Genomic DNA, 72089 nt, shown 5'->3' with positions numbered 1-72089 from the left:
TGGCAATGGAACAAATTTAATAATATAAGTTAAACAGGAACTATTCCTACAAGTGAGTAAATTTTTCTAAAAATTTACCATAATACCCTTTTGGTTGTAAACTGCATTAGGGTAACATTTCCCGACTTTGATGTGATATGATTTTCCTACATTGTACTATGAACCCATCTCACATATGAACATATGTATTTCTCCGGTGTATTAGTTTCGCATTAATCTCATTTATGCATTGTACTTTTTAAGTAAAAGGCCATAATTTAGTTTCAGTTTTCAAATGAAGTCTTAACATAATCTTATTATTAATTTATAATTTTTTTATGTGTAACTGAAAGATGAAGCTAGTTAATGAATGTACTTTCATTTTACTTTTTACATATATTTTGGTTAACCATGAACTATTCCTACAAATTAGTAAATTTTTCTAAAAATTACCATAGTACCCTTTTGGCTTTAAATTGCATTCGAAATTGATTTCCTGGCTTTAGCGTGCAATGATTTTTCTGCATACCCTATTCTAAAGACAAAAAATAAAACTATTCATTTGTAACTTGCTACCAAGGTAAGATTTTTACATATGATGTTAAATTGGTTGTCTCTATTTTAAGTATATATCTAGGGGTTAGCATATTCAATTGAGTTTTGATCAAATTCAATATTCAATTTCTCATAAAAAGAAAGAAGATAAGGTAAATAGAGTTTACAATGTGTGCATCTCCACATACTTAATTTATTGGGTTTTTCTTAAGTGTTTTTGTAATAGTAAAGAACATCATAATATAAACTTGTAAGAAAATTTTACATACCTGTAGCGGGTAAACGAGCAACAAACTTTAGAGAACATCACCCTATATTTGTCTAAATTATTTGTTTCGATTCAATGTGTTTCTTAATGACAAAACTCAAAAGTCAATTTATGATCACTGTATCAAATTTGAAAAATTATTGCTAATGATAAACCAACCAAATATCAACAAAGTGCCAAAAATTATTAATTGACTTCAAAGTATAAAAACTCATAATATACTTGTGTACATGCTTTTACAAATAAAAATAGGCTTAGACTATGTAGCCCACGAAGGTGCATATTATTCATATCCATCAATTTGACCAAGTATGATACAATTATAATAACTGTTTTAAGTCCAAATTGGGAGCAATAATCAACAAATCAACATCACCTTTTAGTGGACCAAACCATAGTCACATAGCTCGCGGCATGCTCTAATACAGGTATGGGTTTACGGTACTCAATTTGCAAAACGTCTAAAGTTCTGTATGAAGGGGGTAGGCTCATTTCGATAAGCTCTGGTATGATATACCCTAATAGCGATATATATATATATATATATATATATATATATATATATATATATATATATATATATATATATATAACATCCCAAAACGTCCAAAAGAGAGGTAGAGTACACGCCACGCCATCACGCCTTGCCTTTTCCCCTAGGCTCCGAAGTACCTGCAACAATCAACAACCTGTAAGCGAAACGCTTAGTGAGTTTCCCAGAGCATACCACACAAAATCACATATCCTGATAGCCATAAAGCTACACACATAACACATAAACCATGCATACATCAAACCTGTAATAGTGTCATGGGCTACCCCACATGGTCTTTACCTAGGACTGCCATGGGCTACCCCACATGGTCTTCACCTAGGACTGCCATGGGCTACCCCACATGGTCTTACATCCAATGCCACGGGCTCCCCTCGGGGTCTTCATACAACATGTAATCACATAGCAAAGCAAACACAGAGTATCTAGCACATCTACCGTAATCACATAATGGGTCGGCCTTAGTGCCTTAGACACATAGGTATGGTGAGAAGACTCACCTGAAACGAATGTTGAACTAATACTTCTTCGACTAGATATGTCCCACGAACTGCTCCAATTCAACTACCTAAAAGTGACATATAATACCCAGTCATTAACCTTAAATTCCGCCCTGGTCCACTTCAGTTAGGATCAAGTCAATAGTCCATGTTGACCCTAACTCGCCGAGTACAACTAGTGACTCGCCGAGTTTCCCGGGATAGCATCTACTCGCTGAGTTCATACGGTCTTGACTGATAATCTAAGGTCCACTCGTCGGGTTTCCTTGCTTGCCACTCGACTCGTTTATGACCATCGAATCAATTGGGGAAACTTACTTGACTCGCCGATTTTTTCCTTCAACTCGTCGAGTTCTAGGCAATCTTCATCAGGCTCGCTGAGTTGCTCATCCAACTCGTCGAGTTCATAGCAATGTTCATCGGGCTCGCCGAGTCCATGCCTATCTTCATATGACTCGCCGAGTCTCCCCCTGAGACTCGTCGAGTCCTATCAGATTCCGAGCCATACAGACTCCTTGGAGCCACGCAATGCTTCCAAATTACAGACCTAGGCTCCTGAGGCATGCTTTTCACATAAAATTGCAAACTTTATGTGCATGCAAGGCTTTAAGGCCTTAAAATAGCAAATCTGAGCTTCGGATTGAATCATACACTTGAGGGGAGGCTCATGCTAGGCTAAATGGATAACTTTATTCATCTCAAGGTCAAAAGGAGTCCAGATCTGAAGTTACAACTTCAGATTTTGGCTTAAACACAAAAACCCGTTTCCTAGATTCATTGCACAAAAGCTTTTTGTTAGGAAATGAGCCAAGGAATAGCTTAATACCTTCTGAAAGTGCTCCATAGAGGTAGATCTGGAATCCCCACGAGTCCTTTGCTTCTTCTAACTTGTTTCCTCAAGTGCTCCCTTGACCAAATCCTTCCTTCAAGCTTAAATCACCAAGAACACACTCACATTCGAATCAGGGGTCTTTGGGAGGAAAAGAACTGTAAATGGGAGGTTATGGGAGGCTTATGACCCTTTAAATAGGGTGCAAGGCCCTGAAGTTTAGGGTTTCATCTGCTAGTATCTACTCGTCGAGTTTCATAGCGAACTCGGCGAGTAGATCATTAAACTTCACTGGCAAGCCTGCTACTACTCGACGAGCAGGGAGGCCAACTCGCCGAGTAGGTACTAAAAGGACAACCAAAATATAATTATTAATACCTGAGGATCAGGGCGTTATAACTCTCCCCCACTTGAATTAGGATTCTTCCTCGAAGCATGCTGGTTCAAATAACTAAGGGTAGAAACCTCACATTTCATCTTCCGATTCCCAAGTCCATTTTGAACCCCTCGGTGCTGCCATTGCACCTTAACCAACTTCACTTCTTTATTCCGGAGCTTCTTTGTCTTCCTGTCTAAAATCTCAACTAGTCTTTCGACATAATTCAGGCTCCCTTCCAACTGAATGTCGTCCAAGGGTATGAATGAGAATTTGTCGGCGACACACTTCTGAAGCTGAGATACATGGAAGGTGTTGTGAATCCAACTAAGCTCCTCTGGAAGCTCTAATCGATATGCCACCTTGCCCACCCGGGCGATGATCCTGAACGGTCCTATGAACCGAGGCCCCAATTTGCCCTTCTTACGGAACCGAATAATCCCTTTCCAAGGCAACACCTTTAACAAAACAAAGTCCCCTTCCTAAAATTTGAGGTCTGATCGTTGTCGATCCGCATAACTCTTCTGACAACTCTGTGCGACCCGCAACCGGTCGCGTACCTGCTGAATCAATCTGGTGGTCTCGAGTACCACCTCCATGCTCCCCAAAACTCGATGCCCAACCTCATTCCATCACACTGGGGTCCTGCATCTCCGCCCATATAACATCTTAAATGGTGCTCGGTCAATACTGGCATGATAGCTGTTATTATATGAAAACTCTATCAATGGAAGATACGCATCCCAACTTCCTCCGAAATCCAGCACGCATGCCCGCAGCATGTCTTCCAGCGTCTGGATCGTCCTCTCACTCTGGCCTTCGGTCTGGCGGTGATACGCCGTACTAAAATGCAGCTGGGTACCCAGTTCCTCATGGAACTTCTTCCAAAACCTAGATGTAAACCGAACATCCCTATCTGAGACCATTGATACTGGCACTCCGTGCCTCGCCACTACCTCTCGAACATAAATGTCCGCCAACTTTTCCACAGATATACTTTTGGAGATCGGGATGAAGTGGGCACTCTTCATCAGTTTATCCATGATTACCCATATGGCATCTACTCCCCTCGCTGTCCGTGGTAGCTTCGTGATGAAATCCATAGTGATCTCTTCCCACTTCCACATGAGAATGGGTAATGGCTAAACCTTGCCATGATGTCACTGGTGCTCGGCATTAACCTTCATGTAGGTCAAACACCGCTCCACATACCCGGCGATTTCTCGCTTCATGCAGGGCCACCAATAGCCCTGCCTCAAATCCCTATACATTTTTGTTGCACCTGGGTGTATAGAAAACCTGGACATATGCGCCTCCTCCAACAGTCTCTGCCTCACTCCCCCTGACATCGGTACCCACACTCAACCACACTGTGTCAATAAGTTGCGACCATCCTTAACAAACAAAGGATACTGCCCCCGAATCCTTTCCATTTTCCAGTTCTCTTTCTTCACCCCTTCGACCTGAGCCCCTCGAATCATGTCTATCAAGGGGGACTTACCGTCACCTTCATACAAATACTCCTGATTGGCGACCCTGTCGCCTTGCGACTCAATGCATCGGCCACTACATTGGCCTTCCCTGGATGATATAGTATCTTGTAGTCGTAGTCCTTTAGCACGTCTAACCATCTCCTCTGTCGCATATTTAGGTTCTGTTGGTCCATCAAATACTTTAAACTCGTGTGATCCGTATACACAATGAATTTCACCCCATACAAGTAATGCCTCCAAAATTTGAGGGCAAACACCACTGCCCCTAATTCCAGATCATGAGTGGGGTAATTACCCTTGCGAGGCTTCAATTGTCTCGAGGCATAAGCGATCACGTGCCCCCTCTGCATCAGCACTGCACCCAATCCTGAAATAGATGCATCACAATACACTACTAAGTCATCCAATCCCTTAGGCAGAACTAGAATCGGAGCCTCACATAATCTCCGCCTCAGGGTCTCAAAAGCCCTCTGTTGGTCTTCACCCCATCGGAAAAGTCACATTCTTCATAGTTAAGCGGGTCAATGGCATGGCAGTCTTGGAGTAATCCTGAATAAATCTCCGATAATAACCCGCTAATCCTCCATGATCTCCATCATGCCCTCCTTGACCGTCCCAAAGATGAATGGGGTAGCGTCAAGGATGACCCTCGTAACCTCGGCCGCGATCAGCTCGTGCAGCCTCTCGTCAATACCATCGGTAGGGCCACCTGACCCAACCCCAGATCCCGATCCTGATCCTGATCCTGATCCCCCTGCTCTAAATCGTGTAACCACCATGTTGAACTGTCATAACACAAACATAAAGATCAGGATTCCCACATCGAGATTGTATCCATACCAAGCTTCTTTGGAATTCCCAGATAGAACATGGGTTCGGGTACGGGTCATGTGCTTCCAATAGTATGGGCCCGTACTACCTTCCACACCTACCCGTACCTTTCCGCCTGCTTTACCCAGTACCTCCAAAACTATCATAACCGAAAAACTATGACTCACAATCCTCGCAAGAATCAATCCCTGAATACCTTATGATTGTCTTACTCACAACAATCATACCGAGCACTGCAGGTTGCTATTAGGCATGCAAATTATACACAAAAAGGATCAAATAGAATTTTGAATAAGAGATTCTACCCTAAAACCACATCCGAACAAGGAAAAGGAAATAAGGCTAAATCACTCATTCTAAGGCTGCAACTCCTAACCGTATATAATTTTTTTAACATACACTTAGCAATTTCACATAATCAACAGAGCTTATTTTCAGTAAAACATGGCTATTCGAATTGGGAAACTACTTACTTGGCTCAGCTGATCACGTGCACTGTGCTCTCTTCTTTTGGGCTTAAAAGAAATCCTTTTTAAGTTACTTTTGAAAACGTTTACCACTTCCTCAGTTTGAGTCCTGACACATCCGAGGATGTGTCCGAATCTCTCAAACCAAGGCTCTGATACCAATTTGTAACATCCCAAATTTTACAAAGAAAATTTTTCATTTTAATAAGTAATCCGATTATATATTCCATAAGTTTTCAAAACATTTGTTTCCAATTCACATTCATTACATCATTGTTGTGTTTTTATAAAATCATCAGAGAGTCCCTAAAACGTCCAAAAGAGAGGTAGAGTACACGCCACACCATCACGCCTTGCCTTTGCCCTTAAGCTCCGAAGTACCTGCAACAATCAATAACCTGTAAGCGAAACGCTTAGTGAGTTTCCCAGAGCATACCACACACAATCACATATCCTGATAGCCATAAAGCTACACACATAACACATAAACCATGCATACATCAAAACCTGTAATAGTGCCATGGGCTACCCCACATGGTCTTTACCTAGGACTGCCATGGGCTACCCCACATGGTCTTACATCCAGTACCATGGGCTACCCCACATGGTCTTCACCTAGGACTGCCATGGGCTACCCCACATGGTCTTACATCCAATGCCACGGGCTCCCCCCGGGGTCTTCATACAATAAGCAATCACATAGCAAAGCAAACACAGAGTATCTAGCACATCTACCGTAATCACATAATGGGCCGGCCTTGGTGCCTTAGACCCATAGGTATGGTGAGAAGACTCACCTGACACGAATGTTGAACTAATACTTTTTCGATTGGATATGCCCCACGAACTGCTCCAACTCAACTACCTAAAAGTGACATATAATACCCAGTCATTAACCTTAAAGTCTGCCTTGATCCACTTCAGTTAGGATCAAGTCAACAGTCCATGTGACCCTAACTCGCCGAGTACAACTAGTGACTCGCCGAGTTTCCCGGGATAACATCTAATCGCCGAGTCATCGAGATGACTCACCGAGTTCATACGGCCTTAACTGATAATCTAAGGTCCACTCGTTGGGTTTCCTTGCTTGCCACTCGACTCGTTTATGACCATCGAATCAATTGGGGAAACTTACTTGACTCGCCGAGTTGTTCCTTCAACTCATCGAGTTCTAGGCAATCTTCATCCGGCTCGCCGAGTTGTTCATCCAACTCGTTGAGTTCATAGCAATGTTCATCGGGCTCATCGAGTTGTTCATCCAACTCATCGAGTCCATGCCTGTCTTCATATGACTCGCCGAGTCTCGCCCTGACACTCGCCGAGTCCTATCAGATCTCGAGCCATGCAGACTCCTTGGAGCCATATCATATCTAGGCTCTTGAGGCATTTTTTCACATAAAGTTACAAACTTTACGTGCATGCAAGGCTTTAAGGCCTTAAAATAGCAAAGCTAAGCTTGGGATTGAATCATACACTCGAGGGGAGGCTTATGCTAGGCTAAATGGATAACTTTATGCATCTCAAGGTCAAACGGACTCCAAATCTGAAGTTACAACTTCAGATCTTAGCTTAAACACAAAAACCCCTTTCCTAGATCCCATGCACAAAAGGGTTTTGGAAGGAAATGAGCCAAGGAACAACTTAATACCTTCTGAAAGTGCTCCACATAGGTAGATCTTGAATCCCCACGAGTCCTTTACTTCTTCTAACTTGTTTCCTCTCAGGGGTCTTTGGGAGGAAAAGAACTGTAAAGGGGAGGCTAGGGGAGGCTTATGACCCTTTAAATAGGGTGCAAGGCCCCGAAGTTTAGGGTTTCATCTGTCAGTATCTACTCGTTGAGTCCCATAGCGAACTCGGCGAGTAGATCATTAAACTTCACTGGCAAGCCCGCTACTACTCGACGAGTAGGGAGGCCAACTCGCCTAGTAGGTACTAAAAAGACAACCAAAATATCATTATTAATACTTGAGGATCAGGGCATTACAATATATATATATATATATATATATATATATATATATATATATATATATATATTAACAAATAGGTTAATAGTAACAATTAATATATTTTAAAAAATAATTAATAAATATTGAAAAATGGGTGCAGTCTTTTCATTACAAAGTCTATGCCCTTCTTTATTAATGCATGTAGACTTAGAAAAAAAAAAGCTATTTCTTTCTCCTATAGTGTACTCTATGTCGGACCTCTATTTATCTCTCATCCCTTCTCTACTTTCCTCCTTTACCATGACACAAATCAAGTGCAGAAACTCAAGTGTAAAAACCGAATGCCATAAAAATGAAGTCAATTTTCAATGTAATGAAGTTAAATTTCAATGCTTTGAGAGTGGAGTGTCGTTAATTTTTGTATCGGTAACAGTGAAAGACTTTCAAAATTATAGTCCAATGCTCCCCATCAATTCCATAATGTGTATCAGAATCATAGAATTCACGATTCAAACAAAATCAGGTACGAAGCAATTGCATTTTCAGAACTTTAATTTCACAATCTAAAACACGATCTCGAGCGAACCCGAATGGCAATCGTACCGCATTTTGGTATGAGCGATCTGGTACGGAAAACGCAACATTGTTAGTGAATTATGTGACTATGGGCCAAACATAGTTACGACATATTCTAAATTCTTATCACTGTAACTTTTGATCACTAATTGGCCATTGTTGTAAATTGTATGTTTCTTGATCGTTCATGTTAGTATTATTAATATATTTTTTGAAAAACAAAATCGACTTTTACTACTTCTTGATATAAAATACAAATAAGTTGGTGTTTTTTTAAAGGTTTTATTTCACAAGATTATCCTAAAGTAACAGTGTCCTTTAAAATGTACATTGTTATTATTGATGTGAATGCTCCTGCTCCTCTTTTTTGTTATAAAACAGAAATTAGTTGTTTTTTTTTTTGAAAAAAAAATGTTTCATTTCACAAGATAACCCTAAAATAACAATATACTTTGAAAGTACATTGCTATAACTTATGCAAATGGTTATTGTTACTATTATCTAAATTATCGCGACTTTTACGATTTTTTGCTATAATAAAGGAAAAAGTTGGCATTTTTTTTACATAAAAAACTTATATTTTGCAATGTACCCTAAAATAACAATGTACTTCAAGGTACATTGCTATATTTTATGTGAAATTTCACTATAAAAATATTTAATATTTAAACCTTGATATTATTATTGTTTTTTATTAATTCCACATAGTATTTATATGTCAAATGAATTTTCCTTTCTTGATGTAATAAATGAATTTCAGTTTTAAGAATGCAGTAAATGACTCATTTTCATTCAAAATTCAAAATTATCATATTCAATTTTCAACTTAAATTAATATATTAATTTAAAATATATTATTAAATGTAAAATATTATGTTATTATTGATAGATTTTTAAAACGATTATTACAATACAATTATTTGTTATTTTAAATATTATATTAAATCCAAAACATAAATCATATTATTAAATTAACTCATAAAAGATATATTCGGGTATTACTATTCAAAATAGTTAAAAATGTTTAAATGTTGTAAATATAAAACGAAAAGTTAAATTAAATAAAAAATAATCAAAAAACTATATTACTGTAACTCAATTTTTCCAAAGAAGTGGTTATTAATTAGTTAACAAAAAGAAATTATATTGCTTTAATTTACAAACAATCGTTTTTATCAATTAACCATCATATGATCGAAATTAAAATTAAAATAAAAAATCAATAGACAAGCAATTTCTAAATAAACAAATTTCTCTTATACTTAATTGAAGTACTTATTATCATTTTGGTTCTTTTTATTTCAAATTTTTATTTTAAATATGTTTAATGCTTAAACATTCATATATATAACCTTTTGTTTTAATCAACCTTTATATTACACGGGTCTCACAACTAGTCTTTTAACAAAGTAGCGATAGGGATGAGCAGTGGAACTTGGTACTTGCTTTCGGAATCGAAACCGCTGATTCTGGAATCAGAACCGCCTTAAGTGGTTTCAGTTTCGGTTTTTATTCTCACGGAACCGTCACCCGTTGGGTACCCGCCGGAACCTGTGTAAGTGTGTGTGTGTGTGTGTGTGTGTGTGTGTGTGTGTGTATATATATATATATATATATATATATATATATATATCACAATCACATTCGTTATAAAGTATCCTTCAGAATAAAATCATTTAAAATTCTAGAATTTTACATAATTTGTTTTGAACATTTAAATGTCTATATATAATTCACTTTGAAATTAAACTATCCATTTTTAAAATGAATTTATAGAAAATAGACTTAAGTTACTATTAGTTTCAAATTAAAATTCTAACTCATACAAATATTTGTTTAGCTATGGATTTCAATTTTATTGAATGTTAACTCATAGATATAGTTTTAAATGTTTTAAAAATCCAAAAATTCAATGAATCAGATACCCGCTAAGTGAACCAATACCCATCGGTTTCGGTTCCAAATAATTAAAGCGACTCATCCTTAAGTAATGAGGTATACGGACCAACTAAAAAAATTTTAAATTGAAATTGAACTAAAATCGATTTGTCAAAAAAACTGGACATTTGTAATCTCTTAAACTTTCATATATGGGCTTATTTTAGTCTCAACAAGACAACAACAGGAATGCTTTATTGGGCCTAAACTCGGACACTGACTCACTGAGCATCACATTTTTCTAAACTGGATCCCCCAAAATAATACATCGATTATCAACGCGTAAAACCCTTGAAATTTAATCATGTTTGTCCTCCGCAAAACCCTAAAACCATCGTCTGTCTTCACCACAATCCACCGATTCATAGCCACCGTTAATCTACCTGAACCACCGAGCTCCGCTGCGTACGACGACCTAATCGCCAGTGCCGGTCACAAACGAGACTTCGCCACCGTCCACCACCTCCTTAATCAACGTTATGCGAAAGGTTTCCTCACCACCAACAACACATTCAAGTTCATTTCAACGGACATCTCTGTTCTCGATGAGCTCTTAAAAACCTTATCAGCTCTCAACGAAGGACACTGCCGCAAGAGCGCGTATGATTCCCTCATCTCATGGCTCTGCAAGGTGAAGCTCACCGAAGCGGCTCTGCGAGTGGCGGACGCGGCGATCCATGGAAAATGCGGCGCCGATGCTTCCAGTTTTCACCCAATCCTCAGCCTCCTCACGCGGAAGAAGAATTTCGACGAAGCGTGGCGCGTGATCGAGTTTATGAGAGCGAATGGCATTTCTCGGGATATTACATCTTACAACTTTTTTCTAACGTCATACTCAATCACCGGAAATCTGAAATCTTGCGCCGATGTTCTGAAAAAAATGGGAGAAGAAGGACTGAAGGCGGACGGTAGGACGTACGACGCGCTGGTGCTCGGCGCGTGTAAGGCGGGGAAGATGGATGGGGCGATGGCTATTCTGAGGAGGATGTTGGATGATGGAATCGAGGCTATGTACGCCACCTATGCGCATGTTATCGGAAACCTTGTGAGGTTAGGCTATTGTGCGCAGGCGGTGGAGTTTGTAATGAGTTACGCAGGTAAGAACCCAAAACTGGACTCGCATAATTTTGGGTTATTGGCCACTCGTTTGATAGCAGTTGAAAAGGTGAATGAAGCCAAGTATGTGTTAGAGGAAATGGTAAAAAGGGACATACAATTTGGAGAAAAGTTGCAAAAATTTTATAACGAGAATGTTAAAGTTTAAACTAAATTTGGCACTTTCGGTGTTTGACAATTGAGAGAGCATGATTATATTGTATATGTGTTTATTTTTGTATGATAACTAGATACATACTTAGAAAGATGTGTAAAATAGTATCAAAATGATGAAATGAAGAGAGTATGTACATCTCATAAATCATTAAAAAAAAATACTAAAATTATGATAGAAACAAGTTTTTATGGTTTGGACATGGAAATGGTCAGCAAAGAAAAAGATAGATAATGGATGGTGAAATAGGCGAAAGACTACTAAAACCAATGGGATTGGCATTTTGGCACCTTGGTATCTATGTGACTATGTGATAGGAATTTATTCCATGCATTCTAATTCCTATGTATTAGTCATAGGGTTGCAGATGTGAAATTGGACAAAATGCAAATATGCTAGAATCCAGAAGGATGGTGTGGCTTGAACGAGGACAAAAGAATCTTAAAATGGGGTTGATAAGATAGTTTTAAGATGGTATCGACTTTCTTTACACTTGGTAAGGGGTGTAAGCGAGTAGAGTCGAAGAGGGCTAAACTCCAAGTTGGACTTTCCTAAATATATTGTATTTTAGATACATCCAAAATAAAAAGAAACATTCTTCAATGCAATATAATAGGACCCATTCAACCTTCAATAACTTTTTCAAATGCAGAAAAAAACAAATTGTAGACACAAAGCACAAATTAAGTTTTTTTTTTCCGGTTAGTTGTTAGATATTAAAGTCATCAAGTTAGTATATTCGTCTATGCATGGGTTTGAATCTAAGAAATTTTATCTAAGAGGCTTCCACCTATACCAAGTGGGCTAGTCCCACATTGGCAAACACTAAAAGTAGGGGTGACAACTTTCGATCCAACCTGTAACTCGATACTAACCTAACCCGAAAATAGATGGGTTTGGGTTGAGATTTTTGACCTGTCAACCCATTAACCCACCAACCCTTTTATTTCATGTGTTGGGTAGAGTTATCTGCTTGGGTTCGCGGGTCAACCCGCCAACCCGTGTATATATATATATATATATATATATATATATATATATATATATATATATATATATATATATATATATATATATATATTACATTTAAAAAAAATGATATTTAATTATTAATGAAATTTGATTTCCATCTTTATTCGTAATATTTTGTATCATTGTATTCCTTCCGTATTCGTATGTAACTAATCTACATTTGCGGTTCGTTAATCAAAAAAAAGAAAAAATATATGTCGGTATTTTCACGAGTCATGAACGCAGAACACATTCACTTTTTATGAATATTTTCATTTTTCATTTTTATTTGGATGTTATCGAATTTATGAATTTATGTTGAAAACCTTTTTTTATGTTAATTACTTTAATTATTTTATGAATTTATGTTGAAAAAACCTTATTTTTTAAAATGTGTTGCTTATTTATTAAACGAGTTATATGGGTTGGGTTTAAGCCATTAACTTGTGGATCTACGAACCCATATACTTAAACGGGTTATATGGATTGGGTTAAGTTGAGGTTTCCAACCCACCAATCTGTGACCCGCCAACCCATCAACCCATATATTATATGAACTGGGTTGAATTTATATTTTCTAACCCACCAACCCTTAACCCGTCAATCCGAACTCAACTCAATTGTCAGACCTAGCTAAAAGAGTCTCTTGTACCTATTAAAATAGTAACAATTAACAAAAATTTACAACACAAATAACCTAAAAAAAATAAGCACAAATTAAGCACTAAAAGAGTCTCTTGCACGTGTACCTATTAAAATAGTAACAATTAACAAAAAATTACAACACAACTAACCTAAAAGAAAATAAGCAAAAAAGAAACAAATTAACCTTAAACAATACAAAAAAAAAACAGCAGAAAAAACAAAAGCATTAATCTATTTGTTTATAAATTTGAGTGAACTTATTATATATATATATATATATATATATATATATATATATATATATATATATATATATATATATATATATATATATATATATATATATATATATATATATATATATATATATATATATATATATATATGAGATTCGTTGAAAAATCATAGTTTCTGAGAACCCGAAAACTAAAGGTGGAACGTCAGATCAAAATTAACTCAATAAAGGCATCATCGTCATCTTAACAATCCCATTTAATCTTTTTATTTTTTATGTTATTGGAAATATTAATAAAAATGTCTAAAAATTAAGTAGTTGTAACAAAATTCAATGTAAGCCAACAATTTTTTCTGAAATCGTTGAAGTGATTCAGATTAATTTGGAACAGCTTAAGCACTTTTGTTATGCTTTTACACGAAAAAATTAATTAATAGCGTACCAAGAAAGGCTTAATCTAAACAGTTATCACCTTCATCACAAAAAAAGAGTTTGGATTCTATACTTGATCTTAATTTACTTAAGAAACCGATTGACAGTGGTCATCAATCAATGTAATTCCAAGTTAAATTAAAAAATCACAAAAAAAATCCAATAATTGAATAATCATACAATTATCGATACAAAAAATGGTGAACTTAAAGAGGGATAACTTGGAGCGCGAGCATAAAGGTCACGAAGATGACCGAATAATTCTTCGAATTTGGAAACAAGAATGGAGAAACATTGGAATGTCAATTGACGTTCCGTAATTCAAAAAAACAAAAAGGAAGTTATTAGTTTGGAGGATGAGGAAAATAGGATTCAATAGGTAAGTCAAATTTTCCAAGTATCACAAAAAAGCTGAAATTTTTTTATAAACCTTTACAGTAAATTCACCAAACACATTACTATTCCTATTTGATCATAAGTGAAATGGTTCAATACAGCAAGAAGATGCCCCTTGTGCGTAGGGGTGTAAGTGAGTCGAACTGCTCGTGAACTACTCGAGATCAACTTGTTAAAAGCTCGACTCGAGATCGAATTAAACAAGCCTGAGCCGAGCTCGAGCCTAAATAGGAGGCTCGTTTATTAAACTAGCTCGAGCCGAGCTTCAACTCATGGGCTCGCGAGCCTAAACGAGGCTATATATATATATATATATATATATATATATATATATATATATATATATATATATATAGAGAGAGAGAGAGAGAGAGAGAGATACACACACACACACACACACACACATATATATATATATACATAGAGGCTTGTTTAGGCTCGATTAGGCTCGCGAGCCCACTAAATTGTTAACGAGCCGAGCTCGAGCTTCATTTTAAGGCTCGAGCTTGAGCTCAAGCTTCCTCAAAATTAACCGAGCCGAGCTCGAGCTTGGTCAGGCTCGGATTCGGTTCGGCTCGTTTACACCCCTACTTGTGCGAAACCTTTCGTTGGTTGGTTGGGTAGCAGTAACCTTGACCGAAAAATCGATAAGTATAAAAACAAACCAACGAAAAATCTTATAATCATGAGGTAACTTCCTTATTCATGAGGATAATGCATGTGGAAACGAAGATTCTCAAGAACCTGAAACTTCAACTAAAAAGGCGGAGGTGGAGGCGGCAGCGGAAGCGAAAGAGGGAAACTGAAAGAGTGGAACTGAAGGATTAATGGAATGAGATGAGGTGGTGGAGGAAAGAAGATGTATTCAGGCGGTGGTAAATCATATGTTATCGGTTTGTAATTGGAAGTAGTGAGAGGTGTCAGTTTGAGTGAGAGGTGGGAATAGAATATAACATAATATAACACGTAGAAATTCTGTATGGTAGAACCTAATACATATCAATTGTTTAGAGTGGTTGTGACAAAAGGAAACCCAATAAAAAAATAGGAAAAAAAAAATATCACCAATAGGAAAGAGTTAGGAAAGAGTTAACGTTCACAAAGGTATCTCACAATTAAACTATATATAAGTATTTATATATTAAAAATATATATTTTTATTGTATTATGAGTTTAAAATTAATTAATTAATTTTAATTTCTTTTTAAGGGTTTATTTCTTTTTTATTGTATTATTATTTATTAATAAGTATTATTTTAAATATATGATATTTATATATTAAAAGATATTACTTTATTGAGTTATAATTTCTTTTTTATTAGATTAGGTTTTTTTTATTGGTAATTTTTTTAATATATAATATTCATATATTAATAAATATTTTATTATATTACTACTTTTAATTGTTTTTAATTTCTTTTCATTATTTTCTTTATTATTTTAAATCAAAAAACCTAAAAAAATCTCACTCACAACATCTCCTAATTTATTATAAATATTTAGAAGATAATGTATTTTGGATAACAAATTCACAATGGTGGGATAGATGAGATTAAAAAAAAATTAGGATAGTGATTGTGTTATCAATAATAATAATAATAATAATAATAATAATAATAATAATAATAATAATAATAATCCAATAAAAAATGAAATTAAAAATAATAACTAAAATAATTTATTCATCTAAATAAAACAACTCATTTCTATCATTTATGTCTTCAAAATCTTCCTCTTCTTCGTCTTCCTCCCCGGACCCCTCATTCACGTCATTAGATATTTGGTCATATGTCTTTGTAGTTGAGGTTAGGCGCAGTCGTTCGACATGAGTTATAGTAAAGGGTTGATTAAAACCGCTCTTCAACCTCAAAGATTTCATTTGCTTCCATTTTAAATTTGGTGACTTTAAATACCTCTCTTGGTTTTGTCTTGATAATCATCCACTTATCTTCGTCTCCTTTGTCACTAAGGTTATGGTGTATAAACATTTGTTTTGTGATGACAAATAAAAATGTCGTCAGTTTGAAGTCGAGAGTTGGGTTTGACATTAATCAAGTTGTTTTGTTGACTATTACACTGTCTAACCATATACAATTAAAAAATACAAGAGTTTAGGGTTTGCTATCATAATACTCAATCTCTAAGATTTCTTGTAATATGACATAATAATGCGACACTTTTTTGGCATTATACATCTCCCCCATCGCACATGCTCCTAAGTTATTGATTGCACGATCTTTCCCATATTGTTTTGACTATTTTATTTTTTTATTTTTGGACAACACCAACACCATCCTAATTTATTTTTTAAAAAAAAATTCTCTCTCATTCCACCACTATCGAACTGGATGATGGTCGTGGTGTTGTATAAAATAGGTTATCTTCAAATATTTATAATATATTAGGGGATGATGTTGAGTGTGGTTTTCTTCAGGTGTTTTATTTAAAATAATAAAGAAAACAATTAAAAATACTAATACATTAAATAATATTTATTGATATATATAAATATTATATATTAAAAATAAGTTTTGTTAGTAGTTTATAATCCAATAAAAAGAATTAATCCGATAAAAAAGAAATTAATAATCAAATAAAGTAATATTTTTAAATATTATAATATTATATGTTTAAATAATATTAGTTAATATATAATAATCCAATAAAAATAAATAATCTATTAAAAAAATAAATTAAAAAATAATAACTATATGTGATGAACAATCTAATAAAATAATATTTATTAATGTATAAATATTATATATTAAAAATGTTATTTATTAATATATTACTATAAAAAAGCAATCTAATAAAATTAAATTTAAAAAAGATTTAATGTATAACAATCGAATAAAATTAAAAAGAAGAGATATTTTAATTGCAGAAATTATACATAACAAAGTTGTTAAATTTAATATTTTTGGACCAAAAATGCATGAAGTATCCAAAATTGGACTGCTTTTGCACCACAAAAATTGTAGATCAAAATCACAAAATTTTGACAATCACAAAGACCATTTTTGTAGTTTTGTCTAGTTTATTATATAAATCAAAAAAGAAAAAGAAAAAAGAAAATACACATCACTTTCTTTCTTTCTTTCTTTCTTTCTTTCTCTCTCTCTCTCTCTCTATCTATCTATCTATCTATCCCTCTCTCTTCATGATAATGTGTCTCCATACCATCTGATGAACCCAACAACCACTGGCGGAGATGACGACTGAGAAACTCCACCTCTGATCTAATTTCCACACTACCATCCTTTATCTCTCGCTTTACATATCACCATCTTAGATCTGTTTCGAAACTCTAGCACTGCCACCCTTCTCATTGGTTTCTTTTATGAATGTCAATGGCAAAGAAGGGTTTTGAAGGCAATGCTAGGGTTTGATTCTGGTGAAGAAAGACAATTATGGATCCGGAAACACAAAGAACGAAAGCAATGTATTCGTTATAGGTATAGAAAGATGATTCCGATATCCGGAGAAGACAAATCGAGAATGGCGGAGTGCGACTCTAATGTCCATCAGCGAGAAGGGCGGAGGTGCCTCTAGGGTTTTTGTAGATCTTGAACAATTCGGACGACTGCCTGTGTATTTGTTTTTAGGTTCATGAGTGTGGTTTACAACTCCATATTCGTGACAACTTTTTGGATTTTGTATATGAGAAGGCTAGGGTTTTACAAATATGGTAATTAGTTCTTGTGAATTTACAAATCCTTTAATCAGGTGTTCTTGTGGGTTTACAAATCTGATTGTTATTCTTGATTTAGAAATCTAATTGTTCAGATGTTCTGGATTGTTTGTGTGTCAGGTTTGATCTTCATATGTTTAAGAAAAACTGAGATTGGTTGTTGTATGTGTGTGTTTGTGTTGAAGTTGGTTTAAATCTTCCTCTGGTTCCAAAATCTTCATCTTGTACATCTTGAGTTTGAGTTGTAGATTTGGAAAATTTTGTTTGAGTATATTAGATGGTAGTTACCGATGGTGCGATTTTATGGATCAATGGTGGATTGGTGGTGGTCGTGATGGTCTTTTGAAGTAAGCATTTTGAGAGAGAGAGAGAGAGAGATATGTACTTTTTTTTTTTTCCTTTTTTAATTTCAATAAAACATTTTGGACGAAACTCACAATAAAATCAAACTATTGAACACCATGTGACTCTAAACTTTTTTGATCCAAATATATTAGTTTTAACATACCACCATTCTTACAGTTTTGTAATATTAGTAATAAGATGTAACAGATCAAGGCAGAAAGATGGGTAAAAAAAAGGGGTTAAAGCCGCTTATGTTGACTAATACCTGTTGTAGGAAAACAGACGGTGAAATCTCACACTTTTTCCCGTTTTCCGTCCAACCACCCGATAACCGTTGACCGTTAAATCTCCGGTCAGATGAACGGCCATCCTCTCTTCTCCCCTCACTTCTCAGTTCTCAGTCTCACTTTCCACATTACTCCGATGCTTTTTCATCCATCCCATACCCTCCTCCCCTTCACCTCCGGCGTACCTTTCTCCCCTTGACAACCTCTCACTTTTCCGTCAACATCAGATCAATGGATAGTAACAACCAGATTACGCATAGTTCGCGGCACCACGGCGGAGGCGGCGGAAGAGAAGACTGCTGGAGTGAAGGCGGCACGGAGACGTTGATCGAGTCTTGGGGTGATCGGTACCTTCAACTCAATCGTGGAAATCTCCGTCAGAAGGATTGGAAAGATGTGGCTGAGGCTGTTAACGCCAATCGAGACGAATTGAAGCCTCCAAGGACAGATGTGCAGTGTAAGAACCGAATCGATACATTGAAGAAGAAGTACAAGCTCGAGAAATCGAAGCCTACGCCGTCGAAGTGGCCGTTTTTTCACCGTCTTAATGATCTAATCGGAACTGCTAACAGCGTCACCAGGAAGAAAGTTAGCACTCCGAAATCCGCTTCTGTTACTACTCTCACTGTTAAATCGAACCCCAAACCAAATCATAACCCTAACCCTAACCCTAATTTGAAAGCTATTGCGTACTATGGTGGATATTCATCTCACGACGAAAGTCTTAGCAGGATGGAGATTCTGGATTTTGCAGAGGAAAAGACGGCGTATAAGGAATTGGCGAGGGCGATTCTTAGATTTGGGGAGGTTTATGAAAGGATTGAAAATTCAAAGCAGGAAGAGATGATGAAATTGGAGAAGCAGAGAATGGAATTCACCAAAGAAGTTGAGTTTCAGAGGTTGAATATGTTTATGGAAGCTCAACTTGAGCTTGAAAAGATGAAGAAGAAGAAGAAGCCATCCACAACAGGCTCGTTGATTCCAGGTATTACCCTACCCTCAAAATCAATCATCATCATCTCAAGCTTCGATCTTTGATTATAACTAAAGAATTGGAAGCTAATTTCTCTAAAAATACTGTCATTGTACTCTGTGTTACTTCAAATTTCTTTGTTACTAAATTAGAGCAAATAATTGAGTTCTACTTCAAATTCTTTCTCCCCTTACTAATGCCCACAGAATCTCAGATACACATGAGAAGAATCATGAAAACCCCCCAAATTTTATGAATACGATTAAACGATAATCTATAGGGTAACCTATGACTTTTAGTCACAATAACGTGTTGTTTTGTAGGTTTTTGAAGTTTAAAGTCATGATTTTCTTAATGTTAAAAGGGATTTTATGCTAATATCTGTTCAATAACAGGAAAGAAATCGGAGCTATGATGAAGATGAGTTGTATGTAAAGATCTGAATCCAAAATGGGTATGTTTGCTGATTGTCTGAGTTACATAGCATCTGTGTAACAAAGTTTATTTAAACATGATGATGCATGCTAATTGATTGTTGCGAGTATTTTCTTGTACATAATGTGTTCCTGTGTCTGTGTGTGTCAACTCTTTTAAGTAAACTTATCTAAATATTACACTACATACTGCAATTTCTTTTAACTGTCATTGATCTATAGTAACTGTAACTTTGGTGTGGATTGGACTGAGAGTGAGACAGATGTCTTCATGTCTTTTGACACATGAAAGACCGGGACGAGTCCCTGTTTCACCTTTTGGGTTGGACAAAAAATCACATTTTTATTCCACAATGCTGCATCAGTTACAGTCAAAAGCATGTTAAAAACAGTACATGATAAAAAAAAGCAGTAAGCAGTACAATCTGTTTTGTCATGTCCATGTAAAACTTCCAACCGTCACTTTGAATAGTGTACCATCAATTCAAAAGCGAACTCGCTGGCAACCATCAATCATTTTTGCAAAATGATTATTCTTCCGACAACCCCAAAATAGGGAAAAAAAGTCATAATGTTAAATACAAATTTACAAATGGTGGCTGACATAAGAAGCTAGTGATTCATATTGGAATTGAAACTATTGTTGATAAGACTTGAACTTTTGACTTACAAGTATACCATAGCTTTTGACTTACAAGTATACCATAACGAAAATATATTTCCAAATCCTCTGGAAACATTAATAATAGTGTTGAATTGTTCATCTCTTATGTTGGAATGCTTATAATTATCGTTTCACATGTCAAGTTTATCGTGATTATTAAATGGATGTACATTAAGTCATTGTCACGTTTTTTTTTTTTTTTTTTTTTTTTTTTTTTTTTTTTTTTTTTTTTTTCTCTAATTTAAAACTTCGATATTTAACATAGGCACATAGCATGAACGTAGCTTAAAGACAATCAAAAGGTCTTGTACATAATAATTATATTAACACCCATTTTTTTTTATTTAATGTTTTTTGGGCTGAAAAACTATGCATCTCATTTATCACCAAAGTTTTTGTTTTTGGGCTGAAAAAGTATATATCTCAAAAGGCATTATGTCTCGAATTTACTTGAATTTTGATCGTACATCTACTTACTATGCTCGTATTGGGTAAAAATAGCATGTAGTGGATAATGTGTGATTTTGGAACGTTTTGCTAAAAGCTTCTCCATGTAGATTTTTGATTGTGGAGCGTTTTGTTTAGGATCAAAGTCTAACGCTCATGTTGCAGAACGATTTTCCTTTTTCTTTTTTTAAGAGCATTTTCTTTAAAGCAAGAACCAAAAACTCTCAAACGCTGCATGCCGAAAACACTTATATTCAATACAAATATTCATGGTGATCCAAGCTGTGCCACTATGCAATATAATTTCTACCCTCAAAATTTTAAAATATTTTGTAAAATAATACTTTTCATCATTTACTTTTGAAAATATCATTTTGACCGTTTAAACTTTGAACTTTATAAAAATATCTGTTTCACATTCTTTTTTAAGCTTTCGTATTTATCCCCTATAGTATATATAATCTGATATTTTCAAGGTTTTAAAAAACTCGTCATGACTCCATCATAGCAAGCCAAAGCTCCAATTCTTGGTTCATATTTTGTTCTTGATTGCTTTCACTTGTTTGAGTATAATCGATCTTAAGAGTTTTTAACTCATCAATTGGTATCAGAGCTAAGAGATTGTGTAATCTATACGCATATCTTCTGTTGAAAGAGGTTTTAGGGTTTCTGCTATTATTGGATCTGGTTTAGCTGTCATCATTATTATCGATGCTGATCTTTGTTCTTTACATTACCCAAAAACCATGTAGTTTACGCATCTGATTCATACAGGTTTTTTCAATTTCTAAACATGACAGACGATTCTCACGTTAACTCAATAAATCTTTCAAGCAACATTGGATCAACAAGCAGAATTCCCATTAGTTTCCCAATGATTATGAAGTATGGGCATTGCATTTTGAGGACTACATCCTTGGGCTTGAAGACAATGGCTATTTGATATGGGAAGCCATTACTGTCTTCTTGATGTTAAAGACGTATCACAAGATGAGAAGGATAAATTAATGTTGAGCATTCCACCCGGACTCTTCTAATTTTATAGTTTAAAGCATTTGTACAAAAGCCCGAAGAGAGTCTTGATCCAACTTTCAATCGCTATGATCATCTTCTCAATAGTATGATGAAGCATAAGATTGGACATGAACTAATCGAGCAAAAATTCACGTTCATGAACGAACTTAGATCTGAATGGAAGGCTGTCGTTTCGATTGTAAAAGCACATGAGCAGTTCAAGAAATACACGTTGGCGAAGTTGGTTGGAATACTGAGGTCATATGTGGATGAAGTGAAGATAGTTTCTGGAATGGGATCACTGGCCCTCGTTGCGAAGGGTAAAAAGGTTGTAGATGGTGATGGTTCGGAGTCTGATCTCTTCGATTATGAACGAACTAGGGAAGAGTTTGCATTGATGGTGTCTAAGCCCATGAGATTTGTAAAGAAGAACTTTAGCCGCAATAAAAAACGAATTTGGCAGGGCAGTTACAGCTCGGAGAAAGGAAGGAGGTTAGTGCGAATAACTCTCAAAAAGAAGAAGCGAAAAATGATAAAAAGGCTTATGGGAGACTCTGGCTATGACTGTAATTACTTTCATGGAAAAAACCATCTGGCCAAGGAGTGCATGCTGAGGAGATTGAGCGAGAAGAAGGAGGGAGAGGATGATAAAGCTTATTATCTACGAAAGTTGGAGGATATCAAAAAGAAGAAGTACGTTGATACCACCATGCTTGCTTTGATTGTGCAGGAAAATGAAGTTGATGATGAGTTTGGCAGAGTTGAAGTCTGGTCGACTGACCCTGAAGATGAAGATGTTCGCATACCTACTCATGGAAGAAGCTTCATAGCGAATGATGAATGTTCGCAGCTCCATGGAAGGTGTTTGATGGTTTTAAGTGGAGTATCAGAGATGAGAGGCTATATAACTGATGGGGGACGTGACGATGATAGCTGTTTTGCTGCGAAACCGGTTCTTGAGCAAATAAGCGAATGGGAGCAGGTCATCAATAAGGTAAACTCTATTCTTGAATTTCTGAATATTCCTATATCTAGATATGAAACTAAAATGAACAACTTAAAATACACATTTTCAAGTTTCAGTAATATTTTTAAACAAACTGGCTTAACAAACTCTAACTTAACCGATCAACTCGGCAAGGTTTCGTGGAAAAGTGAAGAGAGACGCATATGGATTGAAAAGTTAGAGTCTGATTTGTCTAAGTATAGGGATGAGTTAATTTATTTATAAAGAGATAATTTGAGTCTTTTAAAACAGCGTAATATTTTTTGTTTGATTGCCAAATGACTTTATTTCAATATCACTCAGTTGCATCTATATTGCGTGATTAGCAAGAAAATTCACAAGATGATTTTACACTTTCTTGAGTGGAATGAGGATGAAATCGATGCGGAATGTTACAGGTAAGAATCCATTGTTTCATCAGAATAAACCTCAGATGCATACAGAGTAGGACTAAACAAAATTGAATCTTTCATGAGGTCCAAAGATCACAAATATATGCTTAAATAGATTTTAGATGAAAAAGACAAAGAGAAAATTAAATCTAAAACTATTCAGAAGTTTGACTCACTAAACACCAAGTTAAATTCAAAAAATAAACTTAATGTTGAAAACGTTTCTGAATTTGACGATGAAAGTGATATGAGTGAAATCTCTATAGAGGATGAGGACTGCTCTGAGTTTGTTAAAAGCGAACATGTACCTACAAAAGTCTTAGTTTCTGAAAATGCAGTCGAGTTCGCACGAATTTCTGAAAACAAATCGAAAGTCTTAAAAGCCAAAGCAATCGTTTTCACAAAAGTCCAAACTGTTCCTAACCAAGTTTTTACAACTAAAGGACTGAACAAAAATGAAACAGTTGAATTAACATCCATGCTCAAAGATGATAACAAAGATGGTTGTGATGAGTTCTTTTTGTGTGCTCCAATCGACAATGCAGATGAAAGCAAATGTTTGTCTGAAAAGACCTCATGGAGAACGAAGAGCCGATACATAGCAGAACCTCTAAACAAAGTCAATTCAAGCTACGAAAAGGAAAGTCCAAGTGGAACTAAGAGCATTCCAAGTGATACATCGTTTGTTCAGACCAAAACCCTTACCAAAAAGTCAAAACCTAGGGCTAGTATTCACAAATCCTCAAAGCCATTCACAGCTCAAAAACGCCAAACGAATGCTAGATAAAACAAAAATCTCAAGGAAAGAAAGCAGTTCTGAAAGTCAAAGAAACCTAACTTCATTCATAGAGAAAAACTCAATCCTAATGCGAAAGTCTCTTCATCTGCTAAAGTCTCTTCATCTGTGAAACCTAAGAATTTTCAACAAAATCATGCTCCACAGGTCTCGAATCAAAAAGTTTCTAAAAAACCATCCATTCCAAATCATGCGAAATCTATGCATAAACCAACTCTCACTTCTCTCCTAATACGAATGTTTCACATTCAGCCAAGACTTCTCATGATGTCAAAGGCAAAGAAAAGCTAGTTTTGGAGCCTAAAGTTCCTCTTAAAAGACCTAAAGCTAATCCTAAGAAAGTTGAGAAAAAATTTGTTAAACAAAAAATCCAAAATAAACGAAAGAGTCTATCCTCCAAGGATACGAACTCCAAAGATAATAGGAATACTATTTTTGAATTCACAAAGAAAGATAAAACAACCTTAATAAAACGAAATTATCTGGTTGATCCTTCTATTTGTTTTATTATGAAAAACTCAAGAGGGCCCAAACAACTTTGGGTTCTTGAATTTGCTTAACTTTCACATGTAATACGTGACGAGTAATTTGACTCTAAATGGTACATCGATAGTGGTTGCTCGCATCACATGATAGGTAGGAAGGAGGAAATGCGAGACTTTAGATCACTAAAAGATGGAGGCAGAGTAAAATACGACAACAACTCGCTTGGTGAAATCAAAGGTCATGGGATGATAACAAATGGAGAGTTTTTAATTCGCAAAGTTGCGTATGTGGAAGGACTGCAACACAACCTCATTAATGTTTCACAGTTGGTGGTGGGAATAGGATTGAAAGTTTCATTTGATGATGAAGGGTCAGAGGTAATCTAAAAGAAGTGCAAAATAGTGCTCCTAAAATCAAAACGAAAAGGTGAAATGTATCCACTGAATCTCAATCCCATAAAAGGGAGGCCGACAATTTACTTACTTGCGAAAGCTTCCACTGATGATAGCTGGCTATGGCACAAGAGACTCTCACATCTCAACTTTAAATATATCAACATGCTTGTTCTTCTTGATCATGTGCAAGGATTACCACTCCTAAAATTTGACAGAGAACATCTTTGTGCAGCCTGTGAAATGGGAAGAAGAGTCATCCAACGATTCTGAACACGAAACTCATTGAACCACTTGAACTCTTGCATATTGACATTTGCAGTCCTTCTACAATTGAAATATTAGTGGTAATAGATATATTTTCGTAATTGTAGATGATTTTTCCAGATTCACTTGGGTGCTGTGACAACTGCCAATTCAGGTCATTCTTGGACTCATGCATCTTTATAATAACCATTCATGCACAACATGCCATGACCTAGTAGTATAAATTAGGTTAAAAATCTTGCATAAACTAGGATCCAACTAAGGTCTAGGACTAATATACTTGATACTTACAATTCTAGTAAGTTGCTTAACTACAATAGGAAATGCCAATACTATAAATAGAATAAAGCTTCAAGCTTTGTTATAATTGAAATAGGGTATAAAACTCTAAAAATAAATTAAAACATTCTAATTATACTTCAACATGTTGTTGAATATCAAACAATATTCCAAAAACCCTAAAGAGCCAAAAATCCAAAGTTATAAATTATAAAGCTTAAAAACTTTATAAAATTTGGCTATAAACTTCCTAATATCAAATTTTATTAATCAAATTATGGATTATACCAATGAACTAGAAATATAAATTACAAGTATTAATCATAAATTATTTGTTGAAAACAAGATTTTTAAATAAATCAAATTGCTTAATAAACATTTTATAAAAATGAATGTTTTTATATAAAATATAGGAGGGAAGTTTATAAAGTTTAAAATTTAAGAGAGAGGAGGCCAAAATGCATGCAAAAACCGGCCATCACCTCTCCCCATGCCCTCTCTCTTCCCCAAAACACAATCATTAAGCTTAAACCCTTACTCCACCTCTTCCCTCTTCACTCTCTCACTTCACTCTCTTCACACACTTCACTCTCTTCTTCCCTCTCTCTAAACTCACGAAAATCCTCTCATTTCTCTGCAAAATTTCGAGATTGTGAAGCCCTTGAAGTGTTCTTACTTCTCTCAAGGTCAAAACCAAGGTAAACAACAACATCTTCTTCCATAGTTTCATGGTTAAACCTCTTTTTCTTCTTAGTCTTCTCTACTTTTCGGATTCTATGCCTTTCCATGGCTAGAAATCTTTATTCTCCCCTTGTGGTTTGTAGATTCTCACCATAACACAATGCATGTGTTAGAGATGGTGAAAATCCGGGATCAAGCCCATGCAAGGAGTGGAAAAGATGCACATATGATCATGTGACATCAAAACCTAATATTTCATGTTCTTCTCCATTTCTTTTGTGTTCATGCATGAACAAAAGCATTTAAACCATTTCTAGTACATCTTGGATGCTCATTCATTCCATGCATGTGTTAGAAATCGGGCCTTACCAAAGACATGCATGATGTTCTTGTTGAAATACCCTAATAATGCACATAAGCAAACATGCAATCTGCCAGATTACTTTGTTCGACTTTGAACAGTCATAACTCAGTCATTTCTTAACCAAATAATGATATTCTTTTTGTATTGGTTATTTACACGAGTTAACTTTCAAACCCAACTGGTCTCACTGTAAAATATTAAATATCCGATTTTTAGCAGATTTTACAAAAAGGTTGCGCATACAGCTCTTTTTCTGTGATCACTATTTTTATCTTGCTTAAACAATGGCCTTAAACCCAACCATAAATCTGAGGAAAAATACCTTAGAAACTTAACATATCTAGTGAATTATGGTTGAAATTTCGTGGTTTAAAACCTCACTGAATGGGCTACACAAATTCATGAACTTCAGCCACATTTACACTTCATGCATTATTGCATGCAACTTTTCTTAAATTGTTTGGAATCATTACCCTCATTTCTCTTCTGAATAAATTTTTTTACATTTTTCCTTTTGAAAGCCCTTGCATGCATGAGATAATCTGGAAAATTTCAAGAGCTTTTGTTATTTCTTTGATTTATTAGAATTATTGCTAAAACCAAGGGCATAAATCATATAAAATACTTCCAGAGGTCAATAAATCCTAAATAAATTCATGGATGATCCTTATGGGGAATAATGACCCCTCACCAAATTTCAGAAATTTTTGTTACTGTTTCATATGATTTCTAATTTTCTTTTATTTAGGACATGATAAATTACAAAACCACTTTATAGGATGTGAAAACTGTATCTAACAATTTTCGCATACCTTACCTGTGATGGGTGACTCCAGAAAATAATTTCAAGATTTTCCATCATGTTTTACTATTTTTCCCAATTTTTGGTAATTATAATGGTCTAAAAATGGGAGAAATAGTTCTGATTATCCAAAATTCATGAAAATTTACCAGAATATAATATTATAGAGTAGGAGGTTACATAAAAATTTTGAATATTTTTCTCTACTGTAAACTATTTTTCTCTTATTTTCTAAAGTTAATTGCACTAAAATACACTTAAATATACATAAATACCCAAAACCAGTTTATACATTATGAAAACCACTTTTGATATTTTTTCCAGGATATTTATACTGTAAATGATGTTACAAAAATTTATGGTGATTTATTTTAACTGTTTAATATTATTTCTTTAATTAATGACTATTTAAAGGAATAAAGTAAGGAAAAATAGAAATACCCACTGAAAAATATCTTTTATATTTTTCCCAGCCTATTTATGTATAATAACAATTAAATAAAAAGTTTGGGTAATTTTGGAAACTGTTTTCTATTTATTTCAATTTTTATTGAAATAAATGCTCAAAAATCATAAAATATAATTAAACAGCTTGAAAATCCATTTTTATAATTTTCCCAGCTTAGTATTGTGTAATAACAGTTAAATAAAAAGTTTGAGAATTTTTATCCCTCGAATGCTATTTTCGTGAATTTATGTTGTAATAAGGACTTAAAAATTTGGAAAGTTTATATTCCAAGGTTGTAATTAATCGCCCGATATATAGAATTTCATTACTTCAGAAAAAGTGTAACTAATTGATATAAAATCCAATACTAAAACATAAATTGGCATTTCCCTGTATGTAGAGTTTAGTATATTAGCATTAGATATCGACATGGAAACTCACTAGTGCGTGTGTTTGATGTCGTAGGATCCCGGTAGTAAGACGTTGGTGCATCCCGAAGTACCGCTTGTGTCTACACAAAACATCGTGAGTATTCACGCACTCCCCTATTTTCGGTTTTTATGTTTTGGGGTGGAAAAGCATGTCCAGAAAAACTACTGTTTGCATGTTGTATTTAAATTGAATTGTATCAAACATGATTGCTATTGTATTGCTATGTTTCTTTATGTATGTCTATGCAACACGGAACATGAGAACTTATCGTACTAAGGCCCTTCCCTTATCTCTAACCATTAACTCTTTGAGCCAATGGTCGTTATGGATAGCGCTATTAGGAATTGACAACTCCTCACTCGCCCGAATCGCTGGAGTGCATGATACCATATTCATCTATGGAACGATAAGCATAGATCTCGATAGGGCTTCAGTCATAGGTTTGGTTGAGACTCATTGTTTGCTCATACACATACAAACTCGTTTCTCGTTATAGCAATAAACTTGTATTCATTAATAGCAATCAACTTGTTTATCATTGAAGCAATGTACTTGTATTTACGAAAAGCCTTATTGTACGCTCGATTTTTATAAACTTGTGATACTCACCAACTATTTTCATAGTTGACGCTCGTTTTACATGCTTTTTCAGGAAGTAATTAGTAAGTCGATGTAAAGATTCATCATCATAGAGCATGCTGCATCGTGTTGAAGTTATTATGAAGCTATATTTTGAACAATGTTATTTTGAAAAACTTGTATTTTGTTTCTTTTGAAGCTATGGGTTGTAAACTTTTAAATACTGCTATGGTGATGTATCTTTATCTTTTGCATTGAAACCGTTATCGCTGTCATACCTTACGTTTCCGCTTTAGCGGGGTGTGACAGGTGCATTTTCTTAAACAGAAATTAGAAGCCACTACTAAGCTCAAGGGCTTCATAAAGCAGATAGAGCTTCAACTGCGAAAGTTGGTTCGTAACATTCGCAGTGACAATGATCCAGAATTCAAAAACCAAGCGTTTGAAAAATTCCTGACTCCGAAAGGAGTAACTCACACTTTTCAGCTCATTATACTCCTCAACAAAACGGGGTGTAGTCGAAAGACGAAACAGCTTGTTATGCGAAGCTGCGAGAACCATGTTGTCATTCACAAATCTGCCACTTTACTTCCGGGAGGATGCGATAGGAACTGCTTGCTTTACCCAAAACCGATCCATCCTCAATAAGCGATTCTCTGTCACCCCATATGAAATTATAAATAAACGAAAACCTAATGTCATTTTTTCCATGTTTTTGGTTCCAAGTGCTTTTTCTTCGACTTGAAGAAACAAATGTACAGATTTTATGTGAAAGCTGACGAAGGTATCTTCCTGGGGTATTCTATAACTTCTAAAGCATATTGGGCTCTCAACAAAAGGTCCAAAAGGATTTAAGAATCCTAGTATGTTATGTTCGATGATAATTACATGAAGAAGTTTTAGAAGAATGACAGTCCACCAAAGGAAATCTTTCCGAAATCGAATCTTGCTACCATCCCACTCTCCAATCTTTACGAGGAGTTCCTAAACTTATTTGATGTGCCAGAAAAGGCTATCTACTCAGAGTCCAAAGCAACAGAAAACAAGGAAGACGAATTGAAGAAAATCATTGACGATGCTGCGAAAGAAATGGAACAGGAAAACACCACTACGAAAGATCCAGATGTTCCAGTTTAACCCACAGATGCAGATGTTACATCACAGGGGAGGGTTCTACTTCAACCTGCAAATCTGAAAAACCTGTTCAGGGGGAGAATGAAACCCCCGATGTCAGCCTAGAGCCAACTTTCCAGGGGGAGAATCCGAATTCAGAAGAAGTTCCAGTTAAACCCCCCCGATGTCAGCCTAGATACACCATTCGAGGGGGGGGGGCATGGAAATGCGAATGATAATTCAGATGTACAATCAAAGTTTGAGCAAGTGAATCCGAAATTAGATCCATCATATGATCCAAATTACCGTCCATTGGCTAAATGGACCAAAGATCATCCGAAAACTCAAGTCATAGGAGATCCATCTTGAGGTGTTCTTACAAGAGCTCAACAAAAGGTGAAGCGAACTGCACTATTCTCTAAGGTGGAATTTTGCATGCTCAATTCGTTTATCTCAACAATTGAACCTAAAAACGTTCAAATTGCTCTTGATCACTCTAATTGGGTACAAGCAATGCATGAGGAGCTCAATGAATTCAAAGGAAACAAGGTATGGAGACTTATTCCCACTCCGAAAGATGCATTTGTTGTTAATCTTAAATGGGTATTTCGCAACAAGCTGGATAAGGAAGGCAATGTAATAAGAAATAAGGCGTGACTCGTAGTAAAGGGATATTGATAAGAGGAATGCATTGAGTATGAAGAGACCTTCTCACTGTTGCTAGGCTAGAATCTATTTGCATCTTTCTGGCTTATGCAACATATAAGAACTTCCAGGTATATCAGATGGACATCAAGTGTGCCTTTTTTAAATAGGGAGTTAGAAGGGACAGTTTATGTGGAGCAACCACCTGAGTTTATAAATGAAAAATATCCCAACCATTGCTATATTCTGGACAAAGTGGTTTATGGTCTGAAGCAAGCTCCAAGAGCCTAGTACAAAACTCTTACTCGCTTCTTAAAACATGCTAAATTTGAATAGGGATCGGTTGACCCAATGTTCTTTTGCAAGAAAGATGGTGACCACTTGATGATTGTCCAAATTTATGTCGATGATATCATCTTCAGATCAACTAACCCCAGCTTAATAGTTGAATTTCGAAAGTTGATGGAGACTAAATTTGAGATGAGGACCATGGGTCCGATTAACTTTTTTCTTGTTTTGAAAATAAGACAAAGTAAAAAAGGTATCTTTATCAACCAGGAGGCCTATACAAAGACCTTGTTTGCAAAGTTTGGAATGGTGGGAGATTTAAAGGTGAAAGTTCCAATGGCATTCAAAATGAAACTAACACAGTCTCTGGACAAACTAGCTACTGATATTACTCTTTATCGTTAGATGATAGGATCATTGATGTATTTAACAGCTAGTCATCCAGATATTATGTTTTTCATATGTTATTGTGCTAGGTTCCAAGAGAATCCTCGCGAACACCACATGATTGTTGTCAATAACATTTGCAGGTATCTAAAATGAACCTCCTTTCTAGGCATATAGTATCCATCAAGCTTGGTTTTCTTCGTGCAAGCGTTTTCGGATGCTGATCTTGGAGGTTGCGGCCTGGATAGCAAAATCACAACGGGAGGATGTCAATTTCTCGATGGCAAACTCGTGAGTTGGCAATCTAGAAAGCAAACTTGTGTCTCCCTATCCACTGCTGAAGTAGAGTATATAGCCTCCGTTTCTTGCACTTCATAGGTCATTTAGATTCAGAGCGAACTTCTTGAATATGACATAAATAAGAAGCGAATCCCCTTGTATCGCAACTCTGAAAGCGCCATTCACATTTGTCACAACCTAGTGCAACACTCAAAGACGAAACACATAGCACTGAGGTATCATTTCATCAAAGATTATGTGGAAGATGGAAATGTCGAGATACACTTTGTAAGATCCAATGATCAATTAGTCGACATCTTCAGAAAAGCCTTACATGAACAATCATTCAATGACATTCTTTAAGGCTTAGGAATGATAGAGGCTGAATCCGTTCCGAAACCACCTTCAGATTTATAAGTTTTTGATTGGCCTAAGAATTGGTGTGAACGCTCGCAATCATCTTTTTGTCTTGCGAATCGGTGCGAACGCTCGCAATAATTCGCAACCAACAGTTCACACTGTGAATTCGTGCAAATGTTCACAGTAACTCGTAGTCCACTGTTCATTCGTGTTTTGGAATTTCCTTGTATCCACTGTGCATTTTCTTTATTTATTCAAATTTATTTATGTCTTTATTACTTTTTCAAAAAAAAATCTAAAAATATTTTATTTGTTTTTGTTTTTATTTGTTTATTTTTCAGAATATCGAAAACAAAAAAATATTTTCTATTTTATTTATTCTAGTCAAATAATCAAAAATACCAAAAATATTAGATAATTGAGCAGGATTGAGGATTCTTATCATGGCGATCTTAATTATGAATGAAGGGGCAGGTACAAATTACGAAACTTTGCACTAGTTAAGTGTCCCTAGAAGCATGCTGCTGCATGTTGCCCGAAGCCTCATTGACTCTGTGTTGAAGCCTTAATGATTCGATAACACCAGTTGTTTCTTCCCAATTAGGTTGTTTACTCTTTTAAGTCTCGAGCTACCTTACTCTTCTCATTATGAGTTAAGGGTTTGTTGCTTGGTCACTTTCGCATAGCAGAGGTACACTATTTCTTTGGAACGACTCCCTACTATTTCTACATCACTTTCGCATTCACTAATGTAACCCTCGAGACTCTCAGAAATTACCACTGAGGTTTATGGTTACACAACATCTATGTTTATGATCTTATATTCGTTATCATCATGAATTGAGTGAAACCTAAAATCTAACACATATATATGAATTGACGGTGAACAATATACTTGTTCTCGTTATTTCTCCCTGGAATTAACGAATGTCCACTTTCGTGGTTAGTACTAGGAAATCTATTTTTCATTTTGTGTGATCTTAATGAGACGCTCTAGATCTAAGACATTTCTTCCAATAGATCCAGTTTTTATTTTTTCTTGATATTTCTAAATATATCCTAGTCACCCTTAAAATAATTCCAAAGCTACTTGTTCAATTGACTACACCGGTCAAACAAGTACTTCATCCAAACGTTTGTACTTATATCAAGTTTCAGAGTTTGGTTGGAGACGAAGCCACCCCACAAGCTTTATAAAAGATGCTTTTCACTGTTTCTTAATAAACAACTGATTGTAGTTCAACTGGAAACCACACAGACACTTCTTAGTCTTTCTTGACTTCGAAGGAATAGATATTTGCTTGGGATCCACTACTTCGTGTCTTAATAAGACATCACTAGAATCCCAATTAATAACTTTGATTTTTTTTTTTTTTTTTATCTTTGGCCCAATCTCCTACGAAGATCATTGCGATTTTTCCAAAGTCTGGTTCGTGGTACTTATGACTGTTTTCAAGCTCGCAGAACATTTGATGACAATAAATATGAAAGGGATTATTAGGATTAACTGTGAAAGATGAGAACTGAATCAATTGCGAAAGGGTGAAGCTGACACGACAATTTCTCATGGATAAGAATTCAAATGGGCACATGAAATTTCAAACAACACCTGCTTTTCTTCCGCTTGATACACATGCCTGGCGTAACAATTGTCATTCACGCCTTTTTAGGCGCCTTTTCAGTAACCGATGCAACCAATCTATTGGTTTCTCTCACCTACTACTCTATAAAAAAAGGTTTTTGACACTTCATTCTTTATTTACTACTCTAAAAAAGCAAAAAAATTATCCAGCGATTATACTCTACTGTTCATCGTCTTCTTCATCAAGCTTCAATGGAAGCTTCATCAGAGACACCCTTGATCGCAGAAAACGTGGCCCGGTCCTCACCCCTCAACCTGAAAGCAAATCAAAACCCGATTCTTGATCTTGATCCGATGAAATATGAAGGGTTTCTCTAAACAATCATCGAGTGCCTCAGGTATTCTCCTATTTTCATAGCACTTACCAAGTCTGAAAGCGTTCCTCTGGTGCATCTTTCAAAAGCCTACTCCACTGCTAGCTATCAAAAGGGGAAGAATTAGTCACGTTCGAAATCCACAACCACAAAACCCACATCACAAAATCAAGATTCTGTCAACTCCTAAGACTTCCTCTGGGTCGTGACCTAATTGACTTTGAAAGCATCTTGAACTCAATAATTATGGAGATGTTCTTCCAGATGGGCTACAAGGGATCATTAGGTGCAGTTTTCATGTTCAAAAGGCCTAAATTGCCACCGATGTGGAATGGATTATTCATGTTGCTCTTCAAGAGCTTCTCTGAACGGATTACTGGCTTGGACTGTGCAAGCAAGCTATTTATATCGATGATGTAGAACGTCTATTCCAAAATAAACTTGGACTACAAGTCTATTCTCTGGGTTCAGATCATACAAAGCACTCTCTCAAACACTCGATACTGTGGTATATCATGTGCTTGCTTCTAGTCCATAGTTGTTTAAAGGGTGATCAACAAGTTTGACATCCCCTATCTGGAAGCTTCGCCTTTTGCTTCTATCCAGATCTTCCACATAACCAACATCATTCTTGCTGACAAATCCAAATTCAACTTTATTGGTTCTATTCTTGAAGTAATGCTTCGTGATATTCCGACATCAAGCGAAACTCTACAAGCATATCTTAGTTTGCCCTTCTCAGGCTATCATCCCTTGACAGATGAAATGCGAAAGGTCCTTGAAGAGGCGGATAAATCGAAGAAGGTAGGGAAGAAGAAAGGCACGAAGGTTGGTATGTATGAACCAGCCCCATCTCCAAAGAAGAGTGGAAAAGGAAAGCCTGAAGCTGAACCATCCGCACTAGCTAAATCTCCTAAGCGGAAGAGAGTCAAGAAGATGGCTCGTCGACCACGAAATTCAAATCCAAGCAATCATGAGGATTCACAATCTCAAATGGTTTTGGATGTTCCTATTCAATCAAAGGTTCGCAACGAAGAAGATGATTCTTCTCATCCAAAGGTTTCGGAGCCAGAAACTACGATTCCCTAGGTATCAACTATAATCCCAACTTTAGTTCCCATTCATGAAGAAATTTTCCAAAGTTTTTTTGTCCCTTATCCAACTGCTACTACTTTAACTCCCATTACAATAGCCTCATGCCCACCAGTTTCATTAGGAGTCTCACATTTCCAAACCTTGTTGTTCATTGATTCCACCGCCCCCACCACTACCTGTACTGTTGATCCTCCAGTAACTGTCAACGCATCTAATGCGGGGGCAAGTGCTTCAAGATTCTCAGTTGGTCATATCACTCCACCCATTTCGCCTTTCTGCCAGGACGATCCAGACACAATCTTTAGTGGTGATGATGACAACTTTGCAGGATTCACCTACAGTCCACTTAACATTCGGACTAAAAGTGATGACGAAGCTCCCGTCATAAGAGGGTAACTCAAGGCGATACCTGAAAAACTCAGTTTGTCGCCTCAATCATCCAAGGCTTCATCTACTGAAGATTATTCATAAGCAAGAATGAAACCGTTCCTTGAGACCCTTACGAAAGAGCATTCCGCCAACCTTGAAAAGACGAACAAGGTCGTAGATACTCCGGCTTATGTGTGCAACAAAACAACCGAAAAATTTGATAAACTAATTATAGATGCTCGTTCATTTATGGAGAAATTTCAGAGCTCCTTTGAGTCCAACACCACATAGGCTAACGAAGTGATTTCTAGCCTAGTCTCAACTCTCAAAACCGAGAAGGCAAAACTTGAACAAGTTTGCATTAGTATTCAAACTGACCATTCTGAGTTCAAATCCTCCACTTCCTCAAAGATCACAAAGCTTCAGGAGGACTTTGCCACCAAGAGCAAGATAATGGATAATCTTGCTATAAAGACTGAAAAGGTGAAGGTCTTGACGGTCAAGTTGGAGAATGCTGAGAAACGAGTCAATGATCTGCTATCTGAAAAAGCAGTTATGAAAAGTTGTATAACAAATGTGAATGCACTGCTCTCAGACATTATTGAGACTCGTGACTCAATGATCACGATCATAGTTAACAAGCATCTCTCAAAGAAACTTGGGCCTGTGTTTGCATGCTCAATCACCTAGAAGGTGTTTCGGAATATAGCTCTATTCCGAAACAAGGGGGAGAAGAAGGGAAACAATCAAAAAAGGAAAACCCCAAGCCTTCAGTCAAATCTACTGTCAAGCCCAAAAGCGAAACCGAACCAAAAGGCAAAGAAAAGCTTTTTAGTGAAGAACTAATTATCGATAACAGTGAAGATGAAGAGCTTGATGAAAATGAGCTGAAAAGAAGAAATGAACATGATGCTCAGATGGATGAGCATCAAAGAATCATTCGTGAGGCTGAAGAAAAAGGAAAAAGCTAAACGCAAAGCTCAGGCCACGCTGGAAAGCCGAAAGCACTTGTTTCTAGTATAGATCTTGAAGCGAATCCTGAGTGAAGCTGTTGATATGCCGAGTCAGTATTGGTTGGAACCAGTTGTGTCATTCGATCTTCAGAATACACAAGATTCACAGTTGTACCTTCCAATCACTCCGAAAGCCTTTAGGTTTCACAACTTTGTGAATATCGCGAATGTGCCAACGACAGATAGTGGTGCCGATCACTTACTTTTCTCATTCTACCTTAAGCATATGAAGCCACAATATGAGACACGGAGTGCAACCAAGATTATGGATGTCAAGGTCATTGGTCCAATCGAAACCGACAGCTTCCCAAATGTGAAGTTTGAGGTTGCGAGAGGTTCGTCCAGTCAGGTCTACGAATTCACTCTCACTGATCTACCATGCCTTAACCCATATGACTGGATTGTACTTTACAACTTTTTAATAAGCGATGGATAGAAGTATAAGACCGTTATTGCACACCTCAAGAAGATGATAATTTCATACATTTATGAGGTTGGACAGATGGATGTTGAAATTGTTGCAGTGCTGTGAAGGAAGACAACTGTACTCCCCAAAGATTTCCCTGATGGTTTTGACAAGATGAAACTTGGGAAAATACAAAAGAAAGGATGGTGTGTAGATTTTCAATTAAAGGAGCGAATTGAAGAAGACTTTCACAAAGTTTTTTCTTTCTCGACAACAAACATTTATTCACCACTTCGTGTCTGGAATATATCTTGGACTTTGTCAACAAGTACAATGGGAACAGCAAGAGCGATAAGATGTGCTTTTTGGATATGATTCAATGATATATGCAAGTTCGCAAGGTTCTGCTGAATGTCATTCTGGAAGTTTTTGAAGAACAGAAGCAAACCCAGTAGTGAAGGACTCTCGTCTCAATCGATGTAAAGGGGGGAGATTGTTGAGTATTAAGTGTTGAGTCTTTTGGGCCCTTTTTTTAGTCTTTTGTGTATCCGAGTTGAGCTTGTCCACCCATGTTTAACGAGTATGGTTTTACTATTTAAGGTGCATGCATGCATCGTGTATAGTTCAATTATGTCATTGTAAATCCTACACAGCCTCTACAGTAGCAGTTCTTCACCGAGCTCTTCTGAGGCTATGACTTTTAATAATTCGAAATATTCTTGATTGCATCACCGAACTCTTAATGACCATAACGAGTTTGGGATGCTATTTTCTCTATGTCTTCCCTCTTACCCTCAACTGATGATACCGTGACCTTAAACTGAATAGCTCCTGGAGCTAAGAGGACAACTCCTGCATTTTAAGTGTTGGTAATCGATACGATGTCTTAGCAATTGGGGGTTCACTAGGAATAAATCAATCATGAACTCAACATATCTCAAAGGAGGCACACTAGGAAAATCCTTCGGGAATACATCACAAAACTCTCTTACTAAAGGCACATCTAAAACTAAAACCCCCTTCTCCACCCAAGTTTCGATCATGTATGCGAGATAACCTGAAAATCCATGCTGAAGATATTGTCGAGACATGGCGGCTGAAAAAAACTAATCCAACCTTGGTACCCTTGCCATAAATAGTCAGTTCTCCCCCACTTGGGGTCAACCTATTACCTACTGTCTCTAGCAGTCAATCATGGCACCAAATCTGCTCAACCAATCCAACCCTATTATCGCACACACATATCCCCCATAGGGATATGAATTAAATCGTTCGGGTAAGACACACCGAATATCTCCAAGGTACAATCCCGAAAAATGATCAAAGTATAAACCTCATGTTCATTAGCGATGGAAACTCATAGCAGACACTCCAAATCTCTAAGAATCATATCAAAACTCTTACGAAAGGACTAAAACACAAAGGATCGACTCACACCTGAGTAAAAATGCACAAGAGCACGCAAGGAATTCACTAAGAAGGTACCTAGCAGAAAATGAAATCATAAGCATACATAATTATAGTTAAATAGAAAATAAATGAATACATACCAGTAACGACATCATGTGCCGACTTGACATCCTTTACGATGAGCTAAAAAGCATAAACCATGGCCTTTGAGGCCTTCTCTCCCCTGTCGTCCATCTGTAATAACATAGGCTTTGGTTGGTCAACACGATAACTATAAGAATAGTACCTCTGGGCGGAATCAATAGCAACAATAACATAGATAAAAAAAACAGCCCACATGATATTAGAAAGGTCAATAGAAGCATATAGATGCCCACCAAAGAAATGTCGGTCCAAAAACTTGATGACTGTTACACAACTTCTACATAAATTTACTTTTGTAATACCATAAAAAATTAAACTATACATATAAGAAAATAGAGCACATGGTGGACATTTTTCACAAGAAAAAAAATGTTCAATAAGATTTGAGAGTTTTCAAATACCTCCAAATCAATTTTCTCACTGTGCAGGGCAAGATGCACAAGGGCTACAATGGTAGTTTCCATGATAAGGCATGGTTGATGACCAAGAGCTAAAACCTCGTTGGCTTTAACGAGCTTATCCTTAAACACCACCACCAAATTTACATTAAAGTTTGACTTAGAAAATAGAGAAATATAATCAAGAATTTAATATCTTTCATACTTGATATTAGACATTAGTACCTACAAAGGTGTATATGAGGTGTGGTCATTCTCAGTATCAAAAACCTTAAGGACATGAAACTACAATAAAGTTTCTTCATCGAAGAACCTGGCTGATGTCAAGACTCTTTTTGTTGGTTAATTTTATTTCTAAGTGCAAACATCATCCTAACACTGTAGAAATTTGCTAGAAAATAATTTATTGAAAAAGTATGCTATGCTTTAAAACATACAATATTCATCGATGATATCATCATGGCCATCCCATGTTTAGAAAAGAACACGAATTCTTCTTGCTAGGGAAAATTGAACACGAAAATCAGGATCTCAGAGCATAAGTAGCAGCTTCTCAACCATGGTCTATTATAAATATACACAACATAAACCATGTTACACAAATAGATGATAAGAGTGATAGTCATGGCGATGGCTGAAATATAAATAATATGTTGTGTTTAAAAATTTCATGTTTGTATCTTTATCAAAGAATATTTGACCAAGAAATTTGCGTAGGTCAACATGGTAGCGGAGAGGAGAGATGGGTCAGAGGAGAAGGCGTTGATGAAAAGATTATAGAGGAGGGTGGAGAGGAGAGTGGAGGAGCAGAGTTTGTTTCCTAAATGGAAAGAGAGAGAGAGAGAGAGAGAGAGAGAGTGTGTGTGTGTGTGTGATAGATGAGTGGGATATGATGGTGGAGTACAGGTTACTAGCGAGGGATAGTTTAGATTCGGTGTCATGGCAATCTTTGGCTTTGATTTTGTTCCAGACCCAGTCACATTCATTTTCTCCACTGTTGACAGAGGCTTATAGAGATAATGGTGACATTGTGGATTGCGATATGGCATTTTGATCTTGAACCAACATCTTGAGACGACGGAAGTGTGTGCTTAGGTTTCTAGATGCACTCCAAACTCTTAAAGCTTATGGTGTTCGATGCTGGTGGTGGCGACTTAGGGTTTGCAAAGAGAAGGGAGAGTGTGTGTGTGAAGAGGTAGAGGAAGACAGGTTGCTTTAAAAGGATTATTAGGGTTCTTTGGTAGAGGATTTTAGAAGGAGAAGAAGGAGATGCATCAAGCGAGGTATTTAAGTTTTTGGAATTTCATTTCCCCCATAGGCTATTAAAAAAACTGAGAGCGTGCCTTCCTAAAAAATATAAAACGACACATTTTCACGACATACTTTTTATGATAGGTGCCCTCTGTGTTTTATATATTTATTTTTGGACGTTAATTTTAGGGAACACAAAAATGTGTGTCCTCTATCCTTCATATTGTAAAAAACTGAAAATATTTTTAGGACACACAAAAAATGCATATCATAAATGCGTGAGTGTGATTATTTGTGTGTCATTAAAGGGATATTTTATTATAGTGGAACTGTATCGCTTGGCAACACCAGAGATGCAGGAGCTACCTACGTAGCTTTAGGAGCTATTAGACAAGGGATTTATTCACTAATGAGGATCGACTATCGGTAGTTGAATAAGTTAATGGTGAAGAGCTGTTACCCACTCCTGAGTATCGACGACTTATTTGACCAGCTTAAGGGTGCATCTTAGTTTTCCAAGTTTGATTTTCGATCAGGGTACCACCAGATGAGAGTCAGAGTTGATGATGTGAAGAAGACATCCCTCATGACTCGTTATAGTCATTATGAGTTCATGGTAATGCCACTCGGGCTCACCAATGGACTAGAAACATTCCTGGATCTCATGAACTGGGATTATAGGTCGATGCTGGATCGGCAGATGATCGTATTCATAGATAATATTCTAGCTATTCCAAGACCAAGGAGCAGCACAAGGATCATTTGTGAGAGGTGTTGGAGATTCTGAGGAGAGAGAGGCTATATTTTGAATTCTCCAAATGTGAGAATTGGTTACGTGAGGTGTGGTTTTTAGGGCACGCCGTCAACCAGAAGGGTATTTTGGTTGACCCGGCTAAGATCGAGGCCATGATACGATGGGAGGTTCTGAGGACTCCATCCGAGATTTGGAGCTTCTTTGGTCTCGTTAGGTATTATAAGAGATTTATGCAGGCTTTCTCCTAGATTGCAGTGCCGTTGACCCGATTGATAAAGATGAATGTTACTTTTCGGTGGGGGGCCAATCAACAATCAACATTCGAGACTTTGAGATAGAGATTGTGCGAGGCCCATATCCTCATGCTTCTATATCGGATTTAGGAGTTGTTCTTATGTTGAGGGGTCATGTGATTGCATATTCTTTGAGGCAGCTGAAGGTTCATGAGTTGAGCAACCCTACACATGATTTGGAGTTGAAGGATGTAGTTTTTCCCTCAAGATTTGGATGTACTACCTCTATGGGGTTAGGTGTAGTATCTACACCGACCAGAAGAGCTTGAGGTATCTGATGGATCATATGAATTTGAATATGCAGAAGTGGAGACGGTTAGATGTGGTAAAGGACTATGATTGTGAGATCCTGTACCACCCTGGGAAGCCGAATACGGTGGCCGATGACTTGATCTATAAGACACTAAGTGCTCCTATTAGGAATATTTGTATGAGGATGGTTATTGTTTTGCCTCTATTGGATATGATCAAGAAGGCTCACATGGAGTAATTGAAAAAGGACAACTGGAAGGTAGAGCATATTACAGGGCAGATTCCTTTATTTGTCAGAAACAGGCAGGGATTGCTGACTCAATATGGTAGAGTGTGGGTTCCAACTACTGGTGGGGTGAGGCATGCAATTCTAGAAGAGGCTCATAAGTCAACATTTTTGATTCATACAGGTGCCTCAAAGATGTATCAGGATCTGAGATTATGCTACTGGTGGCCTTGTATGAAAAATGAGATAGCATGTTTTGTAGAGCGGTGTTTGACTTGTAAGAAAGTCAAGGACAAGCATCAGAGACTCTGTTGAAAGATGCAACCATTACCCATTCCCATGTGGAAGTGCGAAGAGATCACCATGGATTTTATCACGAAGCTGCCAAGGACGATGCATGGAGTTGATTCTATATGGGTCATTATAGTTAGATTGACCAAGAGCACACACTTCATACATGTATCTGAAAGTATGTCGGTGAAGAAATTGGCCAACCTTTACATTCAGGAGGTCGTGGTCAGGAACGAGTGCCAATTTTAGTGGTTGTAGACCGATATGTTCATTTCACCTTCAGGTTTTTTTCGAAATTTTATGAGGTGTTGGATACTCAGTTACACTTCATCACAACATACCACCACTAGACCAATGGATAGATTGAGGGTACGATTCAAAAACTCGAAGATATACTCCGATCATGTGTGCTTGATTTTGGAGGGAGTTGGGATACTTATCTCCTACTGGCCGAGTTCTTTTACAATAAAAGTTATCATGCTAGTATTGACTGACCACCTTTTGAGATGTTGTGTGGGAGGTGGTGCATGACCCTGGTTTCCTAGGTGAAGTCAGGCATCGGGTCATGTGGAGTATTGAAATGGTACTCAAGACGAATTAGCTGATTTAGCAAGTGTGTGCTAGGTTGCGAGTCATGCAAATACGACAGAAGAGTTATGCAAACTGGCAACGTTTGGACCTCGAGTTTCTGGTGGGGGACTTAGTGCTTTTGAAGGTGTCACCATGGAAAGGTTTCATCTGATTTTGGAAGTGGGGCAAGCTGGGCCTTTGATTTATCGGTCCCTTTAGGATTATCGAGCGGGTGAGTAAGGTTGAATACCGACTGGATTTTCCTGATGAGCTAAGTCAAATCCACAACACCTTCTATGTTTCTCAGCTTTGGAAGTGTGTGGGTGATGATTCCACGGTTGTTCCTTTGGATGATATTCTGGTTGATGATCACCTGAATTATGTTGAGAGACCAGTGACGATATTGGATAGGAATACGAAGGCCTTGAGCAACAAGGTGGTAAATTTGGTCAAGGTCTAGTGGCAGCATCAGAAGGGTTCCGAATGGATTTGGGGGTCCGAGCAAAGATGCGAGAGCACCACCCTGATTTATTTGTGGTAGTAAACTTCGGGGATGAAGTCTATTTTAAGTGGGGGAGTGTTGTAACATCTTGTCCTTCCAGGTATTTACCTTTTATCCCCTTTGTAGTATGAGAATTGTTTGCAAATTGGTCCATATTGGAATTTTTTTTAATTATGGGGGCTAAGTGAGTATTTTGGGCATACGTGGCCTAGACCAAAACCCTAATATTTAAGCTTAATGCACTATTTAAACAACCTTATAGCCCCAAATGCCTTCCTCTTATCAGTCTCCACCCCTCATATCGACCTGTGCAAACTCTTACCCATTTTAGAGCATATTTGAGCTTTTGAGTGAGTTTTGTGCATTCTTGTTTGTGAAGGAAGATGATAAAAAGAAGTGATTTTGTTCTCAAGTCCTTGGATCCAACATTTTCTCCTAATTGTGCACCTTTTGGAGGTATAAAGCTCCAACCTTGATGCATGTCTCATTAGATCTTGGTTAAGCTTAGATTTTCTTCTTTTTGTCACAAAACCTAGATCTTTGTAGGTATGAAATACTCTAAAGCCTTTAAGTTGTCCTTTCATACATTTTAGGATGTTTTATGTCATGAAAATGCAAGCTTGGATCTTTTTTTTTTTTGCTTCCATGCAAGAGTTATAGAGTGGTAAATAGTTGAAGGAGTTAAGTTTTTGATGTTGGGCTCCTTTTAGCCATGCAAATGCATAAAGGTTGCAACTTTATGGTGTTAGATGTTTTATTAAGCTTAGATTTGAAGTTTATGCTAGGTCTTAAGGCATTTAGGCCTTAATAGAGCATTTTGAACCTTGGTGCGTACACCGGGGTAGTTTGCAAAGGCACTAAGCTTTGTGCTTACAGTTATGTTTATGGTTTCAGGTACATCTAGTTCAAAAGGGAAGGGTCCGGCCTGATCGCAACACATCCACCCATGTTCCACATTTTCTTTATGATTTAGATTTGTACTCTGATGATTACTTTATAATTCATTTTCAATTAAATCAAGAAAAAAATGCACTTTTATGGTAATTTTTGTGAATATCAACAAATTTATCATAAAAATGAATCGTCAATATTTTTTTTCGGAATATTTTTTTTTTCTGAATATTGTTATTTTTGATTCATCTAATTATTCGTTTACCGAAAAAACACTTCTTACCTTCCTCCCCCCCACCCCCACCCCCCCCCCCCCCACACACACACATATATATATATATATATATATATATATATATATATATATATATATATATATAGAGAGAGAGAGAGAGAGAGAGAGAGAGAGAGAGAGAGAGAATGAGTGACCAAAATATCTAATCAACAAAAGTTTTTCCATAGAAGTATTCAAAAGTCGTAAAATACCCAAAATAACCATAATTTTCACAGGCCACAATCTGTGAAAATTTGGAGGGTAACAAATATTGTTTTAGGCCAAACTACTTCATTCTTAAATTTTTGTACTACGAAATATGATGGTGCAAGCAAATTTTTTTAAAAAAAAATCAAGTATTATCATATCAAGTTGATTGCGATAAATAGAGATTGTATTGCAAAAATTCGTATAATATAGAACATAGAATTGTATAAGTAATTTATTTGATAAGAAATATCTATGCTAATTTGTTTGATTTTTTGTTCCAAGTTTTAGATATTTTTGTTCGATTTCACTAAAAAATGTTTTAGCTGACATAGTGAAACTTGCGTTTAAACATTCCACATGAATATTTTATTATTGTTTCTATTATTACTTCATGTGAGTCGGAAAATTTGGTTTGATATATGTTAGGCCATTTGTTAAAAACTTAAGTGTTCATATTATGTCAGATCTAAATTTAGATATTTATACAATTCAGTCAAACATATGACATGTTTTGAAGACAAACCTAATATTAGTGCGACTTTACAACACCCTAGATAAAAATTTGTGTTATAAATAGCTTATGAGGGCGATGTGAAGCACTTAAAATAATTATTTAACAAGTTTCAACTCTATAAATCCGGTAGATAAAGATCCATCATTGGAGTATGCACTTGTAGCAGGGCTAGCACGTACATTACGCCCCATCTCCTCTCCTGATAAACTATCTTCATACGACATGTGACTCTCTGTTTTCTCGTCCTCTATCTGCCCACACAGAATTATGCAGGTTTTGCTATACACCAATGGATTGTCGGAATAATCTGTCCGAATATACGCCGAAGCTTGGTTTATGTGGTTTTCTACAATCTTCGCCGTATTTCCTTTCAGATACTCCATCTGTCTTCTGACGCTGGCGCTCGGCGTCGCTGCTGCATAGAATTCTGACATTCTTGCTCAGTTCCTCGTTCACACAGAATCCCAATTGATGCGAAATTCGAGAGGATGCAATCAAAAGTAGCGCACAGCCGCACATGACATGGAAAGGTTGGGAGATGTACATTCGTAACGAATATTTGGGAGCTTTGGAACAAATTCTAGCTGTTTGTTGCTTGTATCTATGCCGATTACGTTCTTGTATACGCTCTCAAGCTACGATCCTCATAAAATTCATTCGTTCATAAAAAAAATTAGGGTAATCTTGGGTGAATTAATTTGATACCGGTGCATTGTTGGTGGGTTTAAGCAAGGCATGCTTTGAGGATTATTTTCTTTCAAATAGAGATTTTGGGCTGATGTTTCAATGGAAGAAGATGAAATTCTAAGAAGCCAATTTTGCTACCCACCAAGTGTTTGATAAAATGCCTAAACCAGTTTTTCTCGTGCTGCAGCCTTGTTGTTCAAGATAATGTAGTGCCTTGTTGTTCAAGATAATGTAGTTTGCTTAGTTTGGATGCTTCTAGTGCACACCAACATTGTGTTGGTGTGCCATTTCCTTCCCTTCTTTGTTTAATATTGCTTCATAGTTTTAGCTTCATCTCGAGGCTTGTTCTCTTATATGGCTTCTTCTTTCACAAGTTCGAGTGATATGTGTCTGTGCCCGTTCAGAAGCTTCCATTTTTGCCCAAATGTTGAAGTTGGAAGTAAAGGGATTGGCCGTATGATTTCACACATCAAAAGACATCATTTACATACCAAAGATCGTAAAAATGTGTTACATGAAGCTCTTTCTAGGGATGTTGGTCTATTTACGGCAGTGGAAGAAGCTTTGAAGGCCTTTGGTCAATGGATGTGTGGGGAGTGTATGACTTTGCAGGCTCTTAGCCGTTATTGTCATCACCCGGATGGTCGTGTGAGGTTTCTTATAGGGAATGATGGTTCAAGTCGTTATATTGACGGTATCCCAAAGCCATCAAATAACGAGTCGGTGACAAATGCTCTTGGAGGTTTGGGTTTTGATGTTGCGCTCGATGATCATGTTTTTAAAGAGCCTATCACTACTGTCAAGAGTATCCCCCATAGTTGTCGTCTTGCTTTTTCTCAGGCTTTGAAGACCGCTCTTTACAAGGTGATTGCCCAACCTGGCTCAGTTGAGGCATGGATGTGTTTGTTACTTCTCCCTCGATGCACACTGCAGGTGTTTAGACCCAAAAATAGACAAGAATGTAGGTCTGGGAATAGAAAATCTTTACAGCAAAGCTCCATCCTGAAATCCTTGGATACATGGGGGAAAGAGGGTGGTATCACGAAGTTAGTTCAAAATATATTAGAAAATCCTGAGGTTGGAGCTATGAGACAGGGTGGAGGCATCCTTCAGAAGGAGGCTACATCAAGTAACACCAACATCACACAGTGTCTCCATAAGGCTGTAGATGGTCATTTTACCGCAGCAGTGAAAGTGTTATGCTCATCGGGTGTTGTACCATATAATGGTGATACTATTAAAGCTTTGGAGGACAAACACCCTTTCAGACCACCCCATCCATGCCGAGCCCTATAATTTCTGAACCTCCCCTTGTAGCAGACTTTGATTGTGTATCTAGTTGCATCAAATCCTTCCCTAAAGGAACTTCTTGCGGGAGAGATGGCTTGAGGGCTCAACGCTTACTAGACGCCCTTTGTGGAGAAGGGTCTGCTATTTCCACAGATCTCATACATGCTATCACTTCAGTTATTAATTTATGGTAAGAGGGAAGATGTCCAACCATTTTGGCAAAGTTTGTCGCATCCGCTCTTCTCACGCCTCTACTTAAACCTGACAACGGAATCCGTCCGATTGCAGTAGGCACTATATGGAGACATCTGGTTTACAAGGTTGTCATGAAAGGTGTGGGTAAAGAAATGGCCAAGTACCTTAATGATTTTCAGTTTGGGGTTGGTGTATCTAGCGGTGCTGAGGCTGTGTTACACAGTACCAATAGGGTGTTGAGTGAACACCATGCTGATGGGTCTCTTGTAATGCTGACTGTGGATTTTTCGAATGCCTTTAACCTAGTGGATCGTTCAGCATTGCTCCACGAGGTTAACAAGATGTGCCATTCCATTTCTTTGTGGGTGAATTTCTTGTACGGGCAAGCAGCGAGACTTTATATCGGAGACCAACATATATGGTCTGTCACTGGGGTGTAGCAAGGTGACCCCTTGGGCCCTCTTCTTTTTGCCCTTGTTTTGCACCCACTTGTGCACAAGATTAGAGACAATTGTAAGCTCCTTATCCATGCTTGGTACCTAGATGATGGGACTGTCATTGGGGATTCAGAGGAGGTGGCTAGAGTGTTGAACATAATTCGGTTGCATGGTCCAGGTTTGGGTCTCGAGTTGAACATCAAGAAGCGGAGATTTTTTGGACCTCATGTGATGATAGGAAGCTTCGGGCTGATTTATTCCTTACGGAGATAGGGAGACCTTCTTTGGGGGTGAAACTCCTTGGGGGGGGGGGGGGGGGCTGTTAGCAGAGACGTGGGGTTTATTAGCGCGCTGGCCATGAAAAGAGAGGTCAATGCTGTTGATTTGATGGGCCTTCTTCCACAACTATGTGACCCACAGAGTGAGCTCCTTTTGCTTCGATCATGTATGGGCATTGCAAAACTTTTCTTTGGTTTAAGAACATGTCAGCCGGTACACATAGAAGAGGCAGCGTTATTCTTTGACAAGGGATTACGCAAGTCTATCGAGGATATGGTGGTATGTGGAGGCCCCTTCTTTGGAGACATTCAGTGGCACTTGGCTTCCTTACCTATTCGTTTCGGTGGTTTGGGTTTGTACTCGGCCTACGAGGTTTCCTCCTACGCATTTGTAGCCTCGAGGGCCCAATCTTGGGCATTACAAGACCACATCTTACGTGACAGTGACATATGTGGTATGGACTCGGATTATCTATGTGATATGACTCTTCTCCGTGATACGATTCCTGGATTTAACTATAGCGGTTTCACTAATAAGGACACCGCCCCCCCTAAATCCCAAAAAGCTTTGGCGTGTGCCCTTTTTAGCAAAATCGTCCAAGATATGGAAGTCAACTTCGATATGACTGTCAGACAGAAAGCAGTCTTTGAGTGTCTGCAGGCGCCTCATGCTCAGGATTTTCTACTAACTATCCCTATTGATGGTCTTGGCCAGCATATGTCTCCTGTGGAGTACCGAACTATCCTTCGTTACCGCCTCATGATTCCCATATTCCCAATTGACGAGATATTCCTAGTTTGTCGCAAGGCATGTTTGGATACCTTTGGGGAACACGCGGTTCATTATAGAGAGCTCCCTGATTTCAAGTATAGACATGATGTGGTTCAGGATGTTCTCTTTGATGCTTGTCTGCGTGCTGGTATATCTGTGAAGAAAGAAGCGCCAGTGAACTTTTTGACGGACCCGCAGGATGGCAGGTCCACACTTAGACCAGCTGACATTTTGGTCTTTGGATGGATATGAGGGAAGCATGCATGCATGGATCTTACTGGTGTATCTCCTCTTGTTGGTTTGGGGAGTGGAGGTTTCGCAGCTGGGCATGCCGCTTTGAAAGCCGCTGCGTGCAAAGTGGTAAAGCACGACAATGCATGTAGAGAAAATCAACATGTGTTTGTTCCTTTTGCAATCGATACATTTGGTTTTCTCGCACCAGAGGTGGTGGAGCTCCTTAACAGAGTCCAACGGGTCATGCATTCTAATGTCATATCTCCTAGATCCACAAATGTTGTTTTCAAAAGAATTGGTTTTGCCATCCAAAAAGGGCTAGCGACGCAGCTATTTGCCCATTTGCCTTCAATCGATATGTATTGAATTCAATTTGATTGTTGAAAAGAATTGCTCAACCAGAAGCAATGGATCATTAGCGGCGTCACAGACTATTTAATACAATGACACAAATTGATTTGTTGTTGGTGGGAAAGGATCTAGTTGTGGAAGAGGGTCATTAATAGAAAACGAAAAAGCTTTGATGAGAACAGATCAAACAGAAGAGGTAGTAAGAATCAATCAGGTTTTCCAATATCTGCAAATGATCCTTAATATGTTGGTGGATATGTTGCATATCAAACACCGATACAACAAAAGTTCAATCCACTAGTTGTTAATGAAAACTAGTTTATTCTTTGACAAATTTAGTATGACAATCCCATATAATATGTATCCTATAGAAAAACATGAATACCATATCTGTAACACCTACAAATACGGGCTAGTCAAATAAGCGATAAAACGACATTTTGAGAAAAGATTATTTAGGATAAATAATCCTAACCAAAGTTATAGTATATATGACAAGCATTACGCACATATAAAAAACACCGAAATCTAACTTCAGGAGAGGAAGTTATAATTTTTATAAATATTTCAGCATAACACTCTATGGCTTAGAAACCAAAATTGAAATCGGTCGGTTATTTGGAAAAACAATCTAACTAAGAGTAGAAGATCTCGTGAACACCTATCATTCGATATAAAGACAATCAAGAACGGATATCATATGAAAGAGTTATGAATTTTTAACATACTTTAATAGTCTAAGCTTGTTAAAAATATAACTTTAGAAACAAATCAAAATTAGCCAATGGAGTCTAAAGGAAAGTTGTAGATCTCATCTATAGATACGCGTGGATAGTAAACCCATAAAAACGGAGCTCGTATGAATTAGCTATAAATTTTATAAGAATTTAGATTTTTTCGCGTGCACAAACAACATGCACGACACATACTGTCACTCCATCCAGAATAGGACATGTGGCACCACGCAGGGAACGACACGTCAACACTTCCTACTAGATGCATGACGCGTAAGGGACATGTTGCGCGTCACATACCCTTTTCAAGCATATATAAAACTTTGAGGATTAGCTCATTTCTCACACCCTTCCACTCAATCTCTATGGAAATTTATCGAAGCAAATTAACCCTTTACTCTTTACTTCCCTGTTACTTTAGCGAAGTCCTGCAGTGTTAGATAGCTGAAAATTAGGAGCTATTGATTCAAAGTTTTGCCCTCTTAATTTCTAGTTTTCATTAGTGTACTTTGTAAGTTAAACTATACTTATCAGTGCTTCTAAGTCATTATACTAATTGATATACTTATAGGAGTGATGTCTAGGCTAGATTTAGTGAGGTGTTTAAAGTGAGATTTCCAAATAGTATACTATGTATACCAAACGAACCCTACCTCCGATATGATCCTACCTGGTTGTTCCTTACTTGATATATCTTGATATAAACATTGGAATTAATTACCTGGTTGTTCCTGTTGTGTTTAATATATATGTGCAACATGATATAGTTATTTCTTAATCAAACTATATACTTAATAATACAATTGGGTAGTAAAGGTTCGTGTGAAATAATAAATGAAAGGCTGTGATTAGGCTGTGTGAGTAGTGGCCAAGATAGGTTAGTAAGAGGTGTGCAGAATAATAAGTTGTGACATGCCATACCTACCAAATTACTATTGTACTACCATGTCTGTGGTGTTCGTCTAAAGTACTATTGTACTATCGTGCTTGCCGTGTTTGGCTAAAAGTACCATTGTACAGTCGCGCCTGCCGTGTTTTTCCAAAATACTATCATACTATCGTACATATTCATCTAGGAAATATATATAGCTCAGAAAAAAGGTCCTTAAGAATGATCCTTTGAGCTAATCACAATAGGATTAGAAAGTGAGGATGATGGGAATGGGCTAATTGGTACATTTAAATGTTGAAGATTATATGATTAAAAGAATATAGTATTATGGATTGAAAACCCTATGTGCTCACTAGGTTTTCTGGACATGAAAAATGGGGATGTCACAGTTGGTATCAGAGCATTAGTTTAAGCGAACTAGGAATAATGATTTATTTCTAGACTTAAACTTAGAATGCTAAGCAATGATCGTGAGGAGTGTGTCTAATATATTTTAGGTAGTACACCTGAATAGACACAAGCAATAGCTTATTTATGGAAGATGCCTAACATGTTTTTTTGTGCTTAATAATTTGTGATGCTTTATGTTATCATTTGATCGGATCTATGGTCTATTGCCGACCGGATCTTGAAATTTTATGTGTTCAAATTTCTAAATGTTTAATTACGATATTAGAAGTGGCATATAATTTTTTGAGGTAATAAGGAGGAATACGCATCTAAAACTTCCTCTATCTTTATTCTCGACTCGATACACCAAACGACTGCTCTGGTGTGCAAAACATCATGGTGAATACTCGTAGTGAATTGAGTAAATGGAGGAAATGAGAACGCTTATGATACTGAATAGTACCTATCAGAAGATATTGTAAGAGTGATATCTTGCCTTTAGAATGCGTCTAATAAATAACATGTCTAGTACAGGAGAAGTACACTTTCATTAGTAGAAAGAAAGATTTTTGGTTTAATCCATGAAGTTATCACATCGTCTGACATTTCCATCACCGACCGAGTTGAAGTAGAATTGATGATTGAAGATACGCGTGGAAGAAGTACTATTAGAGTCTAGGGAAAATTATTTGATTGTTTGGACACATTTGTATGTGTTAAAATTGTTTTTGTGATAACAACTTGGAGAACTGTGAGACAATACTTGGTACGGGTGTGAGTATGTGTGAATCATAGTAGAGGCATATAGTACCTGAAGCACATGACTCACACTTGGATCAGGGAAAGTCACAAGGTTACCAAGAAGCTAGTAATTGATACCATTTTATTCAAGTATGTCGATACCATTGTTTCGGTAATGACTAAGAAGATTATTGTTATTCCAACGCAAGTGTTCACACCAAATTGAGTCCGACTACGACGCGTATGTTACGTGGTTCCGAGAACCAAGTTTGATGTAGCACCTGACGTAAGCCGTAAGAATTAATCAAAGCGATCAATAGAGGTATCATGACTTTTGCTTGTAGCTAGAAATGCTACCTTTTAAGATGAGATTAGAACATGAAGGAAAGTATAGTTTGTTCTGTAAGACTTTAAGAGACCTGAGTCTAAGCATTGCAACATATGATGATAGGTCATTAGAATATGACACATCATTCCATTGTAGTAATAAAAGAATTTATCTTAAGTTCGTATCCAGTGAGGATCGAGATTGTAACTTGAAGATCATAATTTGGAGTCTAACATGAGATAGGGAGCAGGTGCAAGATCAAGCATCGTCTGCAGTCAAGGAGTCCAAGAGTTAGATACTCGTTCAAAGAAACATATAAGTTACGGTTATTACCTCGGATGAAGAGATAACGTATTGAGTCATTATACAATCCTATTTCATTGATGATTCCGAGACGTAATCATCCTAAGGGGGAGATAATTGTAACGCCCGCAGATTCGGCTAGTCAATTTAAAGACAAAGAGCATCAAAAATGAGTTTTTTATGGAAGATTACCTATAAGGAATAATCTTAACCAAGTGGTAGAATATGTTAAAAGGGTTCCGTAGATATAAAGAACGCCGAAATCCGAGTTATAACGAAAAAGTTATGACCCGTCGAAGTTTTACGGTAAAACCGACACGACACCGGGAATCGTGAAAAGTGAATTTATGATAAAATACTTTCTAGAATTAGCTATCTAAATAGAAGTCATAGTATATGTTAAACTGAGAGCGTGCATAAAAAGAATGTCCAAATCTGACTTCGTATGAGGAAGTTACGATTTTTCTAAGATTTAGCATAACAGTGCACAGTCCGGAAATTCGAATTTTAGATAGGTCGATTTTTAGCCAAAATAATCTAAAAGAGAAATGAAGATATCGTTAATAGGAGTTAAATGATAAAAAGACAGTCGAAAATGGAGCTCATGTGCGAAAGATATGGACGAAGCTTATTCTCTACTCTTCGAGCGCGACGAATTTGATATAGTTTTGTAAATCTGGGATAGAATGAGAATTAGCCAAACGATATATAAATGAAAGTTTTAGTGCTCATAAATAACAACGCGTGGATATAAATAACATCGAGAATAGAGCTCGTATGTTAAAGATATGGACGAAACTTAGTCTCTACTCTTCAAGCGCGACAAATTCGAATATAGTTTTGTAAATCTGAGATAGAATGAGAATTACCCAATGGGATCAAAATGAAAGTTGTAGTACTCATAAAACCAACGCATAGATATAAATAACATAGAAACCGGAGCTCGTACGCGGTAGATATGGACAAAGCTTAGGGGATACTCTACGATAAAATCCCTATAAATATGAGATGAACTCTTCATAATTTCTTCGCACCATAAGCCTCTCTTTCTCTCTCTAACCTTCTTAAACCCCACCCAAGTCTAGGGAACTTTCCTAGCACGAGAAGGAAGTCCCGGATCACCCGAAGGCTCCGAAAAGCAAAGCTTTTGGCTCGGAAACGCTGCTCCAACAAAGTCCGAGTTTTTAATAAAAACTCGTTGTAAGTGAGCTACGCCTACACTATTTCTAATATAACTTTTATTTAAATATAGTAATGTTATTAGGACCTCATAATAATTATTTTGGCTATTATTATGTGTTATATAAGTGTCGTTATAATATATTTTTAACCACTTGCGGTACACGGAATCTGGTTTAAAGGGCCGCATAGGGTTGTTGGATTTCAGAAGTGCTATATGCCAAAATGGTCCCACATTCCGGTGTTTTATGTCTAGCCCATGTCTATATATAATGGGTGAAGAGTATTGTTTAACACTTATATAATAGTAATAATAACGAGACTATTAATTAGTCTCGGTGAATATTAGACTAAACCATAGTCGTAATGATACTAGGTTTTGTCGAAGGAAATTGTTTTAAGAGTAACGAAGCGTTGTCTGAGTTTAGAATCACCACCTCAATAGGTGAGTGAATAGTTACTATCATCTTACACATAGATATGAAGTATTTTAATATAAATTGTGTGCTATGTGTGCATATTGTCTGAATACTTGTTGTCTATGTTGGGTGAAAGATTTTTATACATGTTTTAAATAATTTAAATTGTATATGTATTTTATATCTACAAAATGTGTCGGGTAAAACATGGGTAGATGTATTAGTTGCTGTGTGACAAAATAAAATAATGAGAGGCCTCGATATAGATGTTATTGATGATTCAGTCATCTAGCGGAGTATAGATAACGACCACAGAATATTCTAGACAGTCCAGTGGAATGCTAGCAGGCTCGTAACCTATATGTGTTTTTGAACTAGGTGCTCATTAGGTATTTTGAACTGAGTGTGTTCACTAGGTGTCTTTGAACTAAGTGTGTTCACTACTTATTTTTGAACTAGGTGTTCACCAGATGTTTTGGACTACATGTTCATCAGTTGTAATGTATAAACCTTGATAACGATGGACTTTGTGCCAATTCCTTAGGATGATTCTTAGGAATAAATGAATGAGGAATAGTTAATTCTTAGGGTAGATCCTTAGGAGTAAAGAAGATAATGGGGATGGGTAATTGGGTTGATTATTTTTTTTAAGATTAAACATAATAATTATATTATTGTGGGTTTAAAACCCTATGTACTCACCAAGTTTCCCAACCTGACCCACTCAGTTTATTTATATTATAGGTGTTGATACGAAGTCACATTACACGGAGAGATTAAGGAGATATAAATCACTAGTGACAATGAATGTAAGTTCTGTTTATGCTTATGTTTTTATATTGATGATGACATCCCAAATATTTTAAAATGAATGAAAATACTTTTCTTCGGAAATGCTTTGATAACGTATTTATCATGTTTTACTGGGAACAAATTCTGCAACATTTTTATTAAAAGAGGTACTCTAATTTTTATAAAGCATAAACAAAATCGGTCTTTTTCTGGCCGTGAAAAATGTGGATGTCACATAATATATTAATATGAAATCATATTATTTAATTAATATTGATCAGGAATTAATTATGTGGTCAAATGAGACTAATTAAATATATGGGGATTGATTATGTAAATCAATGATTCTTATAGTACAGGCTGATGATCCATGATTATTTATATGTGCTAAAACAATAAGATAATCCATGGATAGTCCATGGAGGTTAAACCCATGGAGCAGAAGAATGTGAAAAATTATGGAGCATTAGGATTGACAAAGTGTAACCCTAGCATTTTCCACACTATAAATAGAACCCCCATGAACCGAAATTGGTTGCACCATCATTTTAAGCTAAGTAACTTATTATCTTAAGCCTCCTCTTGCATATTGGTGTTTGTGAACCATTAGAGGCATCATACTTGGGGTGCTCATGCATTTTCAAATTTTCCATAGCATTCTCCCTAACTAGCATACAATTGTCAAATGAACAATACAACTAGTTAGATGACACCATAGGAGTGTTATAGTGCTCAAAACCCAACAGTGGAATCAGAGCCTAGGATTTTTTTTTATTATATTTGATGCTTGCTAATTTTTCAAAGCTAAAAAAGTCGCTTTCCTGGCCTGTGACTGGTGAACTCGTCGAGTCCATGAACTAAATTGACGAGTCCACTCAGTAACAGATCAACTTGACAAGTCAGTTCATGAACTCAACGAGTTGAAGGAACTGTTTGCAGAATTTCATGTTTATTGGCCTAGATTGGATTCGGAGCACCACCACAAACTATTTTGGATCATTAAAAATGTTTTTTATGATTTGGTAGGGCCTTCTACTCATCCAACCACAAGATAATTGTCAAAGTTTTGAGAAAATTGTTGTTTTATGTGATAAACAAAGTTGCTTGCAAAATTTTGACTTTTATTATCTTGTTTATGAGTTTAGCTAGATCAATCTTGAATTATTTGATAATTTTGGTTGTTGATAAATTGATGTAAATGAATTTTAATAACCTCCATAATTTGTCCTCAAGTTATGGAAAATGAAAGGTTTCATTCATCAAAATCCAATAAAACTCTTAAGTTATGAATATGATGAGTTTTGACAAGTTTCAAAACTAGCCCTTAAATTTTGGAATTTGTAAAGTCTCATCAATGAAACTTCAATTCAAAACCCTAGAGTTTTAAAAGTTCAATTTTGACTCTTATACTTTATAATATTATAAGTTTAATATATATATATATATATATATATATATATATATATATATATATATATATATATATATATATATATATAGGGAAATGATCAAATGAGAACACCTAAAAGGTTGAGAATGCGAGAACACTTCTGGACCAATCATATTATAAGGGTATATTAGTAATTGTTTATTTATTTTAAATAAAATCAAATTAAATTTAAATCTTAATATCCTAAAATTTAGTGATAATGATTATCTACCTAAAATAAAATATGAACCGATTTTTTTTTATTTCTTTTGTTAATGGATATTAAAGATAATTTCTATTATTTTTTTGTCAAATAAAAAATCCTTTTTTTTTTCTAATTTACTATTCATCAAAATAATTTCAATCATATATGAATAAAACATTTGTAATTATAAAAATATATGTTTGTAATCCTAAATAATAAATCATAATTTAGAGATAACATTTATAAATGAATAAAAATAAATTACTAATCATACATGAATATGCTAACAAATAAAAAAAATCAACACATTAAAAATTATATTCATAAAATAAAATTTTCAAAGATTGAGCTTATACATTTATATATTTATATTCATAAAAGAATATCCCAAGACTAGTTTGATACATTTATATGTACTTATATTCAACAATGATTAAACCACTTCAAATGAAAAAAAAAATTGCAAAATTTATCTCTATATCAGCTATTTTCTTGAATTGGTCACAAACCCTTCCTTCTCTTTGAATCAAATGGCGCGCGAGCTTGTGTAACGAGTAGGAGCAGGCACATAATATAAAGAATTCTAGCATTCCTTTTTCTTTGATTAATATCTACAAAAATAACAATAACATATAAAGACAATAAAAATACCAACAAAATATTAAAATGAATGATTAGTAGAAAAACATATGTTGTTATAATCATAAATGATTATAATGAGGGCATGATTGTGTTTTTTCATCTCTTTCAAATAGCAAGCTTGTAAACCATACGTAGCACAAGTCCCGTATGAATATGATTTGTATAAATTGTGATAAGTAAATGAATTTTAGGGTTCAAATGTTGGGATTTCAGATTCAGGGCCATGTTTTCCTTATAAGAGTGAAAAGCATATCAAAAAGCAATGGATTGTATATTGGTGAAACAAAATCAATGTGACCACAATGCCCTGGGCATTGAAATGACTGCTGCCCATATGACTTACAGGGTGCTTGTTCATCCATTGGGCCCAACAAAGGATCATACAATCCTCCTGGCATTGGTCTTCCAACACTGTCAAGTAAAATAGGGTTTGTAATCTTTAAAACACTGTGCTTTCTGACCTCTTCATCAGTCATGAAACTGAACCTTACACCCTCCACAATCTCACACGCACCCTCGGTGGTCTGAGCCATCTTTTACAACTGAACAGCTTCAACACAAATCGAAAACAGGTATATATTCCAAAAGATAGGGGAGAGGGGAATAGGGGATTCCCCTGTAGACCAGACCGATGCTTTGATCCTACATGATGCTAGAGAGCACCAGTGAGAAGCGCAGCCGCCGAAATAGCAGTAAGGATGATAGATTTCCAAATTAAAAGTTAAAAAATACCTCTTTCTAAATTTACGGCGGCAGACAGCACCAATGAGCAGTAAGGGTGGAGCAAGGGTGAGGGGCGACTGATGAAGGCGGAAGAATGGTGGGGATGGAGGAGGGCAGAGGCGCACATAGAGGCTGGAAGCTGAGAGAGGGCTGAGGGTTTTTCAAGGTTTGCAAAATTAGGTCAACCAAAATAGAGAGGCAGAGAGTAATTATAGGAGTTTACCAAATTAGGGTAATGTTTATTTACCTTAATACCCTTTATAATTTTTTTTAATTTGAAATTTAATTTTTAAATGTATTAATAATTAGAAAAATAACAATTAATTATAGCCACACATCTTAAAAATTAAATGGTCCAGATCTGTTCTCACGTTCCCAACCTTTTAGGTGTTCTCATTTGATCTTACTCCTATATATATATATATATATATATATATATATATATATATATATATATATGTGTGTGTGTGTGTGTGTGTGTGTGTGTATACAAGGTTCTAAATGGCGTGAGGCGTAGCATGGCAGCAAGGCCAAGCCTCAAGCTTAACGAGCCATGACGTTTTTCAAGGCGTGATGTAAGGTGGGAATTTTGTATTAATTTAAAATTATATTACCACATAAATATAAATTTATATTAAATATAACTACTTTTAGCAATATTAGTTCAATAACTAACAACAAAAAGTTAACAAAAACCAAAATACTTGTATCTCCGATTAGAAAAGACATAACAAATAGCAAAAAATTGTGTCTCAAACGAAAAACACGCGCCATAAGACGCCATAACACGCCATGGCGCACCATATCGTGCCTTGCCGCACGTCACGCCTAATACCAACGTTATGAGGCTTTTCGTAACGGAGAAGTCACGCCTTACGCCATGGCGCGCCTTTTAGAACACTATATATATATATATATATATATATATATATATATATATATATATATATATATAAAGACAAGTCAGTCTTAGCGTTAGTAGGCCTCATTCATGAAACCAGTCTATAAGATGGGGGAGGGGGTATAAGGTTACTACCTATAAAATGGTGGTTTAATGGGTTTCTACTCTCACCCACCGCTTCCTTGACTGGTGGAGGTTTGTTAGCCGACCGGGTAGGATAGGACACTAATTCTCCTTCATTAACAATATAATGATAAATATAAAGTAACTAAACTTTTACTAAATTGCCAATCTTAGTTGCTTTAGGAAAAATGTGAAAATGGTGCTAATGCATGAAATTACACTTTGCACCTTGTTAAGTTGTTAGTGGAGTGTGTGTGGTTAGCCGTCACACTAATCTAGGACTGTCAATGTGTGAAAAAGGGTAGTTGGGTGTTAGTCATAGATCAATGGATCATGTGTGGCTAACCGGCACATTGATTAGGTGATTTGTAACATCGGGTATACCAAGTTAATTTGCATGGTTATTCAGAACTTGTTTGTGATCCTCGACATCCCAGTCACAAACTTGAAGGGCACACTCGAGATTTAAACATGTCATTGAAAAGTTCAATGAATCTCAAAGGATCTAGGAATTTAAAATCCAATTGAAACTTAATAATCTATTTCGTTTTTCATGTGGAAATTGGTAAATCATCATTTACCTACCTTCAAATATTTTACAATTGGATTACGACATCCCTCTTCACAATTGTAGAATATTGTGTTGGGTCCTAGCCTTAATATTTTTTATTGGGTTTAATATTAAGGATTATCATCTAACCAAAACTTTTTTCTTCTTCTTATTCAAATGTCTATCCCAAATAATGCTTCCACCCCAATCCCTTTAGGCTATTTCTCCTTCATGAACCTATGTGGGAGGGCCATTTTTTGATGATTTTAACTTCAATGATTGGATTCGAAACATTTGAATGGATATTCATTATGAAGGCAAAGAATATGAGCTAGACAAAGAGCTAAAGGAGATTGATGTCACCACTACTACTCCCGAACAAAGCGTTGAACATACTGCTCATAAGAGGGATGCAACAAAGGTGTCGTGTCTAGTGATTGCTACCATGACTACTGAGCTGCATAAGTCCTATGAGGACTACTATCCTTTTGAAATATATCAAGATTTTATGGAAAGATACCATCAAAGTGCTCGGTAGGAGAGCTATGAGAGTATTGCCTCCATGATCACAACCAAAACAGAATGTCAATTTTGATGAAGAGTTGAAAATAGACATAATTCTACACACTTTACCTTCTTGTTATGCTCAGTTTTGTATGAACTATCATATGAACAAGGAGGAGGTCACTCTTACAAAGCTTCAAGGCCTTCTAAGAACTGTAGAAAGCAACTTGAAAGGTAAGTCGATTGTGTCTACTCCTACTACTACTATTGCCCCTGTTCTAGCAATCGGACATGGGAAGGTAAAAAAGAGGAAGGTTCCCTCCAAGATCCGCAAGGGAAAGTCTTTTGATGGATCCTCTTCTAGTGTGACCAAAGTTGGTTCTACTAATCCCTCTTCCAATCCGAAGGATGCTGACTGCTTCCATTGCCACAGAAAAGGGCACTGGAAACAAAGCTGCACCAAGTACTTGCAGGACATAAAGGATGGGAAGATCAAGCCCTCCTTTGAAGGTATTTACACTTTTCAATCTAATAAATCATCATATGCTAATTCTTAGGTCCTTGATGCAGGCTGTGGATTTCACATTTTTTCTGATTTGCAGGGACTAAAAATAGGAAAGTGGAGCACGGGAAGATAAACTTAATCGTAGGAAATAAGAAAGTGTTGCTTGCGACCAAGATTGGATTTTATTCTTTATTGCTTAGTAATGGTTTAAATTTATATTTGAATAATTGTTTTTACTCAGCCGACATGGCGAGAAATATTATTTCCTTTCACAGTTTGTATAAACAAGGTTTTACATATTCTTTTAATAATGAAGTTGGTACTATTAATGCTTATTACAATGGTGTATTTTATTTTGAAGCATTACCTTGCAATGGTATATATGAAACTATGATGGTTGTAGATAACTTAAGAAATAATGTGTTAAATATTGATTCGTCCAATGTTTTGGACAAGGCATGCTTGTGGCATTTTCGTCTTGGACATGTCAACAAGAAGCGCATAGCCCAACTCCAAAAGGATGGAGTTTTAGAATCATTCGACTTAAAGTCAGATGAGACTTGCGAGTCGTTTTTACTTGGAAAGATCACATAGTCACCATTTACCGGTACTTGTGAAAGGGGTGAAGGTCTATTGGATCTCATACACACTGATGTGTGTGTACCATATAGATGCGCCACAAGGGATGATAACCGCTTCTATGTGACTTTTACTGATGATTACAGTAGGTATGGCTATATCTACTTAATCAAGCATAAGTCAGAAACTTTTGAAAAATTCAAAGAGTTTAAGCAAGAAGTGTAGAATCAATTAGGCAGGAAGATAACGATTCTACGATCCTATCATGGAGGAGAGTATCTTAATATCGAGTTCCTTGACTATCTTAAGGAATGTGGAATTGTTTCACAATTGACGCCACCTAGGAAACCACAGTTTAATGGTGTTGTTGAGAGGCACAATAGAACCTTTTTAGACATGGTTCATTCGATGATGAGTCGAGCTTCGTTACCTATCTCATTCTGGGGGTATGCCTTAGAGACTGCCTCCCATATCCTTAATCTAGTCCCTAACAAAAAGGTTTCCAAAGACCTCACAAGATGTGGACACGGAAGGTTCCCTCATTAGACCGCATCAATGTTTGGGGTTGCAAGGATTTCGTGAGTTACGAGACTAACAACAAGCTTGAACCTCAGAGTAAGCAATGTATTTTCATTGGCTATCCATACAAGTACTTTGGATATCTGTTCTATAGATCGAGTGACAATGTTGTCTTCATTGCAAGAGAGGAGTCTTTCGCGAGAGAGAGCTCATATGCCAAGAGGACAGTGGGAGGCAAAATGAACTTGAAGAGCTTCAAGAGTTAAATGATGAAGGAACCTCAAACACTAGCAATCAACCTGAGGAGGAAACTCCGGTTGAACCAATTGACGAATCCGTACCTCAGAGGCGCTCCAGTAGAGTTAGAGTTCCACCTGAGTTTTATGGTTTCCATATTACTGTAGAAGGTGATACATTTATTAGTGATATCACACTAGCAAATCTGGATGAACCTAACAACTACAAGGAAGCCATGGTAGGCCCCGAGTCTGCAAAATGGAAAGAGGCTATGGACAGCGAGATTCAGTCCATGTATGACAATAAAGTTTGGAACTTGGTTGGCAATGTAACGAGTCGTAACAGTTGGTGCAAATGGATCTTCAAGTAGAATACCGACATGGATGGGAAAGTACACACATAAAAAGCGCGACTAGTTGCGAAGGGCTTTACTCAAACTCTGGGAGTTGACTATGATGAGACCTTCTCACCAGTAGCGAAGAGTAAATCTATAAGGGTTATGTTGTCCATAGCTGCATTTCATGATTATGAAATATGGCAAATAGATGTCAAAACTGCTTTCCTTAATGGAAAGTTGGCTAAAGATGTTTACATAAGGCAGCCAGAGGGTTTGTCAATGTAAAGTAACCTAATAGAGTGTGTAAGCTTGAGAATCCATTTATGCATTGTGACATCCTCAATTTTCACGGCCAGAAAAGACCGATTTTTGTTTATGCTTTATAAAAGTCAGAGTACTTTTTTTTTAATAAAAGTGTTGCAGAATTTGTCCCTATAAAAACATGATAATTATGTTATCAAAACATTTCCGAAGAAATGTATTTATTTATTTATTTTAAAACATTGGGATGTCATCGTCAATACTGGAACATAAGCATAAACAGAACTTACATTCATTTACACTAGTTATCTACATCTCTTTTAAATCTCTCAGTGTAAAGTAGCTTCGTATCGACACCTGTGATACAAATAAACTGGAGTGAGTCAGGTTTGGAAACCTGGTGAGTACATAGGGTTTTCAACCCACAATAATATAATTATTATATTTAAACATCAAACAATCAACCCAATTACCCATTCTCATTATCTTCTTAAGGATTTACCCTAAGGATCAGCTATTTCTCATTCATTCATTCCTAAGGATTATACTAAGGAGTTTGTATGAAGTCCATTGTTTTCAATGGCACAACTGTCAAGCACAGCTGCTAGTTCTATCACTTACCCGCCACTGCCAGAATTGGGACATTTTCTATTAGGCGCTTCTGTCGATATTGACCTTTAAACGCTACTATCATGGTCATACGTCTACATATTAGGCACAACTGCCTATACTGTCCTTCGAGTGTAGCTTCTAGGATGTTTACCGTAGATCTAAATCATCTACGGGGTGTGGCGCAGCTGCCAGTGCTCATATATAGCGTACTAGGTCCACTGCTGCCAATGTATACCTATAGGGCACTAGGTCCGTACTACTAAGCTTCCTCTATTTGAGCTTTTATCCCTCATCATTCATCTACCCATGTTTTACCCAACATATTTTGTAGATATAAAATACTTTATACAGTTTATATCATTTAAAACATGTATAAAAATCTTTCACCAACATAGACAACAAGTATTCAGACAATATGCACACATAGCACGTAATTTATGTTAAAATACTTCATATCTATGTGTAAGATGAAAGGGACCATGCACTCACTTGAGAAGATTGTGACTCGGCGCTTGGACAACACTTCGTTACTCTTAACACAATTTTCCTCGACAAAACCTAGTATCAATATGACTAGGGTTTAGTCTGACGTTAACCGCAACTAATTAATAGTCTAGCTATTATTATTATTATTATTATTATTATTATTATTATTATTATTATTATTATTATTATTATTATTATATAAGCGTTAAATAACACTCAATATAACTCATAATAATAGCCCAAATAATTATTTTAAGGTCCTAATAATGTTATTATAATTAATTAGAAGCTATATTAAAAATAGCGTAGGCGTAGCTCACTTACAACAAGTTTTATAGAAAAAATTGGGCTTCGTTGGAGCAACGTTTCCGAGCCGAAAGCTTTTCTTCTCGGAGCCTTCGGGCGCTCCGGGGCTTTCTTCTCATGCTAGGGAGGTTCCCTAGACTTGGGAGGGGTTTAGGGAGGCTAGAGAGAAGTTAGAGAGAGAAAGAGAGGCTTATGGTGTGAAGAAATTATGAAGAGTTCATCTCTTATTTATAGGAATTTTATAATAAAGTAGTCTCCAAGCATCGTCCGTATCTTTCGTGTACGAGCTCCGTTTTCTACGTTATTTATATACACGCATTGGTATTTACGAGTACTACAACTTTCATTTAGACCCCGTCGGCTAATTCTCCTTCTATCTCATATTTACAAAAACTGTATCGAATTCGCTGCACTCGAAAAGTAGAAACTAAGCTTCGTCCATAACTTTCACATACGATCTCCGTTTATGTCGATATTTATAGCCACACATTGGTATTTACGAGTACTACAACTTTCATTTAGACCTCGTTGGCTAATTCTCAATCTATCTCGGATTTACAAAACTGTATCGAATTTTTCGCGCACGGAAAGTAGAGACTAAGCTTCGTCCATAACTTTTGCATATGAGCTTCGTTTTTGACGTTATTTATATCCATGCGTAGGTAAAAATAAAATCTACAACTTTCCTTTTTACTTCGTCGGCCAATTCTCGACCGATCTTAAACTTAACAGTAGGAAGAGATTAGACTGTTAAATGACCGCAAAGAATTCGTAACTCCTTCATACGGACTTCGTTTTCGTCTGCCTTTTTACTGTTGAGTTCCTATTAATGAGATCTTCAACTCTCATTTTGGTCGCGTAAGCCAAAAACCGTTCGAACTAAAATTCGAGTTTCTGGCCATGCACCGCTATGCCAAATCTTATAAAAATCATAACTCGTCATACGAAGCCAGATTTGAGTGTTCTTTTTATGGACACTCTTGGTTTAACAGTTTCTACGAATTTTGTTTAGATTGCTAAGGCTAAAAGTCTCTCTATCGTAAATTCACTATTTACGCTTCCCGGTGCCGTGCCGGTTTTGCCGTAAAAATTCGATGGGCCATAACTTCCTCGTTATAACTCGGATTTCGGTGTTCTTTATATGTACGGAAACCTTGAGACACATTCTAAAAATTGGTTAAGACTATTTATTATAAATAATATTTTGCCGAAAAGTCGTTTTTGACACTTATTGCCTCTATATTGACTAGCCCGATCTACGGGCGTTACATTTATCTCCCCCTTAGGATGATTACGTCCCAGAATCATCAACGAAACAGGATTGTATAATGACTCCATACGTTATCTCTTTATCCTATGTAATAACTGTAACTTCTATGTTGCTTCGAACGAGTATCTAACTCTTGGACTCCTTGACTGCAGGCGGTGCTCGGTCTTGCACCTGCTCTTTAGATTTTCAATCATGACCTTCGTGTCACAGCCTCATTCTTTATTAGAGACTCCTTATTCTTCTTAACAAACTTAGGATAAGTTAATTTGATTACTAAAATTGACCGACGTGTCATATTCTAATGACCTATCATCGTATGTAGCAAGTCAACTTCCGGAATGGAATATGCCTTCCTTCATGGTCTAATGTGATATAATCACATTTTAACATGTAGCATTTCTAGCTACCAACTTCTTTAACAACGAGCATGGTAATTCTATTGATCGCTTTGATTTCAATCGTTTGGTTTAAGTCGGACGCTACATCAAACTTGGTTCTCTGAACCACGTAACCTACTCATCGTAGTCGGAATCAATGTGATATGACCACTAGGGTCGGGATAACGACAATCTTCTTAGTCATTTCCGAAACAATGGTAACGACATACTTGAATAAAACAAAATCAATTACTAGCTTCTTGGTAACCTTGTGACTTTCCCTGATCCAAGCGTGAGTCATGTGCTTCCGGTAATATAGGCCTCTACTACCATTCACACCTACTCATACTCGTCTCAAGTATTGTCTCGCAGTTCTCCAAGTTATTATCACAAAAACAATTTTAACACATACAAATGTGTCCAAACAATCGTATAATTTTCTCTAGACTCTACTAGGACTTATTCCATGCGTATCTTCAATCATCAATTCTGTTTCAACCCGGTTGGTGGTGGAATGTCATATGATGGGATAACTTCATGGATTCTACGAAGAATATTTCTTTCTCCTAATCGAAAGTGAACTTCTCTCGTACTAGACGTATTATTTATTAGACGCATTCTAAAGGCAAGCTATCACTCTTAAAATATCTTCCGATAGGTATCATTCAGTATCGTAAGCCTTCTCATTTCCTCTATTTGCTCAGCTAATATAGCCGGAATCATGGCTTGTACTCCAACTATGGTGATTGGTTTAGGTGCAGCTTCTACTACAACATGTATTTGTTCAATCATTAATGGTTGCTGATTCCTATTTCCATTTGCGTTCCCGACTCCACTTCGCGTTCTTACCATTTCGATCTATACACCAATTCAAACGTTCGGTGTGTAATGACAAGAATTAAGATAGGAAAGATTTTATTTATGATCGACGTGTAAATCTCCCCATTACCCCAAAATGTTACATGCTATTTCTAATACCGTAATTAAACGTTTAGAAGTATGAACACGTAAAGTTTCCAGATCCAGTCGGCAATAGACCATAGATCCGATCATACATTTAGCATCATAAAGCATCATAAATCATTTAGCACATAAAAGCATGTTAGGCATTTTTCCTAAATAAGCAAGTGCTTGCGTCTATTCAGGTGTATTACCTAAGACGCCCTCCTCACAATCATTGCTTAGCATTCTAAGTATAAGTCTAGAAATAAATTCATATTCCTAGTTCACTTAAACTAATGCTCTGATACCAACTGTGACATCCCCAATTTTCACGGCCAGAAAAGACCAATTTTTGTTTATGCTTTATAAAAATCAGAGTACTTTTTTTTTTTAATAAAAGTGTTGCGGATTTGTCCCCAGAAAAACATGATAATTACGTTATCAAAGCATTTCCAAAGAAATGTATTTATTTATTTATTTTAAAACATTGGGATGTCTTCGTCAATACAGGAACATAAGCATAAACAGAACTTACATTCATTTACACTAGTGATCTACATCTCTTTTAAATCTCTCAGTGTAAAGTAGCTTCGTATCGACACCTATGATACAAATAAACTGTAGTGGGTCAGGTTGGGAAACCTGGTGAGTACATTGGGTTTTCAACCCACAATAATATAATTATTATATTTAAATCAAACAATCAACCATATTACCCATTCCCATTATCTTCTTAGGGATTTACCCTAAGGATCAACTATTTCTCATTCATTCATTCCTAAGGATTATCCTAAGGCGTATGTACGATATCCATTGTTTTTAATGACACAGCTGTCAAGCACAGCTGCTAGTTCTATCACTTAGGCACCGCTGCCAGAATTGGGACATTTTCTATGAGGCGCTTCTGCCGGTATTGAACTTTAAATGCTACTGTCATGGTTATAAGGCTACCTATTAGTCGCAGCTACCGATACTGTCCTTAGAGCGCAGCTGCTAGGACGTTTACCGTAGATCTAAATCATTTACGGGTTGTGGCGCAGCTGCCAGTGCTCATCTATAGGGTACTAGGTCCACTGTTGCCAATGTATACCTATAGGGCACTAGGTTCGTACTACTAATGTTCCTCTATTTCAGCTTTTATCCCTCATCATTCATCTACCCATGTTTTACCCAACATATTTTGTGGATATAAAATACTTTATACACTTTACATCATTTAAAACATGTATAAAAATCTTTCACCAGCATAGACAACAAGTATTCAGACAATATGCACACATAGCACGTAATTTATATTAAAATACTACATATCTATGTGTAAGATGAAAGGGACCATGCACTCACTTGAGAAAATGGTGACTCGACACTTGGGAAACACTTCATTACTCTTAACACAATTTTCCTCGACAAAACCTAGTACCAATATGACTAGGGTTTAGTTTGATGTTAACCGCGACTAATTAATAGTCTAGCTATTATTATTATTATATAAGCGTTAAATAACACTCAATATAACTAATAATAACAGCCCATATAATTATTATAAGGTCCTAATAATGTTACTATAATTACTTAGAAGCTATATTAAAAATAGCGTAGGCGTAGCTCACTTACAACAGGTTTTATAGAAAAAACCGGGCTAAGCTGGAGCAAAGTTTCCGAGCCAAAATCTTTTCTTCTCGGAGCCATCAGGCAATCCAGGGATTTCTTCTCATGCTAGGGAGGTTCCCTAGACTTGGGAGGGGTTTAGGGAGTCTAGAGAGAAGTTAGAGAGAGAAAGAGAGGCTTATGGTGTGAAGAAATTATGAAGAGTTCATCTCTTATTTATAGGAATTTTATAGTAAAGTAGTCTCCAAGCATCGTCCGTATCTTTCGCGTACGAGCTCCATTTTCTATGTTCTTTATATACACGCATTGGTATTTACGAGTACTACAACTTTCATTTAGACCCCGTCGGCTAATTCTCCTTCTATCTCATATTTACAAAAACTCTATCGAATTCGCCGTGCTCGAAAAGTAGAGACTAAGCTTTGTCCGTAACTTTCACATACGATCTCCATTTTTGTCGATATTTTTATCCACATGTTGGTATTTACGATTACTACAACTTTCATTTAGACCTCGTTGGCTAATTGTCAATCTATCTCGGATTTACAAAACTGTATCGAATTTTCCGCGCACGAAAAGTTGAGACTAAGCTTTGTCCATAACTTTCACATACGAGCTTCGTTCTTGATGTTATTTATATCCACGCGTAGGTAAAAATAAAATCTACAACTTTCCTTTTTACTCCGTCAGCTAATTCTCGACCGATCTTAAATTTAATAGTAGGATAAGAATAGACTGTTAAATGATCGCGAAGAATTCGTAAATCCTTCATACGGACTCCATTTTCGTCTGCCTTTTTTACCGTTGAGTTCCTATTAATGAGATCTTCAACTCTAATTTAGGTCGTGTAAACCAAAAACTGCTCAAACTAAAATTCGAGTTTTCGGGCCATGCACCGCGATGCCAAATCTTAGAAAAATTATAACTTCCTCATACGAAGTCAGATTTGTGCGTTCTTTTTATGGATACTCCCGGTTTAGCATTTTCTACAACTTTTGTTTAGATTGCTAAGGCTAAAAGTCACTCTATCGTAAATTCACTATTTACGCTTCATGGTATCGTGCCGGTTTTGCCGTAAAACTTCGACGGGCCATAACTTCCTCGTTGTAACTCGGATTTCAGCGTTCTTTACATGTTCGGAAACCTTGAGACATATTATACAACTTGGTTAATACTATTTGTTATAAATATGAAAAGTCGTTTTCGAAACTTATTGCCTCTAAATTAACTAGCCAGGATCTACGGGCGTTACATGCATTAAAATAAGGATCTCGCAGATGGAATCTTTGTTTTGACAAGAAAGTCAAAGAGTTTGGATTTTTGAGAAGAGATGATGAGTGTTGTGTATATGTCAAAGCTAGTTGAGTATATTTAGCTTTCTGGTATTATATGCAGATGACATACTACTCATAGGAAACGACATCCCAACCTTGCAGGAGGTTAAGTGCTAGCTTGGGAAGTGTATCGCTATGAAGGACCTCGAAGAAGCTGCTTATATTCTGGGGATAAGGATATTGAGAGACAGGAGTAAAAGACTAATAGGACTTAGTCAAACTACCTAATTGGACAATGTGTTGAAACGTTTCAGAATGGAGAAGTCCAAGAAAGGTGACTTACCTACCAAAGCAATACCAAACTGAGTAAGACTCAGAGTCCGAGTACAGAGGCTGAGATAGCAGAGATGAGTCGAATACCATATGCTTCCACAGTTGGCTCGATCATATATGGTATGACTTGTACTCGCCCTGATGTGGCCTTTGATTTGAGCATGGTCAGTAGATACCAAGGGAATCCTGGTAAAGCTCATTGGACTGTAGCTAAGAACATTCTGAAGTACCTGCGGAGGACTAAGGACTAGGTCCTTACCCTTGGTCGGAGTGATGACTTGAGAGTGACAGGGTATAGCGACACCAACTTTCAAAACAAAAGAGATAATTTCTGCTCTCATTCGGGCTGGATATTCATCGTGAATGGAGGAGCAGTAACATGGAAAAGTTCCAAGCAGGAGATTGTAGCTGATTCAACGTGCGCAGAGTACATTGGAGCAAGCAAAGCATCAAAAGAGGAGATATGGTTGAAAAACTTCATTAGAGACCTTGGAGTCATTCCATCCATAGAGGAGCCTATAGAGATTTTCTGCGATAATGAAGAGGCAGTTGCCTTAACCAAGGAACTGAGAGATCATGGTAGATCCAGGCATATAGATAGAACGTACCACTTCATAAGACATCAAGTACAAGAAGGACACCTCGTGGTAAAGGGGATATCGTCAGAGGACAACCCAAATGATCTTCATACAAAGGGACTGTAGGGTTAAGCACTTGCAACATGCAAGGGGCATTGGGCTAACAGCCGATATTAGTTTTAGTGGTTAGATAAATAGAAACTTGTAATAGCTAAATTGTAATTAACATTTTATGATTAAATAAAAGGATTTTGATTTATAAGTAAAGTTTGTAACGACGTAAATTTTCAAAAGAATTTTTTATTTTTATAACATAACATATTTAATAAAGTGATCACAAACTCAAGTGTATCAAATATTATCCCAATGAAACATATCCCAGAATCTCAAATACATAATACATAATACTCTATCAGTGTGTATAGATCATGCCGGTGCCTTCTTGCGATCATCGCTAGTACCTGAAACACATAACACATAACACGGTAACCATAAATGCTTAGTGAGTTCCCCAAAATACCACATACAACACATAAGCCACTCGAGCTATAAGACCCTCTGGTCAATGTATCTCAGCGGGACCCTCCAGTCCCGTAGCTCGTTGGACCCTCTGGTCCGGTCTAAATCGTTGGACCCTCCGGTTCGGTCTGGTTAAGGACCCTCTGCACTCGTAAGTTGTTGGACCCTCCGGTCCGATCTAATATCACCTAGCATACATAAATCAAAAAACACATAATCTCAAGAAAGTAGATAACACATGAGACCCTCCGGTCTGCACATGGATACCACTCTAGGTAATGTATAGTGAGAAGACTCACCTCGTAAGATGTCTAGAAAACTCTCATGCTCGAATCCCCGATCTAGCCTCCGCCTATCAAAATGATAACATCTCTAATCAATACACTCATCACATCTTCATCTCTAAGAATGGGCAGAGGACTATTTTACCCCTCCCTAACCTCTCTTTAAATCAGTTTGACCAACCCTAAGGTCAAATGAAATCAATTCAGTCAACGCTCCAACTTTGACCAAAGTCGTCGAGTGCACTCGAGTGACTCGGCGACTCCATGCATGTCCTCTGTATTCTCCTAAGGCCTTACTCAACTCGTCGAGTTAACCTTTTACTCGATGGGTTACCACTTATCACGAATCGCATGGCAACCCGACCTGACTCGTCGAGTCCTCTTATGGACTCGACAAGTTTCCTCCATGGAAACACTCATTTGACCTTCTGAGGCTAGATCTGATTCTCTAACCTATAGATCTGACCTTCTAACACCCAAAAGTCACATAAAGGTTCAATCTTTATGTCCATGCACCACACATCAAGCTCCATTTGATGAAATAACTCTTAAAATGAAAACCTAGATTCAAAACTCCAATAGGACTACATAAAGCTGAATGATTGGGACTCTCTGGACCTAGAAGGGTCCAGATCTATAACACAAACTTGCAAGAGGGGTTTGAGGCATCCGAAACCCCAAAAATGAAATGATTCAAGCCCTAACCCCAAAAATGGAATCTACACAATAGGGAAGAAAAGGGTTTGATTTGGTACCTTACAATGAAGCTCTTTTCTTGAATAACTTAGAACCACAACCTCCTCTGGTCCTTCTTGCTGGAGCTCTTCTCCTCTCTTGCATAATCATGCCAAAAAGCTCAAGATGGCTCCTTCTCTCACTCTATACACTCAAACTCGTTAGGATTCTCTCTTCTGTGAAGGTAGCCACAAATAAAGGCCATAAGTGCCTGAAAATAGGGCTCATGCCCAAAGATTTAGGGTTTCTGTCAAT

The 72089-nt window shown here is 36.7% G+C and overlaps 3 protein-coding genes across 3 annotated transcripts; all 3 read left to right on the top strand.

The window, feature by feature from the left end:
• Positions 1–10571: 10571 nt before the first annotated feature.
• On the top strand, positions 10572–11608 carry LOC145018838 (pentatricopeptide repeat-containing protein At2g40240, mitochondrial-like). Its single transcript, XM_078976699.1, has one exon. It carries the CDS (start codon positions 10619–10621, stop codon positions 11576–11578), a length of 960 nt encoding a protein of 319 aa, XP_078832825.1. The 5' UTR covers positions 10572–10618; the 3' UTR covers positions 11579–11608.
• Positions 11609–18602: 6994 nt separating this feature from the next.
• On the top strand, positions 18603–20238 carry LOC145017913 (sequence-specific DNA binding transcription factor). Its single transcript, XM_078975863.1, has 2 exons — positions 18603–19611; positions 19995–20238. The coding sequence occupies exons 1-2, from the start codon at positions 18858–18860 to the stop codon at positions 20012–20014; spliced, it is 774 nt and encodes a 257-aa protein (XP_078831989.1). The 5' UTR covers positions 18603–18857; the 3' UTR covers positions 20015–20238.
• Positions 20239–48464: 28226 nt separating this feature from the next.
• Positions 48465–48884, top strand: LOC145016454 (uncharacterized). Its single transcript, XM_078974766.1, has one exon. It carries the CDS (start codon positions 48465–48467, stop codon positions 48882–48884), a length of 420 nt encoding a protein of 139 aa, XP_078830892.1.
• Positions 48885–72089: the final 23205 nt, after the last annotated feature.

The sequence above is a fragment of the Lactuca saligna genome, chromosome 9 (assembly GCF_052625555.1).
Source record: "Lactuca saligna cultivar CGN05327 chromosome 9, ASM5262555v1, whole genome shotgun sequence".
Taxonomy (NCBI): Eukaryota; Viridiplantae; Streptophyta; class Magnoliopsida; order Asterales; family Asteraceae; genus Lactuca; species Lactuca saligna.
The sequence above is the reverse complement of the archived record's forward strand: the minus strand, read 5'-3'. Positions and strand labels throughout refer to the sequence as shown.

Coding starts and splice junctions, on each gene's coding strand:
- LOC145016454 (XM_078974766.1), top strand. CDS start 48,465: ATGGAAGTCAACTTCGATATGACTGTCAGACAGAAAGCAGTCTTTGAG.
- LOC145018838 (XM_078976699.1), top strand. CDS start 10,619: ATGTTTGTCCTCCGCAAAACCCTAAAACCATCGTCTGTCTTCACCACA.
- LOC145017913 (XM_078975863.1), top strand. CDS start 18,858: ATGGATAGTAACAACCAGATTACGCATAGTTCGCGGCACCACGGCGGA. Junction 19,612..19,994: donor AACAGGCTCGTTGATTCCAG/GTATTACCCTAC, acceptor GTTCAATAACAG/GAAAGAAATCGGAGCTATGA.